This window comes from Diadema antillarum, unplaced genomic scaffold (genome assembly GCF_040938485.1).
Source record: "Diadema antillarum isolate AM-2024a unplaced genomic scaffold, OU_Dant_1.0 seq00001539_RagTag, whole genome shotgun sequence".
Lineage (NCBI taxonomy): Eukaryota > Metazoa > Echinodermata > Echinoidea > Diadematoida > Diadematidae > Diadema > Diadema antillarum.
This window is the reverse complement of record NW_027272270.1, coordinates 151394-223482: the sequence shown is the minus strand read 5'-3', so window position 1 is coordinate 223482 and position 72089 is coordinate 151394. Positions and strand designations below refer to the sequence as shown.

Sequence of the window (72089 nt, the reverse complement as noted above, 5' to 3'; positions counted from 1 at the left end):
GCTGTATCCCGTGGGCTTGGCACCCGAGATGTTTGCCTCAAATCCGTTGATGACTTGAAAGTTGCTACTGCGACGGATGACCCTTTCGTAGGTTGAGTGGCTTCGATGGAGCAAGTCCCAGCCGGTAGAGGGAGACATTTGATAGAGCCCGGCACTTTTCTGGTTGTGCTGAAAACTGCCGCACGAAGAATGCCTTGAAGATTCAGAGGAGGAAACCCGGTATGGACCCTAAAGAGGACAATATGAATGTTAACCGTTAGGACAGTTTATGCATAATAGGAGGTATTTCATTACAGTAAGCATCAAAATAGTATCAGTGGACTAGACTGTCTTGTGATACAAGAAATGAACGGAAACAAAATAAGAGACACTGGGATAAAAATAACAGAGACAAAACAGTTTGTTGTCATGATGGTGGGTTACATTTCTATCCATTCAGTTACGAAATTTCGACTTTGCTATTCCCCCGTGTTTTGGCTTCCTGCACCTGAGTGAGGGAAAAATCTGTTTCAATGTTTCAACATTTACAGAGAATACATTATCTCAGATTCTTTGGTCGGCAGGTAGGCAAACCCCACAGAAGAGGAAAGCCTTTCAACCAATAGATATGATATTGACAGATATTATTTCCAATACTGTATAACACTGATTTATACGTTAACCTAACGGTTAAATTTTGTAACCTATTTTTTTCAAAACATCGGTCGAGTTTAAGACCTACTTTTTTATTTTACGTTAGTACCTCGTAGAGTCACTCTCTGAGTGTTAGTCTGAATCATCACTGAAATTGTGGACCATTTGCAGCATACAACAATGTACAGAATATAAACTCACGTGGATTGATAGGTCGAGTGGACTCTCCGAGCCCGAGGACGAGTCCCAGTCGGCGTTGGACGTCGCGTCCCCTTGACGAGACTCTAGTCCTCCTCCGTCGACGTCGTACAGGGAGAGGTCGATGGAATCGTCGGTTTGGAGGAGGTCGTCGTTGTCTGCCAGATCGTCGAGACTCGAGGAATATCTTTCTGCGGTTATCAAGATGACAAGGACAGAATGATGTGATAATAACTTTCTGTCATATTTATGTAGACTAAGATTAACAGGATTGATGGAAAGACTTGACTGGCAAGACGTTTGTAAGAACAAGAAGTGGCAGCATGGACAAGGGTATAAAGGATTTGAATTAAAGAACACTGTTCTTATTATCATTAGTAGTATTGTGACTATAATAATTTATACCCATGATAAGAATCATAATAATAATAATGAAAGTAATAATAATAATAATAATAATAATAATAATAATAATAATAATAATTCTTTATATAGGGTATAATAGCGTCTTCAATATTGACACCGCTCTACCAAAGGCCGTGCCATTACTCCAGCGTTGCCAGGTAACAATTTATACACCTGAGTCAACAGGATTCGAAATCGGGACCTCTGATTATTTGTCGAGAGTCTTATCCGCAATGCCGCAAGGCCCTCATCATCATCATTGTTAACATCATTATCATCATTTGTACCAGAAGTACAACTGAAATTACTGCCATTATTTCTTTCACCATTATCGTCATTACTGATATCTTACCATTGCTGGTTGGCACGATGCCGGCTATTTCTGCGTTCAGCAATCTTTCTCCAATCTTCAGAATGCGTCGTCCTTCCTCAAGCTGGGTCGTCGCGCTGTTGCTGGCATCGTGGCAGGGGTAGAAGTCAGTGTCGGCGTCATCCATGGTGACGTCCGCTGCTGGGCCGTGGTCCTCCTCGACATCGAGTAAGACACAGTGGTCGCAGTCGTCGATGACCCCGTCCGAGCAGGCTGAGCAAGTCGGTGACGGCGGCTTCTCGTCGCGGGGAATCGGAGACGAAGGCGGAGGCGGAGGGGAACGACTACCTAGTTGCTGATCCTCCCGTTGTCGATGCGGCAAGAAGTTGGGCGAGATGAAATTCTTTGTAGCCATCGTCTGTGCAATGTTGTTGTCCAATCTCTGAAGTACCCGTAGAAAGAAAATTACACGTAGAAGATAATTATGATATTGGGCAAATTGTTGGCCAATTAGACGCATTTTCACAATATACATTTATTTCATACAATTAGACGCAAACTTGAAAACAATCACAGTGACACAGCGAATGTCGCCTGTAAAATTCCATCTTACATGATTTGATATCACATGCAATATACAATTAAAGGTCAAGTTCACATCAATATACACATTGGTTGACAGAATGCAGCAATACTAGTGACATACATTAATGAGTTTAAAAAAATAGAATTAGTGGTGCATATTATGCAAACGATATAGAAAACGAAAAAAAAACCTACAGAAATTGAGTTAAAGAACAAGTTTAATTTTGATTTAGTACATGTATACTGATTAATACGAACATGAATAACTAGCTACATTAATCACTAAAATCACGGTCGAGATTCTCACAGGACTAGCGGCTGATTTCGTCCCAAAGCCGTCGGCGTTCCGAGTCACATTCGTTCCGAGTTTCTTGGCTGTTCGCCGCCTGTTCGACATCAGCCTTCCCCATCTCCACTGACGAGCGACGCGGATGAGATCGTTACCCCCGCGGCAGTGGGAACAGTTCTGGTTCAGCGTCCAATAGTGTGTCCGACCCTGTGAGGCGCCTTTCACCATAGGAACCTGGCAGGGGAAGTGTCGGAGGAAAGAGAACAATGATGCGTTGCTATGGATACAGATATTGATGGAACCATGACTAAATCAGTAAGAGTTCCAACTACTTAGCCCTATATGCCTTCCCTAGAAAAGAGTCTAGTGTAGAATCTGCTGGTCATGCAGATTATACCCCCTTTTGATATGTCACACATGAAACGAGGTCCACGTATGATAACTTTGCCGATAGCATTCCTGAACGGTGGAATTTGAATGATTACTCGGGAACAACATTAAAATTACACTTCACAGTCGATTCGTAATTTTAAGCCGAATATCCCCCATGTGTGATTTGCAACAGGATGATACATTGCATAAATGTAATGTGCTATATCTACACAGAGTTAGGAAAAAAAGTATACTGGGCTTTACATGCACACAGAACCACTAAAGACAATGATAACCGCATTCTGTTTATATGACAAAGCATGGGATTTTGTCTTCAGAACCTACTTTGTAGAAGCATTCCCTGGCCGAGAGATTGTGACGAATGCTGTTCCTCCACCCGCTGTATGACGTCCTAAAGCAGTCGAAAGAGTCCTTCATGAATTGCTGTATCTCCGTGATGGTCATCATGCCACTCGGAGAAGACTGGATCGCCATCGCGATGAGCTCGGCGTACGTGTAGCCCGGAAGATCGACTCGGGAAGGTCGCTTCCCTGATCGCCGGGGAGGGAGGGGCGTCGGAGATGTGTCTGTCGCGTAAGATGCTGTCAGCCCAGTCATGTTGCCAGCATCCTTCACACACATTGGCGCGCGCCAGGGCGTCATTCTACACACTTCTCGATGTGCTACTCTGTTAGGCAGGCAGATACGTTTACACGAATGCATTAACACTAAAGAAAAACTGTCCTTTTTTGGGGGGGGGGGGAGGGGGATAATATCCTTAATACATTCTTAGCAGATATTGAAGAGCCAACGCTTTCTCTTCATGAACAGGACAGTAAATAAAACCGAGAGGTAACAACGTACTCGTCAACCAATTAAAGGATGCAGAGGACTGAACACTCAGCTCAGACACATGATAAAGATAAACAACTTTTAAAAGTTGTATACAACTATAATCTTAAAACTAAGAGTCTTGGTCTTAAAACATGAGTGATATTTCCTTTTTTTGCGGACAAAAAAACAATTTGTATGGACAAGATTTGTCAATAATAAGAATCATTCGAGAAATGAGAAATTTTGAGGGAAATGCAAGCCAGATTTGTCAGTGATATGGGTCGTAAAAATAAGAAACATCGAATTGGGATATGCAAGAATTGTAAGAAAAGGTTTATCACTAACTTACCACAAGCAATAGCAGCACGTTAATGCAGTCTCCTTTGGAAACTTCGACTTGATTGGATACTGGAGAAGATGGGAAGAATCAAAGGATTAGAGGTGGCCGACGAGGAAGAGGAGAAGATCCCAACTGCTTATGAAGCTGGTGAGATCGGTGGCTTTCTTCCACCAAAAGTTCCAGAGTTACGTAATAGGCCTATTGTGTCACTGGAACACGGCGAGTCGGGTGTATCTGTCTGCGCTTGCGTACTTTCATTAAGGGAGGAAGGGGGGGGGGGGGGGAGGGGACCGCCAGAAACAAAACAAAAGAAACTTGTCTTTCTACCCAGCAATACCAGTTTGGACCAAAAAAAATGTGTGGGGGGGATTCTAACACGTTATCATTAGTCACTAATTTGCACGTTTTAACAGTAAAATTCCTACGGGGGAATGCTTTCACCCTTGAAAGTAAAAAAGAACTGCAGAAAATTACGTAAGATTTCATTAGCTTAATGTGTGGTACTAGCAAGAAATAGGTAAAACAGTTGGTTCACGTCTTTATCACGAAAAGGAAAGGGGGATTTTAGAATCCTATATATTCATAAATATATGTTTGTGACTTTTAACTCTTTGGTTGATTCGGTAATTAAGCCACATAAGCAACAGCTTATTTTGTTTAAAAAACAATTCATGGAAGAATCTCTCGTAAGGTTTTTTTGGAAAATATTCGTTTTTAGTCATTTCGAACACCATTGATTAAATGTGTATGCATACAACTACCTATAATAAAATGCATGAAAGGCTGAAATGACTGTTTTCGAGATTATTTTAAAGAGAAGAAAGAAGCATAGGTTGCACACACACATGACATAAGTTATTATGTGCAGAGAGAGTTGGAGATGGGGGTGAGGTAGAGGGAGATAAGGTAAGGAAAAGGTGGACAAAGAAAGATGGAAGATTGAGCAAATGGCCCTCTTGGCGTAACGATTTAGCAGTGTGTTTCACGAGATATTTTTGTTTCGTTCATTTCTACAATGAAAATTGCTAGTACAGCGCAGAGGAGAACGTAACAGAATGCTTCCCTCTAACTAGTATATTCCTGAGTGAGAATTTCAACCAAAATGACACGGAAAAAAAGATGAGCGGGTGTAATCTCTTTAGATCTAGATGGCGTTATTGCGATGACGTCTCCTGCCAAACGATGGGGTTTTCTTTTAGGGCTGATAACCATTTCTAGACCTTATCCTATAGCAACAAAAGACTGTTTCATAGGTGGCCCTTGAACTACATCACTCTTTCCCACGCTACGAAAACAACCTCTCTCACTGTTCTTTGGTAATCCTACTCCACCATCGACGATAATCCCAACAAAAACAACTGAGTCATTCGCGCCCCTTTGTTACAAGTTTCCGGATTACTACCTATTCGAGGCTTCTGTTTCAAGGATTAAAAAGGCTGCCACGAGGGCCTATACATTTGAACTTGATGAATGAATTAATAGTCTCGTTCAAAGCCGCTACTAAGCCAATAAACTTGTTATTATTCCGTTAAATTTTTGTCACATTGTGCACGGTGACCCAATGTACCTGCTGCCTTGTGTCTAATCACCCCTCCTTTATTTATTTTTTATTTCAGAGGGATAGTATCTTTAGATCTTCTAGATTGCAAATTATATTTGTATATTGTTGTTGATGCTCTGTTGAGAATGAGAAGGGCGTTAAGTTGTCTTGAACACTATATGAGTTTATACAGTGACAACTTAACGCCCTTATCATTCTCAACCAACGAGTATTTTCGTAAATAAAATGAAAGTAGAAAGCCTTAGTTCAATGTCTTGACAAATAATAATATATTATTTACACTGAGTTGGAGACACTCTGGTTTGCTATCACTATACATAAACAAACAAAATAAAACATGATTTCAGTGATAGAAGTAAAAGGGGTGAAGTTTGCTGGGGTTAAAAGCTAGGGAGTATAATTCGTTCATGATTATATCAGTTTCTGAAGATTACCTTTTCAAACATACCTATGTCATTACTATTACTAGCATCAACCATAGTCTTATATTGTAGGTTGAAAATGTTTAATCGCATTGACGTTAAAGAAGGTACACTTTCTTTTAATTCAATTCAATTCAATTCAATTTTATTTATTCCACATGCTAAAAAGTATAAAAAACACAAATACATGTACACGGACATAACATATTGCACATTACGTTTACATAGGAAACAAAGGGAATGTTGCAAACAGATATAGTTAGCATGTGTGGGAATCAGAAAAAGACCAAATAGGACTTATCAAGGCCGATTCCTTTACAAATGAAGAGGCTACAAATTGCAATAAAAGATTTACATTTTAAGAATAAATCTATACCATTCGAAATTATACACAAAATTGCAAGAAAGGACAAAATACACACAAAAGACAAAACAAAACAAAAAGGCAAATATCCCAAGAATTATTCAGCTGCACTTTGGTGGCTCTTGAAATAAGGGATATAAAGATACCAAAACTTCGAATATATGTAAAAAACAACCTGAATCAACACCCTAAAAACGAATAATCATTTACATTAAAAAAAAAGGTCTGAGTGTTTCGTTGTTTCGTTTTGTTATTTCGTTTCGTTTTTGTTTTCGCAAAGATTCCGTCGTGAACCTGTCAATGCTCAAGGTGTCAATCTGCCGTCAAACAGTACATCAAACTTCTTCTTTTTTTCCATACCTGCATGATGTACCTATGGTAACCGACGGAACGGTAAAATGATGGCCGGAAGTCCTTGCAAAGATACAATATTGCTTAAGAGCTGGCGACAATTGGATTTAACCTTAAACTTGTCGTACAAGTTCTCTTCAGGAAGGGCAAATGTTTGTCAAACTCTTAGTTGAAGTTCCTTCTATAATGAGCGATGTAAAGTTTGCGGATGTTTGCCGTTATGTCAAGAGTGCATTTCCCAGTATTCTTGTTTGTCGGGGTCCTAAAGTTCTCAGCGAACTTATAACAACCAAAATGTTCATTTGGTTGTGGTTTTCTATACGATTCCAATGGAAAGATGTGTCTTGTAGGTGTTTTTTTTTTTCAGACACAAAATTTATCAACGCTTAAGACTAAACCAAAGTGGTCGTAATTGTCAAGGTACTTCATTATTTCATTATAGATATTACTAGAAAGCACGCAATGTCCACATTTAATGTAATAATTTAGTAAAAAATTATTCATATTAAACAAAACCCAGAATGGTGTACGTTTCATTAAAATCCGACTTAACATTAGCAAGTGATGGAATTTTAAGGTTTCAAGTGAATGCCCATGCATGGAACAACGATCGACAGAGAGTAACCACATACAAGAACCCGGAGAGGCGATGACGTCACAATCACATCACAATTACTCTCCCATTGATGGTTAATTTGTACACAAATAATGTTATCACAATCATGTTTTAGGTCAATATTATTCAGCAACTCAAACCTCTTGTCCCTGAAAGTCGTCATTGCTGCCTTACTTGCAGACTGAAATAATTTGATACGGAATTTGAATAATGTATATGGTGCCTAACTTCTTCTTGATATCACGTTAGAAGAAAAGTCTTTTGAAATCTTGGAAAGGAAATGACATCATCACCATATGATTTTGCACAATTATGTGATTCTTAGTAATATCACGGTTGTGTAAAAACATGTGGAGAATTTAGAATTTCAAGATTGTCTTATCTCAACTCCGATTGTGATGTCACTTCTGTAACAGTCTATTTCTTTTTTAATCCATCGTTTAAAATCCGCTTGAGCATATCACAGTATAGCATTGCAAATACACAAAGTGAATAAAAAACAAATGTCGCATGAATATCACACTTTCTCTTCGCACACAATCCCCCCCCCCCCCTGAAAGTACAGTAAAACTGAGGAAAATTGTCAAACTGCTGATGAAATGCTTAGGAAACATTTAACAAAATGAAAGAAAATGGTTGCCGCATTAATTGGCGCTAGTAGTCCTTCTTGTCTAGGTGTGCAATCTGAAAAAGAAATAAACCAATGTCGATAAGAAGACATGATAGCGCGGACACCCACATCAGTTGATGAGTAATCATCGTTTTGGGGTATAGGTCCTTCACCAGTAATAGCATCTCAAAGAAGAGAAAACGGAAACACTCCGTTGACGTTGAACCGGTCTATGAATGGAGGACTGTTGACGTGGGGAGTGTTCGGCAAACATGTTGTTTGTTGACGACTTGACCATCAGAAATAGGCCCCAAGAAACAGGTTTGTTTGATAATCTTCGATAAGGTAAGCTTGTTAGACTGTCAAAATGGGCTGATGATCCTGTTAGAATTAATCTTGATTAGCACCTCTATGGAGAAAGTGACTTTCGAGAGAACACCAGTTTTGACAGACAGGTATAAGACGCAGCCCGAATTTTTCGTAAAGCTCTATCCGGAATACGTGATTGCCAGGTTCAGTAATAAGATATGTTCAGCTTAGAATAATAACAGCTTCAAAGTTCAATAGAAGAAAGAGATATCAAATTAGGTTTTTCTCTTGAATTTTTTTCAATGTTTTGGGATTCCGCTCCTGACAATAGTGCCCAAAAGTTTCATTTCCTAAACAGTAAATTTACGTAATGGGAAGTAGATGACTGCCGTGTTACACGACGAATTATTACCCCATGGTAATATACAGTATAATTATGGTATGTAAAAGAGGCATTCTTTATACAGCATGTTTGTTTCGTCTCCCTTTGGTCAAAGATAATATGCACAATATTCTAAGATGAAATCCCATATTTTATGTATTCAAAAATACTTCATATTTCATGCTGCCTTGATGAATGAATGAATGAATGAATGAATGAATGATGTCTAGTAAAGCCAATTCGATCATAAAGTAGAAATGATCTCTCAATCTCAGCTTAAATTGGAAGCCATGTATTACACTCTGATGATTCAGAGTTTAAAATGAAATAAACGAAATAGGTGGCGTGAACATGGTAACAGTGGGAGAAATAGATAACGGTGTGATCTAGATAATAGATTTACAGAGCTATATATTATCCAGCTTTGTAAGCATAGTGAATGAAGCGGTCAATAAACTTTATATTTTAAAATTGAACAGTATTATTCCACTGTGTTTGTAATTGTGAACGATATACTTCCATTTCCTTAAAAGAACATGTTACTCTTTTAACATTCTTATACAAGTCAGACTGTCGAGGACACTATCACAAATATGAATATCTGACCTCAGTTCTATTCATCGTAATAACGTGGATCAAATTGCAATTACCGCAAGCGCTTCTGTCTTGTTTATCAGCTTGTTATGTTTTCATTTTCATACTCTATCAAGACGAGGCGGCCGTTTAGCCCATATTCAACTGCGCTGTTACGATGCCGCTGGTCTTTAATTGGGACCACTTCATAGGGTTATGCAAAGAGATGAGAGATTTTGCCACCAGGCTATTGATGCTCCTTGACCGCGCAAAATAAAAGCATGCAAATAAGCATTACACAAAAGTATACACAGATAAATAAAAACATATAGAAATAACACATAATAATACAATTGATCGAACGGAATCCGTATTTCAAAACAATTCCCTATCTATCCCACATCCTCTTGATAATTTGACAAAACAGTAAAAATTCTGTGTGTCCTTGTAAAAAAGCACCAACTTGATCGTTACCCTCTCGTTATAAGATTATGCCTCTCTCGCCTATCGACTACCCTAACCACCCCGTGCACACAAAACCTTTCCACACACAACACACTCTATACATCCTTATTCACATTCACATGCCCATGCAACAGCACGCAAAACAGACAAACACACACACACACACACACCCCACACAAACATGCTTCCAATTACCACTCATTAGTTTGAAATGCACTGCCATCACAAAAGATAAAACCTTTCTGATTATCACTATTTCTATAAATCCGAAAACACACACACACATACACACACACACACACACACAACACAAACACACCCACACACACAAATAAATAAATGAAAATAGACACTAAACAGGAGGTCAGACATAAAATGGTTGAAGACAATATAAATCAAAACAAGAGATTAACGCACAGGAAACTGTCAACCAGTATATTTTACTTGTCAACCTTTGGAAGGAAAACGTCTCAAAATTGTCAAATATTTATATAATATCTTCATGTGACAGAAGCTTGCCTTCTTGTATTCCTCTCTCCTCCTGAAGTCCAAAGCGACTATCTGTATCACTTCCGTCGAAGGTAAATTGTTCTCCACAAGTTTTACTAAAGTTATCAGACCATTCACACACTTAATTCTATTTGAACTACCTTGTAATCCCAAAATGATATCCCTGGATTCCATATCCATAACGCCCATACAGACGATAATAACAAATATTGGCTTAACTCTGATAACATAAAGGGATAAGTGTGCATAGCTTATCGTTTACAGTTGACAAAATGAACATAGAATATTATTTACCGAGCAAATTAACTAGGTATATAAGTCATGTAAACATATACACACATACATGCACCTGTTTATTATATCATATACTGTAATAACTTTCATTCCATGCAAGATACAATTTGGGAGATACAGCCATGTCATCGAACTGCCGCAATGAACAGAGGGGGACAATAACTCTGGATGTGGGTCTACATGGGGACACTTGCTTGTCCTGGTAATAGTTTATTTGCTTCCTTTCCATTCCCCACCCCAACTCCCCATCTTTCCCTCCCGCTCTCTCCCTCCCCATCCAGACGAAGAGGGATTCTACCTTCGTTACTCACCGATAAGTTATCGACGATTCATTTAATTGTAGACTGGATACTAGCAACTCAGGGCGCATAGCGTCGTCCTGCACCATTAATCGCCGCTTTGTTAATGAGATTCATCATTCTAAGTGCTTTATTTGCATCGAACTTTCTTAGCCTACGGAGACACCGCTATGCGCTATCCGTTCTCGAAGGCCAAGGCACAAGTTGTGAACAGAGCCCTATGTGGTTTATATACAGTAACTAGTAACAGCGTTTATATTTACAGTAACTAAAAGGTGAAACTTTATAGCTGCCGTAGTTCTAAATTGCTCATGTATGGCTGGATTATAGAGCGTGACTATTAACGAATTTGTTACTCTAATAGCTTTAGCCAACCCCTGAGCTTCCTTCCCACCAAACATCTATCATATGTGTGTGTGTGTGTGTGTGTGTGTGTATAGCAATTTCCATTTAGATATGGTAAAGTAAAAATGAAATGAAATATATGTATAGTGCAGAAACCGAATGCATAATGGCGATAACATAGCTATGTTGGTTCTTATTTGCATGGGAAACCATTAGGGAAGAAAATCTTGAAAAACAGAGTGAGCGCTTCTCTCAATACGAAAACATTATGATGTTGGCATACGCGAGGAAATTGTCTTTACAGAACTAGAGAATTTGATAATCCTGTCAAAGTTTCATCATGCACTCAAAATATTACAGGGAAACAATAATAATCACTGTCCGAAAGCACACAGTAAAAAAGAACCCTATAGTCTTTTTCTTTATCCTATAGATGACGGTCACCAACATTTCTTAAAATTTTATACGTTTGTTTAAGTGCATGTTGGGATTTGCGTAACAAAACATTAAGTATCAAAGATATCGTCATTTCAACGCAATCATAAAATTCTTTTGTAAAATTTCCGAGTGCTTTAAACTGCGAATGAAATCTTTATAATGATTGAAAAGACACATCGGATTTCATTCCATTCACACTTCCATTCACACTTGTAGACTCAAAATTTCATAAACTATTTTTGTTTTCAGCTTCACTCAGATCTATTATACACATTGCTTTATTTTTATCCAAAGTTCATTCTATTCTAAAACAGACTTCAAGGAAGCATGTTTGACGTCCAATTCAAACATATGAGGTAATTCACAAATCAGACATGGCTATGGAATGCGATTCAATCACAGTTTATAGAATAGAATTTGAGGCAATACAAAATCTTGACACGACCACATTATGTCCTGACATGCTATCAGTACATTCGAATGTAAATAAAAGCTTTATGAAAGGCGACAAACAAGGACTATGAAATTAGGCTTATAAACGTTTTAAATGATATCTTTTAAAAATATTTAGCAGAGACGCTCTATGGTGCCGATACTGGTATTTTGCTTCGAACGTTCATACATTATACACACTAGAAATTTTGCATATCTGGAAGCACTTTGAATAAAAATCATTTTGATCCAATTTAAATGTAATAACACATTTAACAATTGTATGTATTGTTTCCCAATAAACAATTTGATAAAGCTGTCTGTTAAAAAAGATACTCCACTATTAGAAGGTTATTTAAAGAATTAAAACGCCTGTAAATACACAAGGCACACTTGTATACAATGCAACTTATATAATATACATAATATCTCTAATAACGACAAATCAAATACGTTCTTATAGGAAATTACAATAGCAGCAATAATTTCGTTGGTGAGACTAGATGTTGCAGACCCATATAGCAAATATTTTTTAATACAGGCCTGAATTTGCTAATGGTTTAATTAACCGCATTGATGGAAAGGGAGAGATGAAATTAATTACCATCATTATGCCTACGTAGGCCTACTTATGATAATATACAGCACTTTACAATTTTTGTCTTGATTAACTCATGCAACAAAATGTTTAATAAATCTGCAGGGTTTAAGATTTCCTATACACCAAAACCATTTCAGACATTACAAGAATAAACTAAAGGCTGGTAAATGTAGTGTAAATGTAAACAGTAATCTGCCAATCTATCCATTTCGTGACATCAAGACCGCGCTCGATTGTTCGTTATCGTAGATGTCGATCGTACCAACGAAACACGATTATTCAATAACAAAGACAAACAGACAAAAGAAACAAACATACATATGGTTCCTGCTGTTGACAGTGACAGTGATATAGTTGATATTGATAAGTGATTGATTGTACAATCACAGAAAGGATGTGAAAATTCGTTATCCCCTGATAGTTGATAATAAGAGTTGTAATTCTTCATCTTTTTCTTCTTCTGCTGTTATTTCTTCTTGCTGTTGTTGTTGGTTGAAGTTTACGTCTTCTTCTTCTTCCACCCCCTCTCCATCTCCTCCTCCTCCTCCCATTCCTCCTTCTTGCACAGCAGAAACCGGACTCAGGACGTGGATCTAGAAGACGGCATCTTTACGGGCCACTGCCCGGAGGGTGACACCGTCGGGAGGGGCCAGGAAACCATTATTCCCCAGCTTCAGGGGAATCTGGGGAAAAAAAGTTTTACCAAAGAAAATGGTGGTTATTACACTTCATTTGTGTATCATTACATACAAATTAAATCAGGTTTGTGGTTTGATCTAAAGTTGCGTATGTATAATGTGTAGTGCTGATAGCTGTAGCGGTAGAGTAAAGTGTCTATAGTAGCATTAGTCTGTAGCATTTGAAATTTGGAGTGTTGCAACCAAAAGTTGAATTACAAATCGCAATGATGAGTACTAAATCGTGTCTATACATGTCAAACTTGTTATTACTCTTCTCCATGCAACAGACAAAATCAAATCTTAAAAAAAGAAAAGATATGAGAGCACATATTAAGAAGGATATGCATTCCCAATGATTAAAAAATGAAGCAGCGTTGGCTGATCGAGTGGTATGGCGAGAGAGTGTCTCAATTATTAGGTTTCCGAGTCAATTCCCCTGGAATCAGCAGTATCGCTAATCACTGCGTATTTCTATGTAGTCAATTAACATTTAAAGTCAACCGGTATGCTTGCCTCTGTCTGTGAACACGTCTCAAAGCGGTACTTCTGGAGGACACGAGCGATCGCCATCTTAGCTTCCATGAGAGCAAACCTCATTCCGATACAGTTCCGGGGTCCAGCACCGAAAGGGATCCAGGCGAACGGGTGGTGTTTCTCTCGGTTGGCCTTTGAAAATCTAATTCATTTGTAAAATATACGATGGTTTCAATTAACGTCAGGTGAACGGTAGAAGATCTTTATACTCTTTTAACTTTTAACGCGACTGGTCGTAAAGTTTTGAATGATCTAAAGTAGTTTTTTTTTTCTCCGAAGTGATGACGAAAACTGTTTTCACTTTCGAATTTCCAGCGCTCTTACAAATTGCAAGGAAAAAGAGTAATCATAATATTGTAATAAATGTCAGCATCATAGATGTCATCATCATAATACGAGCATTTTTTTCCTTTTTCTCATCATGTTATTACTTCTGTTATGGCATTGGTATTATAATCATTGGGGTATTTACTATTAGTACTGCCATGGTTGTCATAAAAAAACTATCATTGTTCGAATAGTGTAGATAATGTTATCACTGTTCTGCCATTATATCATCATCGTTATCATCATTGGTTTTCTTCACGTCAATTTATACGTTCTAATTAACCGTGATTGGAAACCTCCACCGATATACCTGCTTGGATCGAACTTGTCCGGATCGGCCCAGTAGTCCCCGTCACGCTGGATGTTGTAGATCGGGATGAATACCTGTACGCCCTTCTCGATAGTCAGGTCCTTGTACGTGAATGTCTCATGGCACATACGGTTCGTTCTGTTGGCAACCATGATTATTTTCATCAGTCTCTGTCAACTTATACTGTCAACGATTGTTCCAACAAAACTCACTAATTTACTGTTTAAATTCGTGTTCACTCTTGACAAGGGCAATGCAAGGACTGTTGCTGTGTTGTTGTTTTTTGTTTAGCTTTTTGTTGTTTTAAATAAAATGTGGGTATAACCACAGTCATTCCTTTTATCAGAGAAAGAAGAAGAGTGCGAGAAAGAGCAATAGAGGTATCTGTACCTTTCATTCTCTTATACTATACTTCTGCATTTTATGTTGGCAGTTCAATATATGTATGTGGGTGGGGGTGTCTGCCTTTGCTCTAGACAGATAAAAAGGTGCTGAAGAGACTTGAAGATGTATATAGAAATACAGAAATAGACCAACAAATCCGCTTACACAGCAGCAGGAGGATAGAGGCGTAGAGTCTCACACACCACCTGATCCAGGTAAGGCATGGTGGCTATGGACGTGTACCCTACCGAGTCACGAGAGGGCGTCATCTCATCGACCTCCTCGATCAACTTTTCCTGAATCTCGGGATGAGTGGAGAGGAGATAGAAGACGAACCCCAACAAGGTGTTGGTAGTCTCGTATCCAGCCGTGAAGAAAGTCATGGCCTAAAACATGGTGAAATTACAACATTACGAGAGTGGACAGAATTGTTATTTTGATGGTCGTCTTATTCTTATATTCTTATTTCTACTCTAATGGTACAATGTGCATGTTTGATTCCATGTGGTTACCATTGTTAGTCACATGTGGCTAACAATGAGGGGTCAGTATCATTACATTACCCGCGTTTTCTCGTGTGGGTGTTATGTGGGAGGACCACTTCACTTCACTAAACGTATTATTTATAGACCTCTCAATCAATATCAATCTTCTATCAAAGACGATTAAAAAAAAAGATAGACAATATTGCCCTCAACAGCAACGATGATTGCATGATGAATTGAGCACGAATAAAGCTCCTTTTCTGGATTTTTTTTTCTCACAAGCCACACTGTTACCTTATTATCTAGTAATGTAGTTATATGTACGTTATCTCAAAGGCGTATATTTCATGTTTTACAATCCGGCCCTCTCTCCCCCCCCCCCCCCCCCCCCCCGGCCTGATTAGTGTTAAACAGTGTCAAAACGTCTTCTCATGTTTTACAACTTCCATCGGGAAGAGATATAAAAAAAAAACCATGTAAACTGAAAAAACAAACCACATTTTGGGCAGGTCAGCATCACGCTAACAGTGCATTTGGTTGTAGGACATTGTAAATATGGGCTGTCACGTGACCCGGAAGTAAAAAGTCTCACCTGACCGATGAGCTCCGTATCAGAGAGCTGAATGCGCTGCGCATATTTCTTGGCGTGGTATTCCATGTTGTGATGACGCTCGATGTCGGCATGGATGTCGTCTTCGTCATCTTTTTCGTCAGCGGGAAGTTGGTCGACTTCGCTGGAGGGACTCTGGGCGTTTAGCATCAGCTGAAGGAAATCAACCAGCTGTTGGACATCAAGTATGATAAGTCACATAAATGAGAGAATTAAATATCGCTACCCTCGCTTCTCTCAGGTGTGCAGCTACGTCGCGAAGTCGCGGCATACCTGGAAAGAGCTTCGGGAGGCGTTGGCCAAAAATAAGAAAAAAAGATAGTTGAATTCTATGTAACTGTTTCGAAAAGACTTAAAGAGGTCACAGAGGGGCTCTTGTTAAATAAAGTTGAGAAGTGTTGAAATGGTGGAAAACAGGAAAAAGAAGAGAACACAATATAGGCATAAAAGTACTAATGAATTTTATCGCTATGCTACCTCGTGCACTTTCACTACATTTCAGAACTTTGACTTTGTCGTAATGCTGCTGAATGTGTGAACATGCGCAAATCAAAACACAGTGTCTTTTGTCGATGGGGGAGGGGGAGGCTGGGGCTGAAAGCCCCTCAAATTTTGGCTTTTGAAATAAGAGCGGGTAAAATTGCGATCCCCAAACACAAACACAAAAGATGGTTTCGCGCAAAGATTCTTCCAATTGAGAAGGGGGGGGGGGGGTGGTGACACCTTGAACCCCTCCCACCCCCACCCCCGCACACACACAGAAACCTTCTGGGGCTCCTGTAGTACGTCCGTCATACCCAAAGTTGTTGACATGATTTTTGAGAACAAAGAAACACACACACACACTCACATACACGTTACCAATCAATCAATCAATCAATCAATCAATCAATCAATCAATCAATCAATCAATCAATCAATCAATCAATCAATCAATCAATCAGTCAGTCGGACTCAGTCAATGGGTCAATCAATCAATCAACTAACCAAGCGAAGAAGGAAAAGGCTATTTTGATCAAAATGGCAGTCCATTAAGATATGACTACACAACCAACCTTCTTCTTGACGGCGCCCACGGTCTGTTTTCTAAGAGCAACTGCTTTGAGCGTGACGTCACAAAAGAACTGGACAACGTCCCGGGGAACGAAGCCGTAACCACATTCGGCAAGAAGGCGTCCAATTGATGGAAACATGGCTGGAAACGTAACAAAGAAAGAGTCTCCAACAACAATGACAATACACAACAACAAATGGAAATCACATTTTGATTTAGCATTGAGGGATGCAATAACTGGGTCTTTTCATACCTCACAAGGCGTGATGAGTTTGTCGGGTTTACGTCGAACCTGTTCGTGCCTTTTATTACGCGTATCATTCTCATCAAGTCTACATCACAGACATTGACACAACTACATGCGAGTCTACGATTTGGAACAACAAAATAACTGTTTTAATCAGATATGTCAAGCAACAGATCTATGAGACGTATACTTTTTCTTGGAGATAACGGGTCAAGTGATGACTGCTTGGCAGAATATGATGGAATATCACCATTCTCTCTTACATACACAGTCCTGCTTCACCTATACTTCCAAAAACAATGAATCTTTTATGCAATAATAGTGACAATAATAATAATGATAATGATTATAATAATAATAACAATAATGATAATAATGTGCAATACGATTCTACGCTCACATCACTCTGATATAACGAGACTGATATGGCAGTGAAATACAGGCCATAATGAACGAGGATAAACCTTCTTTTTTTCAGATCATAGCTTGATGCCATGTATAGATATCGATTGTCATTACCCGATATGACGAAGATGGGGCTGTTCTGATCGATTCTGAAGGCTCGCTGGGCGTGGGTTACGAATGGATCGTTTGGCCGTCCCTGAGAATCGATGTTCAGTCCAAAGGCGCAGCTTCCAATGGTATCCATTACAAAAGCGCCAAATAATCTGCAGTTAAAAAAAGATACAAAGTTGAATTGATTTATATGCATATCTAATAGCTTTGTTAAAAGGAGAATCATACTCAGCATCTACGTTAACTTTGTTTCTCCTCCACACAATATTGACAATTATTTCACTTTTGTTACTTTAGCAACCATTGTAATGTATTCTTACTGTAGTGTTAATAATTGTTTTCTTTGTATAAATTTACATGTATCATTTTTGTCACTAAAGACAGTGAGATTTACGTTTATATAATCATTCTATTGTGAAAAAGCGAAATAAATTTGACTGAACTGAACTACCCCCTCTCACCTCATACTGTCTTCTTTAGCCCGATAGTATAAACTATACGCATATACTTCTATAATCCCCACCTCCATATTCTTATCTTTTCATTAATATTATAACCAAAGTGGTTGTTGCATGATTTTGAAGAATTTGAAGATTTTGAAAATATGCATTGTTTACATTTATTCGTTAATATATCATATTTTGTATTAAACTTTCTGATTCACACCGCTTACAAAATTGTTAACAATAATTAAGATTTATCAGATGTATAACTTTGTATTTGTATTACATTTTTGTTGGATGGAAATTAAAAGAACAATTGAACTGAAACTGAAATTGAAATACCTCACACATCACACACACATACACACATACAAACACACAAACTTACTTCCTGCACTCCATGTATCCTTTGTCGTTTTGCTCTTTGCCAATGTTCTTCAGCAGGTTATCTGCGCTGTCGTTCACCAGGGAAGACATCTACAACGAATCAGACGATAAATAGGTAATGATTGTCGTCTTGAGTGATGTCATCGAATGTCATGATTTGGTTTGATTTGATTTAATTCATGCATTTCTTCATCAATTTTATTGGCACATATACATGTTTTGATACATAACTTAAAGAAAAAAAGCCATACAAACTCAAGTCCTGCTTTGTTGTGGGCAACAGTATCAATCGCTGCATTACGCAATTTTGATTATACCCACAAATGAAAATTTTATCTGAATTGTATTAAAAAAAAGAATCTTGCACACTCAAGAATGTCTAACTAAAACCCAGGAGGAGAGAATTGCAATCGCTTTACATTTACAATGCACAGTGGTATGTAACCCGCGATTCTCACCGCTTTTTCAACAATCTGTGGACATTTGAATTGTGCATTGAGACACTATCCGATGCTCTAGCTCCCCGCTTGCTGGAATGATATAGAATGAAGTGCTCCTCTTTTTGAAGTCTAAAAGATTGTTTTTTTTTCAGATTATTTTCAGACAGAAAACTGCTCATTTCTCACACGTTGTCACCATGAATAAAGTGCATCACGCTGATTTCTTTGATAGCCGTTTGCGCCTTAGGTATTCATAGTGAATCAGTTGTTCATTTTTTTCTTCTTCATTCAAACACGCCGTTGTAAGGTACAATACACTGGTCTCTAAAGTAGACACCTCCTTTTGAGATACATGGATACAATATAAACATGCTGAAAAGTAGATGATAGAGTTGTAGAGTTCACGGAGCCTTTTATGGTTGGGTAATTTCTATTCACGGCGCTCGTCATGGATTGCACAATAATTACAAACTGTATATTCTATTCGCACAATGAGCGATCCATTCGTCCATGTTTATTGCAAAGTTCAGCAGGCAGACAATTCTCATAACTCCTGTAGTGCGCTATATACTGAATCTTAATGCCCTTTTGAACACGGCGGCACGTTATCGTATATTTATGTGAAGTGCAACGCCACTCCTTGTTAAAGTCACTTTACAAACTAGGGGTAATTCCAAACCAACAAAATTACCAACGTTTCATCAAATTGACATGTAATGCTGCAGTTACGGAATGCTAGGATATGATATGTTTTTGCGGGACCAGGGTATAATATGTTGGTGGCAACCACGCGTGCAAAGTAGATGAGGTGACACTATCACCACCTCGCATTAGGTTCAGCGCCGTGACATTTTCATCATAACAGCCGATGAAAATTTTCTGCATCATAAATATTGTGTCCTTACCGGTGTAATTTACCAGCTATGAATGCTTCCCACTTACAGCAATGGATTTTATGAGAAGGCTTCAAGTTTCTTCATGTGATTTTCTTTTAAAAATAGTAAAGACGTGCGTGTAAATGTCGATTGGAGACGCATTTAGTGATGATATGAAGAGTTTGTTCGCAAAAACCGATAAGTCCATATTTGCCAAATGGAGATATTTCCGATAAAAGGTCAAGAAAAATAAAGAGAATAATAAGAAAATCTTTGCTTCTTTTGACCATGACTTCAAATATATACCTTTATATGTAGTGACCAATATATCATTTAAAAGGTATTATTTTGTACTTTATGAAAGAGACCGTACTTCAAAATCTTCAAAAATGGACTTATCGGTTTTTGCGAACAAGCTCTTCATATCATTAATGTTACAGTGGTTTACTATTGTATGAGCCATCATAATACTTCTCTTCTGTTCGAGAAACGCTTGTCTTGCATGGTAGTCTGTAATTCTGTAAAATGAAATACTGAGTAGCTTATTTTCCTATAGACGATAGACCCACATCAGCCGACGTTTTGCTATCCAATGAGGAGCGCGCTCGTGGAGTGCCGCTTCGCAAGCCTTGCCCTCCTCGAGCTCTACAGAGCAGCAGTTGCTCGCCTGACACACGTATACGGAGGTGAGCTCCGTTAGTGACTGACCAATTTCATCTTGGAGCCGCTGAAAGTTGGCGTGAGCAGGTTGCGGACCTCCTTCCATCGCTCGCCCTCCAGGGTTCCGACGCCTTCTATGAACTCTTTGTTGGTCAGAGGAAAACGCTGTACTCATCGTCAGGAGAGAACCGTTATGAAAATCAGAAAGGGAGATTATGAAAATAGGCAAAACTGTAGGGAATGTCTGTGTTTCTTGCGATTTTACGAAAAAGCCCAAATACATACGTAATGAGTCTTGTAAAAGGCAAATTATGAACCTTCTTCACCTTACAAGTCATTTACAGAAAATCATTCAACGCTAAGTTGACGTTTAGTTAATTTCTGTATATCTCAGGATAAACCAACATGAAATTATAGATTCTTTGATACATGATAAACGAGCAATTTTATACAAAGGGTGATCTTATAATAGTAAATTGAAACACATACGAGTGTTCTTAACAATCTTGAAAGCAAAAGTACGGTGTGTGGGAGGGGGTATAACTGTAACTGACGAGAAGAGAACCGCAGACTTTCATATAAAGCTAGTGCTTTATGAAAATGAGAACCTAAACGTAAGCATATACATTCAATCTAGAGATGGCCGTGGGACTAGAAAGCTGTGCTACTGAAGAGTGCAAGTGCGAATTGCAGAGAAATGTGTGTTTTGCATGTGTGCAAAGTTAAAGAAGATGTTGGAAATGACGAAATTATTTACCACTCGGCTGTGGAAATTTCCGAAGTTTTTGACCATGATATCTCTCAACATGTCAGGTTCTGTAATAACCAGCACAGGATCGTAAAAACTGTAAAACCTGAGGTATCAAGAGTGGAAAGAAGATAAAAAATATCAGTTAAAACATAGATACAAATATGTTCACACCCAGACTTCAGTATAATATCCTTAACGTTCTCCTATATTTCGGTGTTTAAACAGTTGTATTTCTGATTAAAGATAACTTGATTTCACCGTGTTGCATGCAATTTGTTCAGGCGAAGGGGACTTTCGACATCAATTTGCTATGAAATCAACATTTTCTTTTTTTGAATATCATTACAAGCATCACTGCTGCTATCGGTATTACCATTATTCTGTCATTTAGATGCCTTTTTTTTAATCAATATAATTCTAATAATAATTATCACAATCACTCTTACCACATGACCACCATCGTTCATCATTCACTTATGCGTCATTTTTAATGCTTGTCATAACCAGTCCTTTATCCTTCTTATCAACGGATTGCACTTGGGCGATTCAGACTTTGATGACGTCATTTCTTTTGTGCTATGAGTATCTGCTCGTGAGCAGCCGCAGACATTTGGATTTCATTACATTGCATTGCATTGTGGACAAGTGTCCCCTCTCGCGGAGCAGCTATGGAAGGCAATCGTTTGTACAACGTTTACATACAAGTAGGCCTACGTAATGCATATAGATACGACAACGTATCAAAAGAGGGCAGATTCGGACTATGAGGTACAGGCTGCACACAATTTCTTGATTAGTGCCCCTAATTTTAACCAGATCTGAGCCGTATTGTGTGGTCATAAAGACTTAGGCCGATATCACTGTCTGTGTATAGCTGCATGCTTGTTATACCTACCCATATACCTTCCCATGCCTCTTGCCCATGTTGGTAAACACTTGCGGTATGCCCTGATCAGAGAGTGGGAGAGAGAATCAAACTATTATAAATGTCAGGTTAGACATATCCAATAAGTCGATGGTACATAGCAATTCCTTTGTTGCAAAATATCTTAAGATTATATTAAAAGACTTAAAAATGAAATAACGTATATAAATATAGCGTATATATATGTTTATCATATATATATATATATATATATATATATATATATGCGTATAATACATTTCATTATATTACGTAACTGACCTTTGAAAACTCCCTCATACAGCCAATGACAGGCCAGGCCGACTCGCTGACCACGCCCTTCCGACGCCAGTACGTATGACACCACGTGTCGTACCTTAATTGGAGAAAAGAAAGTGATACGAAGGAAATGTGCCCAGTTGCCATGGTTACATTCGATAAAAAGCATCTACGACGAATTTATAGCATCAAGACCAACAGTACAAGATTATAACGTTCAGCTCTTTCAACTTATCGTGTAAGTATAGTCACTTTAACGTTGCCTCATAGTAATTATTCATGACTCTCGAAACGCTAGGCTGTGGACAAACAGACTCGATGCATCGAGTTTTACACTCAACCATACCTATTTTCCAGAGATCCGTATCACATCGACTAAGATTGTCATGTTCTCAACTCAGAAATACCATACGAGGATAGTTACTTAATGACACTGTTTATACCGATTTCACTTCAAGTTTAAGTTTGTTTCAGTTTGCTTTATTTTTCCACTTGTACATTAGACAAATCAACAATGTTCTCATCAAAATATGATGAAGAATACTTAAAGGAATACTTCTATAATTTCGCGTTAGTAATATAAGTAAGAGAACGTAATAATTTTATTTGGTAAACCAAGGTACATGTGAAGGAGACCTCATCAATATAGTTTGCTAGACTATAGGATGACAACCTCGAGGCGAAAAGATGTTTTGCATTTGTGTGTGTGTGTGTGTGTGTGTGTGTGTGTGTGTGTGATTGATGGATGGACAAAACAAACACGAAAAATGGCTTGAGAACATACAATAGAATTTCACCAATTAAGATAAGACAAAGAGGATGTATCTAGACAGACACAAAATGTTTGTACGATGGAACAATTGAAGGGGAGAGGGAAAGCATAGACCAGTGATCAATAGTTTGGTGTTATTATAATCATGAACACGAACAGCTTGACTTTCACAAGAATTTGTATTTTGCACGTGTAACAGTTAAGATACAGTCTACATAACATGACAGTTTATCAGGTCCCGGAGCTAGATTGTTATGAGAGCTATGATAAAAGCAAATTAAACCTGACCACAAACTACAGATTTTACAGTATTATTTATCGCATTTATACACTGTATCTTTATGAATATTCTTTATTTTTGTATTAGCATTTTTTTATTATTTGATTTGATTTGATTTTATTGGTTCCTGCATTATATCATTGCTCATGCAGATACATGCACATATATATCATATACATTGATGGTACCATACATATAAATGGATATACATAAACATTAGTTGCTAACAAAGTAAGTTTCTTCATTACCTATACAGCAATACAGTTTCTTCATTGCTTTTACAATGTACAAAAGAACATATCAGCGATGCAATGAATAACGCAGAAGGGCTACAGCTTAAGCAATGCTTGATTTGCATGCAGCCCTCGTACATAATACGTAATACAGTGTATATAGGAAAATAGGGGAGGGATGACTTGCATAGAGATAGGATAGGAGAAAGGAGAGGGGAGAGGTCTGTCTGCTTTCGCAAATACACAAAATTAGATCACCTGGATTACTGAATAGTAAAGTATTTTCTTACCGAGGTACAGGTGAACAGTTACAGGTCATGGTCGGTTACATAACATTACGCAAGAAATTCAGAACGGCGATAATTCCACGAGGGAGGGAATACAATTGCAATGACATTATAAGATCACTGATATCCAGAAAGCAGCATTGTCTTTACAGCTTTCTTGAAAGAATACATAGACTTGACAGAATAATAATTTTCCGTTAAATTGTGCCCTTGGAAACATCTGTATTAAGCGTCTTATAAATGTATCGTATTATTATAGTATTATTATTATTCTTAGCTTGACATTTCCTAATTAGTTGAAAAATGTTTGGTTGACCCCCTTCGACATGCAGGATGATCTGAACATGCTATTCACACCGCCTGCAAACATCTCGACAGTGGTAAAGGCAGAGATAACCTAGCCAAGGCTTCTCTGCAGGATTTCTTTAGTACACACAATAATCATTAATAATTCAGTGTTCCTTCATTGGTCATAGTGCACGTTTGTTCGTGCTTACATTTCCTATTATGCACACGTTCCTTTGGAAGACGCGGTGAATAGATGATAAGTATGCACCTTTTGAACCTTGACTCAGCAATTTCCAAATTAGGCCATGGTTCTCGGAACGACATGCAAAACGTGAGAGTGGGCGTGACAGCATGATTTGACGTTGTCGTTGCAAATAGCGGATCATGTGGTCACAAAGATTTTCATAGTAATTTCCTCTTTTTATTCCTACATGAGCTCGTAACAACAAGAGTAAAGCTACTCAGATCGACAATGGATCATCTAACTTTTAATACTCTGCATGCCACATTCATTATTTTCTCGTCCATAGGTTTGTGTGTGAGATTTGAGGCACATTTTGACTCAGATTGGCGCAAAAAAGAGAAATTTCTATTCTAAATTTTTAGTTCTGACAAAATCTTAATAAATTTAAACATAATCATCATCATCATCATCATCATCACCATCACCATCATATCATAGTAATGATAATGATGATAATAATGATAAGATGATAATGATAATTTTGCCTTTTTGTTCCTTGACAAACAAACAAACAAAAAATTGTATCATTCTAGAATCAACATCATCAATTTGTTCTAAACCTGTGTGTCTCCTAAACTGATAAAAATATTAACACTGGCACATGATACAATCATGTTCCCGGTATATTCATGCACAAACAACCGGGAACGAAAGTATAGTGATGAAAATAATACGGTCTCCCGCAAAAGCCGCAAACCGGCAATGCAAGGACACATTACCGGGCAAAGACAACCGCTGTCATTAGATAACTAGAGAATATGCGGCGTAAGGGATGAAAAAGCATTTTTATGTTGCAAGTAAAGATGAAAGTAATAGCAGTGCGTTTTCCTATTACTAGTGATAATGCAAAATAAAAGATAATCACATGATGATGATGAAGAAGAAGAAGAAAAGGAAGGGAGGAGGAAGAGGAAATAGAATGGCTCCGGCAAAATTAATGTTTGGTTACATGTACTTATAAATCATTGCATTTGTACATATTTTTCTCTTTTTTTTTGGGGTCCTTACTCGCCGTTCCTATTTATCCCTTCGAGAATAAATAATCTTTTGATCCTCATGAAATCCTGTATAATATCACTGCACTTTTAAGGGGATTATGCATCTCTTTCTGCACTCATGTCTCAATGACAGCGAACAGGGTCTGCAGCCCCTGCCCCCACATACACTTTTTGAGGTCTTAAAAAATTACCCCATCAAGTGCCCAGGAAAACCATTTATTTTAGAAGGTTCCGTCCTGATTCTTCCCTTCTAAAGGGGGGGGGGGGGGTATACCATTGACCCGCAGTCCGCCCTTTAAAACCAACCAATCAATCAATACAGTATACGAACAAAAAAAACCCGAACGAATAAACAAACAAAAATTTCCACGGCTCTTGCAACCCATTATGGTCACGCGCAGTATATAGATAAACCTATTTCAGCCTCGTCTAATGGTCAAGTAGCCTATATCAGTATGAGTATATCTCTTACATCTAAATGAAATTATGACGCCATAACTAAAAATATGAATGCAACATTAATAATGGGCGTGACGCAGCTAAGCAGAGGTTTCATTTCTTGTCTTGACTTGCTCGTCTGGTCCTTTAATATTCCTATCATGTTCCTATAAAGTACTGGATAAAAGTACACACATAAAATATACTACATGCAGTGAAAGAGAGAGAAAGACATAGTGTGTGTGTGTGTGTGTGGTGTATGTGTGTGTCTGTGTGTCTGTGTGTCTGTGAAAGAGACAGGTAGAGAGACAGAAATACAGACTGTGCGAATGCAAGAGGGAAGGAGGGAGAGAAGAAGACGAGAGAAGGGGGAGAGTAGAAAAATCTTTTTGAGACCTATAAATTGTGTCGACTCTACTTCTTGGATTGATAATACATATAGATAATCTACTGCAAAGACTCATCGGCAATTAAGTCATCAGCAAAATCGCCATGTGCACGAAAGTAACAGGTGTTTGTAATTTAGATTTTGAATCACGCGCAAAAAAAAAGAGAAAAATAGAAAAGGAAGAATAACAGCCTCACCACCAAGTAGAAAAACTGAGGGTGGGTGGCGATGGCATAATTTCAAGTCGAAACACACAGTAACACAGTTATTGGATGATGACAGTCGCTACAACTACATAGGAGGTCATGATAAAGTAAAGTTCATGAAGAGAGGATACCATTCTCAAAGCATGACATTTATATAAATCCAATCATCCAAGTACTTCATATGATCTACATTACTCTGCTGTGATGTGGGAAATAGGTGCGCCATCTGCAATTTACTTACACGAAATAGAGAATGACCGCTGCAAGCAGCAAGAACCACGAGAGTGGCATGGCCCAACCAAAGATCTCCACTTCCATGCTTTCCTATATGCGTAGCTAGTAAATTTCTGCAGAATTTGTGATCCGAGAGAAGATGCAACGAAGGACCAGATGAATATTTGAATAGACGCGCAAATGAAGGCAACTTTTTACGAATTACTGTTCATGTTCCTTCACTTTTATACGGCGAAGTGTAGTTTTCTCCCTTGTAACAGGTACAGCTGTTTACGTAATACTGAGGTGCACCTATATAAAATCTCTGCAATATGAATTACGATTGCGTGTCCTCAAAGTATTGTAGTACCGCGTTATTGTAAACACGTTATTATCAGTGACGTCACCGTTACGGGAGCAAAGTCTGCGTTGAATACTGTCCTCGCAATCGAGTGTGTAATCATTATTATCACGTACAGAGAGACGGTGATTTTTATCATACAAATGTACTTGAAAGCGAGGTGGTATTTGTATATGGAACCGTACCTCCCCGGGGATTTCGCTCTACAACACTCTATTCACAATCACTAAACGGTACCTTGAACATATAGGGCTAAGAACGATCTGTTGTATTTCTTGTTATTCCTTTTTATTTTTTACCTCTCTGTGTTTTCCTCGCCCCCCCCCCCCCCATTTGCCTTCTATTATCCTCGTGAAAACTGTCATCGGTCGAGTATCAAATCTGTGACGATCGACAAGGTTCAAACCACTCGTGAAGATTGCTCTTGATGAAGTTTAGTCTCTTTCAAGACCAAACACTGTACGTACTCGTACATCGATAGACGTCGAGTCATCACAGAAAATACCTATCACATCGCCCAGAGTCCCGTCAGGGCCGACCAGCTCATGACGAACTGTGGGCTATAGTGATCAAAGATCAACGAACTTTCCTGCACTAGTCCTCTGTCACGGTCCACCTGTAGATTCTCATCCATTTGACCAATTTCGGAAAACTGCTTATTTTCTCCCCTCCCCTCCTCTTTCTCTGTATTTCCTATGAAACATTCGAAGGGGTATGATAATGAGAGAGACTGAGTTTAAAAGCAGGGGAGGGGGATTGGAGTGAGGACATAATGATTGACGAGTTTTATGTCCCAACTGGCATGGACATATCCATTTTGTATAGAATATTTTGTTGAATGTTTTGTTGAAAAAAAGAAGAATGGAAAAATGATTGAATTGAATTGAATTGAATTGAATTGAATATTTTATGAATGAATATGTCGTATAAGTGGGTTGATGTAAACACTACCGACTGTTTCATATCAGTCACAATCGGTATTTTCTAAATTTGATTACTGATATTACGAGCAACATTTCCACACATAAACTTTAATCATCGCTTGTACTCTCCTCTTCGCTGTAATTATAAAACGGGGAAGAAAGAACAGCTGAACGGGGAAGAAAGGATAGCTATGAATAAATTTGATTAATGTCATCGCGCTGATCAAGATGCCCTTACACAAAAGAAAAACTGATTTGCAAATGAATGGTGTTAAAGAGATAAACCTTTTTTTTGTATAGGCAATAAGGACATTAACGTATTTCAATAAATGGTGTTTGATGTTTTAAACAAAAATCTAACAAATTCATATCAATGTCCGGTACGCATCCCATCTTTATGATGAGACATGATTTCTTTATTTTCTATGTTGAGTAAGTATTTTCATTTTTCTATGCGTGTATCTATTAATTAACGCCTTACCTCCCCAACCCCGTCCCCCCCCCCCCCCAAAAAAAAAGAAACCGATTGATGCATAACTCAATGAACACGGGTGTTGGAACTCATTCAAATGCGTCATTCCCTTGAAGAATTGCATAGTCGAAAAGTTGTACTAGATGTGTTTTATTCATCGGCTACAAGATTCTGAAATTAATACTAGGGTTTGTAAAAAGCCCACTTGTTTCTTGTGGGCAATACGTTGATGAATAAATATGACAGTCACCATTTTTTTTTTTATCCGTCACTTAAGTTGAGTTCAGTGTTTTTGATGTATGTTAAAATCTCATGCCAAAATGATATAAAGACATGGCACTGGTTGTTGCGTGTTAGATGATGGATTTCTGCACACTGTTTTTACTCTTCTCCAAGTGGTTAAAACAGACTCTCTCTTTTCTCCGTGTTTATCTTTGATTAGAGCGTAGACAAGAATGTTCCAACTTCAAGGAAACATAGAGACATGGAGACATTGTAGAGCTGGCGACACTTTTATTTGAAAAAGTTTCAAAGAGCAACAAGCAGCAGAATGTGTGGATGTATGAGACATTTATTGAACAATGCTTGTATTCGAAATTTAAACACTGGGCAACTACAATGACCGGCGCACCTCTTTACGCAGTGTGGAAGGATTTTCCACAATATTGTCAAACAAAACAGTATCACTTCTGAAAATCTAATAATAACTTATATGAGAGGAATTTCCGCCCAATATTCAGGAACACCATCTCTTTTTACTATTTTTTGTTTTGTTTACCTCCGTTGTTTCTTGAAGGATATTAAGGGCTACGGAAAAAAAAAATGTTGACCAAATTATTGACACAAAAGTGATATAATCAAAAGTGTCTTTTCGTCTTGTTTTATGGTCTTTGTCACGTGATCCTTGGGCAGAATAGTCATACCATTGCTCGAAAGAAAAATCCAAAAATCTTAATTTGATTTATACGAATAAAGTCACATCATCTATTTACTGGAAGAACATTGTAAATATACCTGAAATAACGCTTTTACAAAAAATAAAAATCAAAAAAACCCAAAAAGACACGTGGTTTGTTTTCTGCTTCAAGTGATAAATCAAGAGAAAATGATATAGAAAACAACAGTTTCTAAGAGATCAAGATATACACAACATGGAAAACAAACAACATCAACACACCAAGGCTATATACTCCATACATTGGCATAAGGACACGCACACACACAAACTAAGAGCATAAGACACATACACAAAGGAAAAAAAAAAACTTAAGTACGACATGATGAATAAAATGGAACGGTAGGTGGGTGACACACACACACACACACACACACACACACAGATAATAATCCGACGATATTACCAATATCATCGTTCATCCTAGATTAAGCGGGCAATATTAGGAATTATTATCCATACAGAGGATTTTTAGAGCCCAAATACAAGTGTTATTTTGTCGACACACCTCATAACCTCCAACCCACTTAAAAAGTTTGTTGAACTCGACCAATATTTTTTGCCGAGGCGACCAATATTTAAAATATTGGACGGCAAGAGGGGGATTCCCCAAAGTTTTTATAAACTGCACCGTGATTGGTTGAGATATATACGAGATGACCTGAAATAAGAAGTAAAAACGTCTGTGATTGGTCAATCACGAATTAACTAGAATATCGTTTCTTCTAAAATTCTGTGTTTATACAAACAAATTTCATATATCAATTAGTTGAAATTGTTTTTCACACAATTTTTCAAAATATCACTTTCATAACAGGAAGTTAAATTTAGGTTTGATGAAAACAAGTTGCATTTTTTTGTGCATGCAGGCGCAAGGCGACGATTGATCTGCAGCTCTGCATGCTCAGCGCTACTGCTAGATAGCCCGCGCGCGATATCATGTAGCCAGCCGCCGCCGCTGCGCTTGCATATTGCATGCGCGATATGCATATTACAGTTACTGTACATGTACGTATGTGTGTACAAGTACGTTATAAACAGCACAGTAGGACTAGTTGTGGTAGTAGTAGCCTAATTCGATCTTTCACGATCTACGGTATATAGATGTGACGTGAATTGTTTCTCAGATCTCGGATACAAATACATCTAATTCTGGTCTAAATTAGCTAGATCTCGGTCTAACAGTAACATGACGGCTACCTTGGATACATAGATCACTGTTTTATCAGAGACTGAAGTGGATTAACTTGCACTGAAGAGTGTACATGTACCATACCCCATGTCAGGATCACTATAGGAACAGCACTCGGAGTCGGAGACAGAAAGGGTAGGCCAAAGTGAAAACATTCTTTGCTAAAATCCTCTGTAGGATAATAATGATGATATTGAATGTCCTATTTTCGATTAATACAAGGAAATATTGGACTCGCTAAGCAAAATATTGGACTCGTCTTGTATTAATCTCAAGGCCATCCAATATTATATAACTGTTTGAACTTCATTTCCTTTGTACCGTATTCTATAAGAAAGGTGTCTTGCATCACTATACACTTTTGGCAGAGACAGTTTCTTGCGTATTCAAAATGGCAACTACTTCTATAGAACTCATCACGTCTTTATTTTCAGTTTCTCATATTCAGTTCTATTACTCACTGCTTGCTACTAGCATAACCTTGCCACCTGTACGCTTTTGTTGCACATGCATCTTATTGCGTTTAACATTAAGCAGCCTATACATATTGATTTGACACTATGTAAACTAAAACAATTGAATCGCTCTTTATTTCAGGAAAACCGAAGCTGCTTGAGCATAAACTCAATCCAGACTATGCATGGTAAATATCAGCAACTGAAACCTAAAACGTCCAGCTTCCGACAGCGTTGCGTGCTAAAGCTTCACAACTTTAAGTAAAACAGATCCTTCCGGATCATACTAGTATCCTTTACTTGGCAGAAACTAAAACAAAGAGTGAAAGAAAATTCTTGTATTAAATTCCCATACAGTATCCATCCCATCAAAGAACGCGAACATTTCGAACGTTTATTCAGTCTTTGATTAGAAAAAAAAAGTTTGGTAACAACGCTTTGCCGTAGAGGGGTTCTGACGACAAGTATAGTGAATTTGAGCAATTGAACTTTCACTACGCTTTAAAAGAAAAGAAGAAGAAGATTATAGGATAGAAATGAAACAATTTTGTTTGCACGAAATAACACCTTAAATGTTACACCACGCTGAAAACACATTAATTATTCGTGTATTTTACACAGTTTGAACGTTTCTAAAAAAAATCTCTGTGATGGGATATCATGTTGTAAGTGTGAGGCTTAATCATTTCTTCGGCGTTGGTACTCATTTGAGTACTCGAGAATAGTCCAGATCAGGGAGGTGGAAAAGAGACAGGGAGGTGGAACCTCTTCCACCTCCGTGGTCAAATTAATGAATAACTGCAGCGCATTAAAATCAGTTGACGGCGTCAGTGCGTGTGACGATGCGAAGACTGACCCCATTGGGCGGTGACAGAAAGCCGTTATCACCAAGCTTAGGGGGAATCTGAAAAATAAAAAGAAAGAAAGATAGAAAGACAGAAAGAAAGAAAGAGGACAAAACTGATTTCTTGCATGACGTCCATACAGTAACATTGATGTGTAGGCTTTATAGATAAAAGTGGTGAGGGGATTGCCCCATAACGGCTGTATAGGATTTAATACACTTTTTATTCGTAGTGTCATCTTAATGTGCGATGGTCCTTTGGGAAGCGTTCCATAACTTTTATTGTGGTGTTGAGGTATGTCAGAAAATGCCCTAAAAGGAAAACATATACATGTAATTCCTTTTAAAAATTCATCTGTATTTGAGGCTTTCCAGTGTAAAATTTGATGTCATATGAATATTCGTTGTTGAGTTAATCGCTATCCTTTTAATTTTGATTTTGATTTTTTTTTTTTTTTGGGGGGGGGGAGGGAATGATGTTACACATGAACTAACAACATAAGCTACGTAAATCCTTTTGAAAACTTGCTGTACACTCGACTTTAACTTTGTATCCAATGTTTTGAATAGCAGTACGGACATTATTTGTGATGATAAAATTATTCAGGGACTCGCACAAGTAAAAGCCTGCTCAAGAGGCAAAGTTACTGCGGCAAAGGCAAAAACAATGAAATTGCATCCATTAAAAACATGTTACATCAGATGAATTGTTTTTAAAGCTGGCAAAGATATGCCTAAGCTACTTTGGCCTGCGAGCTCCAAATACCTCTGTCTGTGGACACGTCTCGAATCGGTACTTCTGGAGGAGCCGAGCGATCGCCATCTTAGCTTCCATGAGAGCAAACCTCATACCGATGCAGTTGTGTGGACCCGCTCCGAACGGCAGCCAGGCGAACGGGTGGCGCTTATCTTTCTCTGCCTTACTGAATCTGAAGACGGAAGAATACATCGATGTATTGGCAGCGAAATACAGTGTGAAATATACTTTGAAAAAAAGGGATAAAGAATAGTAGTTTAGCTGAAAAAAAAAACACAATAAAGAAGTAAAACTTAAAAAACATCATCAGCAAAACCTCGAGATTTTCTTGATCAGTGCATATTCATGACAGTTGAATTTATTCAGTCAGTTGTTAAGAACCACTCTGGTTCATTCCACGTGTGAAAGAAGAAGTTTCATAAATTTTTATAGCTAAAATTCCCTATCGTCAATATGTACCTGAAATGACTTGTAAACATGAATCTTTTCAACCTCTTAATTGCTGTCGTTCCTGTATTTGCAATACGCATTTTATGTTAATTCGAGAATACCGTAATAGAATAAGCGTGATTAAATTCAACACACAACAATGCGAAGAAAAACAGTGATTTACTTAAAGACATCGATATTGATAAGATAAAAAGAAACACTGATTAAAACAATGATTAGAAAGTCATCTTTGATAACGAGTTCCATTCTTGTTCATAGGCTGACGCGCGATTGAATCTATTTAATTTACATAAAATTATGAAAAATAAATCCAATTTCAATTTCAGTAAGATAGGGTTTCAACTCAGAGTTAGGCATGTGAGCCATAACCAGCTGAATTCCATCGCTCTCCATAGCTTCAATTACAGTACGCTTACTCATCGTGAAAGACAATTTAAAAATTTTAAGTTTTGTTACCTGTCCGGGTCAAATTTCTCTGGGTCAGGCCAGTACTTCTCGTCATGGTGTATGTTGTAGACAGGAATGAAGATAACCACGCCTGGTTCGATCGTCATTCCGTTATAGGTAAAACTTTCGGTGCACCGCCGGTTGATCCTGTAGTACATCATGCAATGATGGAATCACACACGCATACGTGAACACCAGTACAGATCAGAAATGTCATGATGTTATGACAATTAAGGCGGAATAGAGCAGGCGTATACTAAGAATTCACCTGGGACAAATTGTAATAAATGCCTGTCTATGCTGAACGTGGGTGCGTGCTGCCGATGCTTTTTTTATTGATACAGAGGACGCGGTACAAGCGTTAAATATTGCGCTTATCACCAAAACAATAAATGCACAAATATACCAAATATACGAATAACGTGTATGAAATGAATATGCTCGGTTAATTTGTAAACGCTGTTATTTCTTCATGGAAAACATTTCCATGATATGCATATTTTGACATTTTATTGGCAAAAAGATCTCAACAAAAGAAACTGTTCTAGTATTCCTCAACCCCGGTCATCGACTTTTACACCAGTTTTTACGGGTAAAATTTCAAAATATCATATCTTCCTTATTTCTTTTCTAATTTTTGTCATTTTTATCATTCTGCAGGGAATATTTTCTCTTTCTTTTGAAGTTTATTTATTTTTGGGGTGGATCCCCAGGTAGGAGGTTGGGTTTACACTCTGTCGAAGAGGGCATAATAACTTTATCCAGGTATGTCGGTGCCGAAACTGATCCAGGTGAGAGCAAATTAGGTTTAATCAGGTGTACTTACACAGCAGCAGGAGGGTAGATTCGTAAAGTCTCACACACCACCTGATCCAGGTAAGGCATGGTGGCTATGGATGTGTAGCCTACCGAGTCACGAGAGGGCGTCATCTCATCGACCTCCTCGATCAACTTTTCTTGAATCTCGGGATGAGTGGAGAGGAGATAGAAGACGAACCCCAGCAAGGTGTTGGTAGTCTCGTATCCAGCAGTGAAGAATATTATTGCCTGAAAAAGTTATTCAAACTGAATGGCATTTTTCTTTTCCTGATCATTCTAACGGTTCAGTACCCTTTAATGTGTGCTAAACTGACTACTCTCGTACAAAGAAGTGAGGATCCCCATTAGGGCCTATGTTGCTTTGACTACCAATGATTGAATGATTTTTTGTATACATTTGATATAAGTTTGATATTCAAACTCTTATTGGCTCTATTGACGCCCATTATATACATTTCAATCTGTCCTTGTATAATGTTGCTCCTAATGTTGGTATAGTCGAAAGGTCTTGCAATCACGCAATAGTGGGTCATTAGCAAAGAAGCGATAAATTGCATTCTGTCTGTTTTCCACATTCACATTTGCCCAAGTAGTCGAGACCCCTTTGCCCTAACCATAACAAACTCTTTGTATACTACCATGCAGTGAGAGACAGGTAGTCCTAATAGCTTGACAGGAAACACACTCATTTAAAAAGACAAAAATTATTTCCCACCGATGATATCGGTAGAATACTCCCGATACTGTTTGACGTGCCATAACAACGTGTATGCCGATTCTACTACTTTCAAGGTGGTTTGTTTGTGTATGTGTGTATGTGTGTATGTGTGTGTAAGGACGCTGCTCACGTCTGTCGCCAGAATCGCGCCCAGAGCAGACTGTCTGCGCCTGACGTCACCCCTGACGTGACGGACACACCCACCTGACCGACAAGTTCCGTGTCTGTGAGCTGAACGTTCTTCGAGAGAGTCTTCGTGTGGAAGTCGACGTCGTGGTGACGTTCGATATCGGCATGGATGTCATCCTTGTCTCCTTCGTCTTTCGTTTCGGTTACTTTTCCCTTGTCAGAGGATTGTGCATCGATCATAAGCTGCAAAAAGTCGACCGACTGTCCAGCAAAAGGGGATAAAATAAACGTTGACACTTCTTGGAATCATAATTTATCTACGATCCAAAATCTATAAGAGTGATGAATTATGCATAGAAAGTCAATTTTCTGCCATTCTTTTCAAATTGGTTTATTCATTTATACTTCAGTAATGTTTTACTATGTACACTGGGCAGGTAGCACAACGGTATCCAACCTGTCGCACAAATACGTCGATCGCTACACATGCTGAATTCAGAAATAAAACATATTCACACTTATAGGCTACTGGATATGATAACATTCACATAACGTTCGTACTTATCGGGGCATATCTCGTGTGATCGTCAGTATGAACTGTTTTGACAACACGCAAAGCTAAATAACTTTCACGAGATGGAATATGTCACCGCCCCCTTCGTATTCTTCAATTTGTATCAATTTCACCAGTTAAAACTGATGCCATATCGTTGAGAAAATCATTTAAAATAGGTGCACAATGATTACGAATTACCTATCAAAACGTTAATGATGTCTTAACGGCAACAGCAACAACCATCAATACAAATGGAAATAATGATAACAAAATAATACTGTACATATAACACCAGACTATACTCTGAGACAGAACATGACAAAATGCATAAAGCATGTATATATATAATGTTATATCTCTATCTCTATCTCTATCTCTATCTCTATCTATATCTATATCTATATCTATATCTATATCTATATTTACATTTACATTTACATGGATGGGGACAGAGCTATCGCTAATTGTACACAAAATAACTGAAGTGAGTCTGTGCGACCCTCACCTACCTTGCCTTTGTTGCTTTGAGGGGCCGACTTCCGAAGGGCCACAGTTTTCTTCGTGATGTCGGCGAAAAATGCCACTACGTCCTTAGGAATGAATCTCACGATTCCTAGGAAGTTGAAAATTTCTCCCAGTGCAGGAAATAAACCTGTGGAGGGAAATATAAAAAAAAGAGATTATAATGAATATCACAAGTGAGGGAGAGAGAGAGAGAGAAAGAGGGAGGAGACTTGGGATAAAGAGAGCATGATTGACGTAGGATAATATCAGTAACGTACGAAGTGAGTGTTATAATTTTGTATGATTTTAAGATAGCGGTTTCAAATCTCAAGCATCGTAAAAAAAGTTACCAAGAACAAGTCCAAAAGCTTGCCAGAGTCGAGCCCAAACTTTCAACAAATTACAAAGTATGAATACTAAAGCATTTTATAATGAATGTTTGCCAATGGTCAAGACGAAAGGATGTAACAAAAAAGAAATACAAACGTAAATGGTCTATAATGGTCTTAGGGTGAATTGTGTGTGATATTACATGTATATCAACTGCATTATGAATCTTCTGTAGTCCGATAGACCATGCGCTAAATTTATGCTCCCTTCTTTAATGATTATTATAAAAATTATTCTTGCTATTATTGTTATCATTACATTATTATCACTATTATCATAGTATTATTGATGTTATTATCAATATCGTTATTATCATATTGCTGACAGTAATTGCCAGTAGTTGCGCCCGATGCCCCCACCCCTTAATTTCCAAAGCGAAAGATAAATATAGCTACAAACGGGAGTTTTGGGACTGTAAAATGTCAAAATTTTCAAGCTCGCTCGCTTCGCTCGCTCGCATTGAATCGTTATGCCACTCTCCTAATGTTGCTGCCAGTAATTGCCAGCAGTTGCGTCCGATGCCCCCCCCCCCTTAATTTCCAAAGCGAAAGATATAGCTACAAACGGGAGTTTTTGGACTGTAAAATGTCAAAATTCTCAAGCTCGCTCGCTTTGCTCGCTCGCATTGAATCGTTATGCCATTCTCCTAATGTTGCTGCCAGTAATTGCCAGCAGTTGCGCCCGATGCGCCGCCCCATTAATTTCCAAAGTGAAAGATAAAGCTACAAACCCCAGTTTTGGGACTGTAGAATATCAAAATTTTCAAGCTCGCTCGCTTCGCTCGCTCGCATTGAATCGTTATGCCATTCTCCTAAATGTTGCTGCCAATAATTGCCAGCAATTGCGCCCGATGCGCCCCCATTTATTTCAAAGCGAAATATGTAGCTACGATTAAAACTCCAGTTTTGGAACTGTAGAATATCAAAATTTTCAAGCTCGCTCGCTTCGCTCGCTCGCATTTTATTGTTATGCCATTCACCTTATGTTGCTGACAGTATATTATTTGTCGATCGTTTCACACCGTCATTCCATAATCCATGTAAGGAAAACTTACAATGTTCCTCAATGACTGCGTTGTTGAATGTATCACATTCCGTAATGTATTGTAGTCCCATTATTGCTCACGCACACACGCACAAGCATAGTACCGACCGTCAAAATTACTTTATGGTTCCCCCATGTTTCGACCCACCGTACGCCACTTTACATATATATATATATATATATATATATATATATATATATATATATATATAATAGATGTGTGTGCGTGTGTGTGTGTGTGTGTGTGTGTGTGTGTGTGTGTATGTGTATATTCTTGGATGGTATCCCACCCCATGATTTCACTCATGCACTCAAAACAATAAATATCCATCTGTTATTTACGTCGATGAGGGGCAATTTGTTAGTCAATTGCGATGCAAGTTTCCGTTAGTCTCAGTGAAAACAACAGCTCAGTGGGCAGATCAGTCAAAAGTTGACCGTTCGGACACGTTCGCCTGAGAAAATCGGATATCGGTACTGCGAGTGAATAATCAACAGTTTCTCACTGTCATGATCCCACCTAACTATAACTCTGTTGCAAATTACTTCTGAATAATATGTCATTGCCATATTGCAGCGATATCAATTGCGTCTTTCGAGGTTCAATTCAATTCACTTCTATTCTATTTCATTGTCCACTTATGGAATTTTGTTTTGATTGCATGAATACACATTACATTGGTACATACATAGAATGCACACATACATATCAATAAACGTAGATACATGCACATGGATATGGCAGACATACTAAAAATGCACAGTGATTAGAATGGTGGGAAAGGTTTGGTCGTGACCGGTAAAATTCTACTGCAGGATATCGTACTCGAGAGAGCGACTAGAGGACTTTTCGCATCGAAGGTGAAGGCTCGCCTGGCGTGGGCCACGAAAGGGTCTTTGGGGTTGGCCTGAGAATCCACGTCTAAGCCGAATGCACAGCTTCCTATGACGTCCATCACGAACGACCCGAAGACACTGTCGCACCAGCATCAAGGAATAAAGTTCATGGTTATCGACTTGACACTGGAAAAGCGCAAATTTACAATTTCTCAAAATTACAAGGTGAGAGAATGTTCACAGGATGTTTATCTTAATCATCTGGGACTGTAAACAAGCAGCATAGTTTATTTCATCTTGTATTGTTCGTTACTTGACAAAGAAATGAATTTTCATGTTTTTATCGTTGTATAATGATTTTTGATCAAGATGTATCGCACCCCCTTTGAATGTCAGGTATTGGTCTGCATTTTTTTTTTTTTTTACTCGTGAAGACATAAATAAATGACATGAAATTAAACAAAACTAACGTAAGTCAAAGCTGGCATTCCGATAATGTTTTCAATGCAATCCTCAGACTTAAAAGACAAAAGGATATCACTTACAATCGCCATGTAATTTGCAATGTTTTGTTGTGAGCCTGCATAAATGAAGTAATTTACATTTTGGGGGGATATCTTTTTACTAATTGATAACGATTGGCCTTGAATAGGTTTCGTTGTAATCTTTCAGATATGTGCCACTCTCATATAAATGAGTACCGCCCATTAAGATAAAAAATAGGTTCCTTTTTATATATTTTTTAATTTATGATCATCACCTGCGGCGTTGCAAAAATGATAATTCTTGTTTCAAATATTAATGAAAACAATCCTCAATCCATAGTTCTAAAATATGATATCGCATACTAGTCTATTATACCGTAACATTTCTGAGATGGGTTTTCAGTTTCGAAACAATTAGGGTATGACATTATGTTGCCATTATGATATAGATATTATCTACAGAACGAACGAAACTTTAAATTCTCATGTGCTTTCAAGAGATTGTGACATTGGTCAAAACTACAGACTCTTAGGTGCCGCGAACACTATAACTTTTGTGGCAACTTAACACCCTTATTATTCTCAACCGATGAGATGGAAATTCAGGCCTTTTGGAGCATTTCCCTGCACTATGCAGACAGTTATTATTACCTTTTGCACTCGATGTAGCCGTCTTTCTCCTGCTGAGACCCAATGTGCTCCATGAGTTTGTCAGCGGCCTTGTTCACCAAATTGGACATCTTGAAATTCAGAACGTTGACACATGTTTAAACTTTTTTTGCACCATTTACCCAGGATTATGCTTGTCATGGTGCTATTCGCTCGTGCCTCTCTATTTGTGTATTGTTTGTTGGAAGATTGAGCAACATTAAATGGTTTATTGTTGACGGTGCACATTGGTGACGGTGCAGCAGCCATGACAGAATTTCACACATTTGTCTTGTCTCGCTTAAGTCGACCTCGCAACAGTCGAAAAATAATTAGCTAAGTGGAAGACATTTCTAACTCGGATAGGTAAAAAACATGAAAAACATGTGCTAATTCTATCGCGTAAGTCTTAATTCTGGTAAGACGAAGTATTAATTTCGGTTTCTTTAGATTCGACTCAGAGGAAGTTGACTGCATTTACAAAGTGTCTTCAGAGAGCTACTGGTATATTCACTCTGGTGTTACATTCTTTGATTTGCAGAAAATACCCAAAGTATTTCTGGGATGTGGTCCTTAGAAGGTTCATCCTCATCAGGTGCTCCCTTTTTAGTCTTGGATGATGCGAAATTAGTACGTAATTGTCTTTACATACATGTTGGCCTATTTACGAATTTATATGCTTTATGGATGAGTAATGATAGGGCACTGTGTGTATGTACATCCGTTTGTTTGTATGTCTGTGTATGTATAATGTTTGTATGTCTCTGTGTGTGCCTGTGCCTGTGCCCGTGTCTGTGTATGTGTCTGTGTCTGTGTCTCCGTGTCTGTGTCTGTGTCGATGTCGGTGTCTGTGTCTGTGTCTGTGTCCGTGTTCGTGTTTGTGTCTGTATCTGTGTCTGTGTTTGTGTTTGTGTCTGTGTCGGTGTCGGTTTCGGTGTCTGCGTCTGTGTCTGTATCTGTATCTGTGTCTGTGTCTGTGTCTGTGTCTGTGTCTGTGTCTGTGTCTGTGTTTTTGACTGTAGCCGAGGGCCAGAAGAATCTCACCTGTCTCATCTTGGCTGCGCTGAAGGTCGGGGTGAGTAGATTGCGTACCTCGCGCCATCGTTCGTCCTCTAACGAGGGGAGTGCTTGACGCAGTTCTCTGTTATTCAGCGCAAAATCCTGTCAATATAGAGATGTATCCAATGCCTCAGTTGGTGATGACATAATCATAATTATACTACTCTTATGAGTACGTCGAGTGACTAATTAATATTTGGTCTGAGAAAATGTTCCATAAGAATGATCTGAAAAAATGATTGTAATTTTCTTTTCTCTTATTTAGTAGCTGATGCTGATTCATGCTAACAAACATGTTACCCAAACCACAGATATATTCAAAGTGCAAAATACGTGATATATGTATGTATGTATATATATATATATATATATATATATACATATATATATATATATATATATATAAAGTCGCTTATACACAAACACACACACACACACACACACACACACACACACGGTTTAACAATGACAAGTATGAACAAAACGATAACCAAGAAATACAATGCAATACTCAGTGAGTGGTCAGTAAATAATTCCCACACAATTCATAATGTGGAGAATTTGTGCCTGAACGCTTTACACATTCTTACCAGTCTATTGTGGAAATTGCTGAAGTTTTTCACCATGATAAGTCTAAGCATATCGGGATCTCCAACCACCAGCATGGGTATTCGAGGGGCGTAGACTCTGTGATATGAAAAGAGGTTAATGATCGCATGACTAAAATGGTACTAAAGCATTGCAAGAAACCCATTACATCATTACAACATCACATGCGAGGCCGCCATCAAACTCAAGCTTCAGCTTAAGATGACGGTCTCTTGCATTTTGTATATGATTTTAAGCAATAGCTTAGTTGTATGATTATATGTATTATAATTCACCGATACGATATTTCATTATTTGTACATTATGACTGTATTTCTATTAATGATAATAATAATAATAATAATAATAATGATATGATAATAATAATAACAATTGCATTTATATGGCGCTTCATACTGGTGTATCTACGTGCACTTGTGTCATACAAAAAAAAAACCACACAAACACTAAACAACACAATTGCATTAACAAAACCAGCATATCAACAGTAACAGGTCTATTCATCATGTGTTGGATATGATGTGTTATACTATAGCACTGGAAAATTGTTTATGTTTTATAACTTTGTGAAAAATGCAGAAATAAATCAAATCAAATCAAATCAAACACGCTGTGACAGAATTATTTACAACATGTGTTGCAATTTCAGAGACTGTAAGTCAACTCTACACTTGTCAGAACTGCATGATCTGTTTTAACATTCACAACATTACTATTGTGTGCCTTTGGCACTTATATCGTCCATGCAAAATGTTTGTGGTCTGACTTTATGACTGTCCTCTACTCTTTAATTAACAGATAAGATTATCAGCTCCAAAATCAACGATTGAGCCATTCAATGTCCAAATTATGATATCCATGATATCTTTCAAATGCACATGACGACCTTACCGCTATCAAAATGATCATCATTATCAACATGAATATCATTATTTGCATTATCTCATCATACTTATGACGATTATGTCATCATGCAGGGAGGTGAGACAAAACTGGACGGCAAATAATAGTACATACCCATAAACTCGGCCATATTTCTTTGCTAAGAAGGTGAAAACTTCTGGAACTCCCTGAGAATGAACAAGAGGGAAATATCAAAGAAAATAGCAAAGTGGTACTTCCGCTCGGTTTCCAACCATCAACTTTTACTACTGGTGGGTTAGAAGTCTGTTACCGTAAACCCTTAAATATTCCACATGCAGGCAAGAATTATGCATCTCATTTTGACAAATGATATGGCTCAGTATTCGACTAAGCTGACCGGTTGTTTCACCGACCCTGGAAGAGAAACAAAGGGTGGTGAATTCAGAAAAAAAGTTTTTGTAACTTGTAGCTATATAAGTAAATTATGATATTGGGAGTGATGTTATTGATGTTTCATTTTCTTTGACTTTGTACCTCTTAACATTAGATCTCTTTACAGGTTGGTTCAATGCCGTATGTCAAAACACTCACTCTGCGTAATCAGGGCATCTGCTTGTTTTCTATGTACTGTGACTAATAAAGCAATTTCATTCTACATTTACGTTGTAGTTTTCTTTTTTTTTTCCCCTAACTGATAAGCTTCTTCTTCAAATGAGAAGCTGAAAACATACAATTAAAATGTGTAACAGTATGCATGTATGCGTTTCAGTCGACACTATCACGCCCGTATGATAACAGATAGAATAGATAGTATAACGGATGCTAAAAAAACAACAACCAAACACTTAATTAGTGACTTTCGATTTATACCATTATGTTCTCTGATAATTACCATGCTGAACTCTAGACTACCAATAATAGGTAGTGCGGGATGGTAGACCACGCCCTTCCGTCGCCAGTAGGTGTGGCACCATGTATCGTACCTGATGAAATCAAACGGAAAGTGTTAAAATTGATTAGATTGACAGCAGAAACCCTTAATTCGGGGACACTGTGGCATTATTATAGTGGACAAGATTCCTGACTTTCAGTCGGGTGACCCGAGTTCGAATTCAGTACAGTAGTTATGTTCTCGGGCAAGCTGTTTTTGCCTATCATGTCCCTCTCGACCCAGGTGTGTAAGTGGGTATATCATAGGCCTACCTGGCATTGGAAGGGTATTATACACTTGTAATAATGGCAGGCCCTCTGGTACAATAATGTCAATAGTGAAGAGGGTACCCTAGATGAAGTATGTTATTATTATTATTATCATTATCATTATTATTATTATTATTATCATTATTAGTGTTTTTATCATTATTATTATCATTATTATTATTATTATTATTATTATCATTACTCTTATCATTATTATTATCATCATCATCATAATTATGACGATATCTGTAAAACCTAAGTAAGCATGATGCTAGTCCCAACGAGCCAAAACATCCCTGTGCCTTTACTTTTAGGAGTAAAACGTGAGAGTGCGTGTTTAGGATGGACCTCCCAGGCCTGGTATCATTTATTGTGTTGCCGAATGTGACATTACCATAGTAACGTCCTGTTACTCGTGTTTGACGTTGAATGGGAAATATTATCTTTAAACTGCAGCTGCACTCTTTACTACAGGATCTTGGTTTGCAGACTCCCTGTGAAAATGCGGTCACAATAAAATCACAACAGAACTATTTAATTACTTTAATTTTCTCAAGAAAAGAAATACCCCACACAGTGGCGGATCAAGAGGGGGGCGCACCAGGCGCGGGCCCCCTTTCTATTCTTTCTTAAAACTAAAGAAATAAAATGAAAAAAATGGGGGAGGGGTGCTCGTGCGACTCCTTTAATTTTGTAAAGGCGCATCCCCTTTACGGAATTCCTGGATCCGCCCCTGCCAAACTTTTATCTCATTCATGTCAGCAGACCATATAGGCAGACATCCAATACAGCCATCACTTTTCAACAAGTTCTACGAGTTGAAGGCCTGCTCTTGTGCACCACACACCTATATTCTGGCTTACAGCATTCATTACTTCCGTGAGCTACTACTACTACTATACTACAATGTAATTATACGCTTGGATGACATTAGTTCGACCATTATGGCTTGCAGTGTATAGTGAAAATCATTGTGCCTTTTTACGACACTTTCGGACAGCCTAGGAAATAAAATAGTAAGCAGTGAATTGATATATGAAACTAAAGCATTACAGTCAGTCATCTCATCGTGTACGGTTGACAATCGAGTTTCAGTATGATGCTCAATTGTCTACACCACCAAACATTTCACAATAAGGTATAGCATAGCACACATCATAATAAAGGGACGCTGAATGAAAGAGACGTTGCAGTGTATAGGCCCCATGTAGTATAAGGGGACCAATGTAGGAACGGTCTATTGAAAGGATAGGCGTTTGAACACATCATTCCTGTGTTCGTTGACTGATTAGCCTATACTTACAGTAGAAACACGACCACAAGAAAGGCGATTGTCAAGACGAGAAGCCATGTCAAAGACATGGAATATCCGAAGATTTCCAGCGTCATGGTACCTATCCTTGGTGGGCGACGTGTCGGCAGCAAAATGAAGATGTGGTACGAGCCGTGACACCATGTAAACATCCAAAAGTGAATAATCTTTTGAGGCAACGACGGAAGCGTTGATCTAGCCAAATATGGCGAGTCTCAGGCTCGGCAAAGCCGCTCAAAGTACAAATGCAAATGCAGCCCATACCTACTCGAGATGAAGGACAAACATTGAACAGTTTTCCATAATTGGGGTGTGGGGATGGAGATGAACAGGGTTTCCCAATGTTTGACATTTAATATTATCCGTCTTGGTTGTGGTTATCAAAGCTACAGAATAAATTCCTTGTAATCCATTACTTGTAAATACATGTGCTGGGGATAAGCAAAGGGGGTGGGGGTATCAAGGTAGATGGATCATTTGAAATTCCGATAATTCTTCGTCGGGGCTCTTAAAGTTACAAAAGATAATCATCGTAAACCATTACTTGCACCTTTGGATGATTGTAGCCTTGGGGTAGATATAAAAAAGAAGGGAAAAGGAAAATGATATGCACATGCGCCTACCTTTTCTTACACATGCGCAAAAATTTACAAAAATATATAATGTACCAATAAAATCTTTTTCAGTGATAGGTCTATATAGCACCATATGACTAAACATAAAGTGATATTGAAAACAAATTGCTGATGGAAAAAAAAATGTGCTACACTGTGACGACATTCATGTGTTAGCGTACTATACCATGAATGTCGTCATACGAGTATATCAGATAATGTATGGGTGTCATATAATAGACCACTGTGTGACTTATAGATTTTTTTTATCATCTAAAATTATTACATATAATTTCCATGCACCCCAGACGACGCGTCAACCAAACTCAAATAATGTCCATTATAGTGAAAAAAGCGAATCTTTCAGGTAGCTGTTGTCTTTTTATTCAGTATTCCATTTTATTGATTCCACTTCCAACCACGAATCATTTGATACAGAGTGAATATCAAGCAAACAAGGACAAATTCTCATTTCCACATTGAAATTCATCCTGGTTAATCTTTATAGCTAAAAAAGATAGGTGACGTATACCACGATTACTAAAGTAACAAGCAGTTAACTGTGCAAAGGAGGAAAACAGACTTTTTAAAGACTTTCTTTTGATCTTATTACGACAGCTTACTTCCGCGATGCTGTAAGCTCCCTATATTCGCGTCTTATTTAAACATTCAACTGACTATACCTATATGTTTGTCCAAATCGTGATACAAAATTCCACAATGAAAACCAGATATCCACATGCTGCAGGTCTAGATATCTTCATTTTATTGAACACCGCATGACCATCCTCTTTATGACGTAGTTCGTTGTTTTTTTTTTCTTCACCTTTTTTCTGCTTGAAGTTACAACGAAGTAAATATTAATACCCAACACTATCAGAGAATTGTATTTCTATACAACGGAAGGAAACTGCCGGTCCCGAGGACCTCTTCCTGACGGGAATCGCCTCTACTTTTCTTCTCCTTGGACTTTCAATATTTGCTTTATCATAATCTCTAAGATTCATTTCAAGAAAATCCAAAAGTAATAATTTACATTCTATTTCTCGTATCGATCCCATCCTTCTTCGTTACTTCCGTTTCAACTGACAGTTCATCGAAAAAAAATAACAACAACACATCATTGTCACATATAAAGATATGATTGCATTTCATTCATTCATCCGATATGATTTACCATGATATAATAATTCTATGATTATTATGTCTAAATTCAAACCTTATACCAGCATGATCAGGAGTGATGATTGACACTAATATGCAAGTACCCACTTATTCTACAATCTCACCATATATATCATATAAACCAAAATAAATTGAATTTCAATAAACGGTCTGTTTTGTCTATTAATGTGCATTCTTTTGTTACTAAATCTACAGTCACCCTCCCAAACCTTAGACTTCGCTTGCTGGACCTTTAAACCCTCACGCACTGTAACATCCTTACGCACCTTAAGGGCCACATCATCCTAAACTTCAATAATCGTACCTACTACCTATATACCTTCAATCTTCTTTCCCTGCAAGAACCATTACAAATTCTAATGTAAATATAACTGTTGATACTACAGAAATGATATATTGGGAACAGGTTAGAAGAGTATGAGTGTTGAGGAGACTATCATACATAGAGAAAAACAAAGCAAAAACAAACATGCAAAAACAAAATGAAACATGGCTGGCTTCCACAGCTTAGATATGGAATCTCGGAATATCATCGCAGAGGTTACAGAAAGTCCTCGAACAATTCACTAATAATGTTTTTCTGTACAATAATACTTCAAAGTTGTTGTACCATCACATAGCAACATAAGCACCCACATACACACAAACGAATACGCCATTAGGCATTTTGGCGATTATGTCAAGATTTTCAATCATAATACGTATCCCCTCTAAAATTCATTATTCCAACATGATCTTGAAGGAATAATGTGACCTCTGGAACAGGCAGCAGGACAAATAAGACGATCCATCTTTGTCCCCTTTAGATTCGTATACTACAAGCATTTTCATAATCGGCAAAGCTTGGTTTTATCCACGATGAGAGACCTGTCAATACATCCAACGTTGGCACAACCTGTCGATCAAATCAACAAAATTGTTATAGATGTCACCTCCAAGTCCAAGGAAAAGAAAATGTAGCAAGAAAGTGTGTTTTAAAAACTAATTCATACACAGTTGTGTGTGTGTTGTTTTTTTTGCAGCACAACACAAAAACGGACTGATTACGTAACAACTGCGAATTTTTCATCAGCCTTCCAGGAGAAATCAAGAAACAACGCCAATTTAAAAGCTCCAGACAAATACAATCGTGCAAAACTTACTTAAACCTACTGAAACTTGAGTGAAATACGTAAGTGTTTTTAAGAAGTTAACACCGTTTTATGAAAATTGTTGACAGAGCTCACAGATCAACTCATAAAAGAACACACAACCAAGTCAGGTGCTACTGAGACGCTTACGCTTGATATGAACTAGACCTTGCGCCTGTCCCAGACAAATATTCATTTCTTAAAATCCATTTTGAAGACAGCAGAAAAAAAAATCCGGATGACTATGTTTTGAATCTTTACTGAAAACAGTTTATTCCATTTTAATAAATTATATCGTTCCCCAGAGATACGTGTATCATAACATACCTGTCAATGCCATGGCTCGGCTGAATTCATCTTTTAGAATCTCTAGGACTCCTGTTACTCCTGCTTCCCCCTAAAAAAGACAAAAAGACAAAAAGACAATTATAGGGAACAGCCATCAGACTGTACATAGACTATATGTTGTAATGAGGACAATAATCTGCGTCCGGTGGGCACTGCTCCCTGATCTGATGTATAATACATTGTATTTCGTTTTACCTTCCATTTGAACGTAAAGGGCGACAACATGAATGATCAAGTATTTCAAAATGTTATTTTATATTTTTCGATATTCCATGCAATCAGTTCTGTTCGTGACCTGTCTTTTAATCTCTTGGGTACATTAACGTACATTTTCATTAGATAAGAATATGATTATGATTTTGGACACATTTCTTTATTGGAGACGGTGGAGGATTCAGTATCACTTGAAAACTCCCCGTGCTCTTATCGGTTCGTATTGATCTCAAGTCACGCTATTGTGTGTCATCCTAACACAGGTACAAAAGCATACCAGACACATGGACATTATAATTTTCATTCCCAAGTCCCTAAGCCTAATCCTTTGCTCCAAGACCCCCCCCCCCCTCCAACCTCTACACTTCTGTCAATTAACCCTTGTTGGATCACCATCCTAAAATCCTAATGGAATTTCGTATAGATGTGTTGGCAATAAGGACAGAAAGGGTTAACTTACTCCACATGCAAGTCCCCATATCACCGGCCTGCCGATGAACGCAGCCCGGGCTCCAAGGGCGAGTGCCTTGAGGATGTCCGCTCCAGTACGCACGCCTCCATCAACGTATACTTCTACATTGGTACCACGTACAGCTTCAACCACTTCCGGCAGGGCATCAAGCTAGTGTTAGAGAGTAGATTTAGAATTTGGATGACAGTTGATGATGAGGAACTGTGATCGTCCATTCATCCCGAATCACGACTGAATATGAATAAGACGCATATTAATGAAGATAGGGAATTGACAATTCTCAACCAATATGATTAAAAAGAAAATATAGGGAAAACGCATGCAGAAAATGATGAAAACCGACAAAAAAAATAGTAAAGATAAAAATGAAGTGTAAGTTTGTAGACTAGAAAAAAATCGAAGGTTTTGAATAAACCACAATAAAATCGATTCCATAAGATAACTGTGGCCTGTTCTACATTAAAAAATAGCACTAAAAGTCGGGTAGCAATGCACTGATATAGATGCTAATTAACTAATTTGCATGTACAATCATGATTTTCGAACCGGGGCTATGACCGAGTCCAGCTGCCTGCCCCCGTGAGCCGAGACCAAGATCCCGTCTACCCCGGCCGCCGCAGCCTCGCGTGCCATCTCGCCTGTTGCAGAAAAGAGAAGCGCTGTGCTATACAGAGAATGTACAGATTCGACAGCAACCACAGCATTAATGTGCAGGTCTACTTGTCCAAAACACTTGAATAAAATGCTCCTCTAAACCGTGTTGAGGTTGGCAAACGTATTATAAAATTATGATGTTTATGTGGGTGGATGGCATGCATACTGGTAAGTAGTGTATTCATAATATTCATGTTAGTATGAATGTGTATAGTAAAAAAATTAATGTATAGTAAAATCCTGGTTATAATTGATAATTGATAGTTATAGCATTCACATACAATATAGGGTGTATTCACAAGAATGTTTTTGGTTTGAAAGCATAACTTCTATAGATCTCTTGTTTTGTATCAACTGTTACTTGCCGTAAGATCGTGTGCTCGATCTGCATCAATGTGAACACAAATAGATTGCCAAGCGAAAAAAAGAAAGATCCGGGAATTTGGAACCGCGTCACCAGCGGCACTATACCTCTGCAGTTTACTGCAATGCCACGATGATGCCGATTTGTATGGGCAGTGGTGGGCAAGGGGACATCCTCATACCTGTGAGTACACCCTTGACCACCAAAGGTAAGGATGAAATGCTCTTGATCCACTTTATATCTTCCCATGTGATGGAGGCATCAATGGATTGAGCGTAGAGCCAGAGCAGAGAGTCGCCCTCGGCGGTGGCTCGTGCGACATCTTCCTCGATCAGGTCCATGATCACACATCTGTGAGTCAAGGAGGATGGAAAGAGGGTATCAGTAGGCTGGTGCTGCCTTAACTCTTTATGTGCCATGTTCGCACCGCCAACTCAGTCGACGGCGTGCCAACTTCGTATATTCTGCTCAAAACCACAAAGCCGCCCAAACGGACCGATAAATCGCCAAATGCCAGAGTACGATGGACGCGTTTCTCGTGATTTCATTCTTGCCACAGGAAACTTGATTTTATGTGGTGATTGACAATCAAGTGGTGTTCCCTATTGGATTTGCGAGTAAATTCTAAGTTTCTGGCACTGTTTTGCGTGCAAAAGTAATGGCTCTACAGTAGTATGGCTACTGGTCATACAACTTACATCAAAGCAAAGTTTGGCATTTTCTCGACAACTTACATCTAAGCAAAGTTTGGCATTTTCTCGACAACTTTGATCATTTTATTTCCAAGGTAACAAAAATCTACTTTAACTTAAAGCGATTTGAGAAGCGGATTGTTTCTCCAAAGCATGGCTACATTTGTGTCTCAGAACAATGTGGCACACAGGGGATTTATACCATGGCTCATAAAGAGTTAATTTGGGTTGCCTGGTTACCAGTTTATAAGAGGTATGATCTCACATGTCCTTACAGAAGCAATTATTTATGTAGTATTCGCATTCGTTAAACATATCCAATTGATGCTATGGCCATACAATCTCAGATGCGTAAAGGTGCTAACTCAAGATCATCAGATGCCTTTAATACTTAATATCGTTAAAATAGCACGTGTACAATCATTGCTATGAGAAGGATAATGGTATAGGCAATGACAAAAATGAATAGCACTTCACCTCACTGTCAACTTTGATAAGTGCGACAAAGATCGGTAGGATTTTCATATATAGTGGACATAAATTCAGAAGGTTTTGAACTATTACGATATCAAATTTTCTCACCAATGAGTCACAAAATGCAAACGAGTCAAAGTGAAGATGACCTCACACTTATGACTTTCCCCATTTTGTTGCATACAAAATATCACTAAGATTTATATCTTATCCATATCTTATATGATTCGTCGCAAGATAATATCAAGCAACTGAATTTACATCTTATTTCAACTTTCGGGGAATGGAAATACATGACAATATTGAATTGAATTGAAATTGGAATTGAAAACAGTTCTAATCATTTGGCAACGATGCTTCCTAAGGTACCGGTATAGGGGTTGTTATTAATAAAATAGAAAGTATAGTAAAGTAAAGAAAGTATTGTCACTGATATCCTGTAGAAAGCAGTGGGTTAGTGAGAGTTTTGCCTTTGAATTTACATCAAACAATAAATATATCATCGTTTCGGTGATTGCATGCTAAATAGTTTTATATTTCCCTTGATAAACAAAGTACATTACACTGCCTCTCAGACTTAAAACCAAAGATAAATCAGACTTTATTGTGTTAGATTCCCTTTATTAATACATGGTTAAGCAATATAGCCATGTGAGATGTTATGCAGTGGAAATACGAGAGTGAAGTCCTGTATACACGTATCACAAACTACCTCAGAAAGGCATAGGCTGGATTTGTGATGACCACTTTGAAGGTGTCATTCCGCAAATCTTGCCTCCTTTTCCCGTAAACAGATACGTCAACAGTGACCAAAGTAGCTGGGATGTACGACAATAAAAGATGATTCATAAATGAATGTGTCATGGAAAATAAACCGCTACATTTAAGTTATTTCTACGCATGTCATGGAGAACATGTCCACTCGTTCAGACAATTAAAAGTTACAAAATGATAGTCTTTATCCTAATTATATGATAGTGTCTTGCACAAAGTGACGTGCTCTCTACAAGTCCATGGTACAATTCCAGGATGATCTATACAGCATAACTCAACACATGGATCTCTAGTTCATCCCTTCAGTTAGCCATATCGTGTAAATGATAGAATGATTAACTGTTCAGACTCTTTCGTCCACCAAAGTATTTATTTGCGTATGTATGTGTGACCATGCTATTCCGTCTACGTTAATTCTATCTTATGAATCAATGTTTAAGTTGGACTTTGTGCACATTCTTAAGATGCAAAAAGAAAAAGCGCATAATCAATCATTGAGCAATAGACAATGTTTGCCTATTTCCAAATTACGTCAAGGCTATCCTGGGTATAGACAAGATACACAAGACACAAACACGTTGTGATTTTCAATGGGTACACTTGCTACCTTGAAAGTTGGCCTTCTCCGCCTGCTTAACTAGTAACTCGGTTATTTTTCTGTTCTTGAAAGGATATAACTGCATCATCCGCAATCCGGTCGGGGCAGCCTTGGTGATACCTGCAACGGAGCAGGTGGAAGAGGAGCTTACCGCCATCAGTACGTCATGGGAAGCGGCGGCTGTGGAAATGGTTGTCAAGACATTGTTAACCGAAATTGTATCTTTTTTTTTCAAATCATCTGATATCATTGCCTTTTACTCTTTCACTGTCACCATCATTTTACAGATATTTAAATCTAGTTTATTGCATCTTGTAACTTACCCTTCGCAGTGGCCAACTCCCCATCGGGATGAGCACCCTTGTGGAAGGCTGTGGGCGAGATGCAACAAGGAAAGGAGATTCGATGACCCAGTATCGTGGTCGAAATATCTCTGTTCGAGACGTCACGGAGTATCCTAGGCCGAAAACGGTACCTATCACATGGAAAGTGAACCAAACTGAATATTCAACAGGAAGATTTTTAGTTTGTGTGTGTGTGTGTGTGTGTGCGTGTGCGTGCGTGTGCGTGCGTACGTGTTTATTAACTTTGTTGTTTCGTTGTCTCTACTTTTAATTGTTCCTCTTGTTTATACTGCCAGTTAGTCAATAATGATTGATTACAAACATTAATCACAAACGGATGTAGAGCAAGAAGGGTTGTTGTTTATGATATTTCCTTTTGGTTGTAGTGTATACATGTACTTTGATTGGCTTTCTGTATCTTTCTTAAATGTTCAGGAAAATTATAATCAAATTGCATCGTCAATCATTATGATGCAACAATTTCTTTCATATTTTGGGGTAGTTGTCAAGATGAATTTCCGGTAGTTGTAAAAAGAGCTGATTCACATCTTGTGTGCCTTCTTGGGTAGGATGCTAAGCATACACAAGTAAATATGCAGACACAGTATTGGGGAGTCGTATGGCGCCACACATGGTGAATTTCAATTGATTTGATTTGATTTGATTTGATATTTTTTTGGTTCCTGTACTATCAATGTACATGAACAATATGCAAGCAATGATTGTTCCGTAGCTTACAGTGAGTCTTTTGTAACCATTAAAAAACACAAATAATTTACGCACTCTCAAGTAAGCTTCATTATTGTCTTATCGTTTTGTTTGGCTATTACTACTATTTGCCACTCACGTGGGGACTGCATTTTACAAGCTAGGTTTTTTTAGCAGTCCCCTTCATTTCCGATATCTTTCCCTTGATATACGACTCAGTAATAAAGTTTGACTATGTATTTCCTTAAACTAAGTTTTGTTTTATCAAAAAAAAATCTGCTTTAATTTCGATATGCAAAAGTCACATTGTACTCTATTTTTGTATATGCAACTGTTATATTGTATTGTGTAATTTTGTAGGAAATGAAATAAATGAAATAAAATGAAATGAAATGAAATGAAGCATCACTACAACTTTGGTTATCCTTTTGACGTACCGCCTGAAAGCCGTGCGACTCTCATTGAGAGTAATCTCTTCGTCCGCTCCTCCCTGGTAGTAGTCCAACAACAGCGGGTCAATGATTCTCTTGGCGTCTTTCTCGTAGTCGTCTACACACACTCTCCTCGTTCCATGAGACATTTTGGGTTCTAGCCGGTGTTCTCGAGTGTGACGAGTTTGGTTTTAGCGCCCTTTTGTCTATGGATGAAAAACGAAAAATAGACTCAGCAGACTCAGAATATTCTTTACGTGGAAGTGATTTCATGGACTGATTAATGGATTTGTGGATAAAGAAACATGTGGACGTCGAGAAACACATGCACACAAAAAGGATGGTATAGCATTAGCTGAGGTGAGGATTCAGCTTTTAATTTTCTTTTTTTTTTTTTGCAAGATACGGAATCTACTTTATGGGACGGTAAAGAACATATGCGATTTTAAGAGGAATTCAAAGTTTAGTTGATAAAAATTTGTTTTTAAATGGCGGGGATATCCTAAAAGCACAATAAAACAAACCGATCATAAAGTGAGTCCAACCTTTCATTATGATCGCTTTTTTCAATGTCTTAGCCATTTCAAAGCCAATTTTCATCAAGCTTGGAATTCCTCTTAGAATTATATGCTCTGTCATATTTCGTAAGGAATTTTTCAAGATCTTTCAAAATTATCATGAAAAGAAGTTAGAAACCTGAATCCCCATCACAACCGAAGCTGTACCATCCCTTTAAGAAGCAAAGAAGGAAAAACAAACAATGACAAATAGCTTGCAAAAGATTCTGAGGTACCAACATTTTGTTCACACTCACAAAAAAAACACAAAAAAACATACATACACACACACATACAAACAAATGCTAGTTGTAATCACTCGGTAAATAACAATTCAAAACATCTACCCGTATCTTTCATCTTAGGTAAAAAAAAAAAAAACACCAACAACAAACCACTCACTTCAAATCAAATCAGATTCTATATACCACGTTTTTCCCGATAAATTTACCCCCAAAAGAATGTAATACAGTAAATACATTACATACATTGTGATATAAAACTATTCGATGGAAATCATTTTATCATTCGAAAAATATTTCGCGTGAAACACAGACTTGCAGAAGACAAGTGTGAGCCACTCAATGAATTGAACTGACAAAATATAAACCAACGGAAAAGTGACGTCCGGGCCCCGAGCGATAAGCTATAAGCTGTTGACCTTGTCCATGATATACTGTACTATGAAATGGATTTTATACCACCTGGCTTACATTGTTGGGTGCAAGCAAAAAACAGCATAAACAAATGGTCATGTATAGTTCTAGTACTGTTTGTCTATGGATGAAAAACGAAAAATAGACTCAGCAGACTCAGAATATTCTTTACGTGGAAGTGATTTCATGGACTGATTAATGGATTTGTGGATAAAGAAACATGTGGACGTCGAGAAACACATGCACACAAAAAGGATGGTATAGCATTAGCTGAGGTGAGGATTCAGCTTTTAATTTTCTTTTTTTTTTTTTTTGCAAGATACGGAATCTACTTTATGGGACGGTAAAGAACATATGCGATTTTAAGAGGAATTCAAAGTTTAGTTGATGAAAATTTGTTTTTAAATGGCGGGGATATCCTAAAAGCACAATAAAACAAACCGATCATAAAGTGAGTCCAACCTTTCATTATGATCGCTTTTTTCAATGTCTTAGCCATTTCAAAGCCAATTTTCATCAAGCTTGGAATTCCTCTTAGAATTATATGCTCTGTCATATTTCGTAAGGAATTTTTCAAGATCTTTCAAAATTATCATGAAAAGAAGTTAGAAACCTGAATCCCCATCACAACCGAAGCTGTACCATCCCTTTAAGAAGCAAAGAAGGAAAAACAAACAATGACAAATAGCTTGCAAAAGATTCTGAGGTACCAACATTTTGTTCACACTCACAAAAAAAAACACAAAAAAACATACATACACACACACATACAAACAAATGCTAGTTGTAATCACTCGGTAAATAACAATTCAAAACATCTACCCGTATCTTTCATCTTAGGTAAAAAAAAAAAAACACCAACAACAAACCACTCACTTCAAATCAAATCAGATTCTATATACCACGTTTTTCCCCGATAAATTTACCCCCAAAAGAATGTAATACAGTAAATACATTACATACATTGTGATATAAAACTATTCGATGGAAATCATTTTATCATTCGAAAAATATTTCGCGTGAAACACAGACTTGCAGAAGACAAGTGTGAGCCACTCAATGAATTGAACTGACAAAATATAAACCAACGGAAAAGTGACGTCCGGGCCCCGAGCGATAAGCTATAAGCTGTTGACCTTGTCCATGATATACTGTACTATGAAATGGATTTTATACCACCTGGCTTACATTGTTGGGTGCAAGCAAAAAACAGCATAAACAAATGGTCATGTATAGTTCTAGTACTGTATGTCTGAAACCAAGGAGCGATTTTCTCATGAACCATGCGAGGAAACTGTGGCGGATACTTACAAATAGCAAAGGCAGGAATAAAGTAGCCAGATGTTTAAATGCACAGTCCAAAGGGTATGGAGAAAAAGAAATGAATATATTGAGAGGGCAATGGTTGTTGATATCAACGAGGACCTTTGATCTAGAAGGGCGTCTTTCGGAACGTGCCATGACACTGTATGAGGCTGGAAAATGATGTTTCACTTTTCACATTGACGACTCATAGTTAGGTTGCTCTGTTCATAACTGTATATTTTTTTATTATGTATATATATATATATATATATATATATTTTTTTTTTTTTTTTTTTTTTTTAAAGCACGCGAGATGTACACAAAACCTTAATTTTGGTAGTGTATTGAGCCTGGAAGAAAAAAGAACGCTGGTAAACCAAAATTCTAGCAACAGAGATGATGAACTTCTGAGGATGACCTCTTTGTTACGTGGTATAGTAGGTGCTTTTTAGAAATTCGTGCTACGAATTTTCAAAAAAGATGATGAACGAATTTATGTGTCATCACAATCTTTAGCTCAGCTCGACATTCCTGCAAAGTATAATTGGAGAAGTTATGGGTATATATTCGATACCGACTGTGGTTTGGAGGTATTTTTAAAAAGATTTAAACAGTGTTTAATCATCATGAGAACTTCGAAAATGGTTGGTACATGATGAATATATAACACTACTTGCTTCTCTATGTACACTGGTTAATAATACCCGAAAACAGCTATGCACTTCAAAATAGCAACTGTAATGAAAGTAATCTGAACGTTTTAACGGTATTTTGAGGGTTTGGTGTAATTTGATTAGGCTAAAACACTGCATCTGTTTATTAGAATCTTTCCTTTCAGCTACAACCTCGCAAGCCGTGGTCGCCGGGAACATGGCGTTTATCAACTTAGCATAACATAAATTATATTATCATAGGTGATAATTGACGATATTCTGGTCGACTCTGTGGTTTTATACACGTTTTCATAGTGATATCGGGGAGGTCATATCATGAGATTGGTACCTGACACGTTTGTAATAAATGACACGAGTTCTACGGAGGTATACACTTACCTTTCTCCAGCGGGGCAACAGAACACAGGCACGGTCAATGCACAGAACGAAACAGTAAATTCTTGTCAGTGCTCGTAACTGCAACTTATAGCTCCACGGTCAACGTTTGTAGCTAATCGAGGACGTATATTCTATTCATTATGTGACGGTATTGTTACTCTCTTGTATTTTTTCTTTCTTTCTCTATACAGTCAGGCGGGGTGCGTGCAAGTCCACAACATTCACGACAGAACAACTATCAAGTCAGGATGAATAAAGTCGTGTCAGTTCAACTATTTACAACAAAAACGTTAAAAAAAAATATATGCCATTCATTCGGAGCGATTAGGCATCGGGAAAACCTCTTACAGATATGGCGCAGGTCAACCAATGTCAGCTGCTTGTATTCAGAAGAAAGTTTTGCTATGTCGATCTGCGCTATCCGTCCGTTGTAACGAGTATGTCTCGTAAATATTGTAGTGTTTGTACTTTAGGCCTAACTGTATAAGGATTTGCAAGTGGTTCAGAATTAGACATGGGTACCTCTTTAAAAGAAAAAAAACCTTTAAGACCGTACCACATTGGAAGGGTATATAATGTGAAAATGTATATATATGTATATATATATACATATATAGGTGAGTTGGCTCAGTCGGTAGCGCGTCTGCCTCACGATCACGCGGCCCGGGTTCGAACCCGAGTCTGGACTGAGCAATGTTGTGTGTAAACATACCGTCCCCTCTAGCAAGAGGCAAAACACTCTGTCCCTAGGATAGGACATAAAATGGAGGTCCCGTGTATGAGAGAGTCACAGCTCATGCACGTAAAAGATCCCGCTTCATTCATTCATCGCAAAGAGCAGGGTGTCTAACCCGGTGAAGTGGTCCTACCCCACATCCAACTGGACCCCATGGAAGACCAGCTTAATGTAGCTGAATATGGGCTATCCAGCCATCTTCACAGACGGAAAATGAACAACAACAACAAATGTATATATATATATATATATATATATATATATATATATATATATATATATAATATGTATACTAGTATATTAAATGTAAGACGATACATTGGTTCAATATAAGAAGAAATCGCCTAACAATAAACTCCTGTAAATGCAGCCTATTTCATATATTTATACTCTGAACAACTAATCTGAAATTGTGTACTTTATATTCGCCGAAGATTACATTATCAGAATTGAAATCCAACGATCAAGTGCTCTCTTTTGGTGGAATATTTGGAAAACTTTCATTCAAAAGGTGTACAACATACACCTTATTCAAGTTGCAAAAGAAAATGGCAAAAACACGAAATTCTGTAATTGTTTCATAATTTTCATGTTGTGTGAATCCATTTGTGCACACATTTACCTTGCATGTTTACAACGGGGATAGGCAATCCCAGTTTGTCGTTTTGTTTTTACAAAGTACATCGCCATAGGGCTAAATTTGTCAATGTTTACTTGATACCAATAATCTCAATAATGAATGAAGAATGAACAATGAATTTGTATATGCCATGAAAATACTTCACCTTTTCAATTCACTCATGGTTTTGTACGTTATTGGACATAAATTGGCATTGACAAATTTGCAAGAAATTATAAGATTACATTCAATTCCTTTATGGACCACACTATATGATAGAATACATAATGTTTTATATCTAACGGTCTAAGTTACAATGCCTCAACATCCAAAATGTCACAAAGTTGACTGGTTGTCAAAACAAATGATCACGTGTACAACTGCAGTACATTTGAGTTAGACGATTTGTTTATTTGTGTCTTTCGATTATAATATACAGAAATCAATTATTAGAAAGCAGTAAAAGGAAATATAAACATACACTTATAGTGCCCTCTTTACCAATACCATGCCTATGGAATATATTATGGAAACAACTGCATTGCAGCTAATATTCAATTTAACCTTATCATTAAAGACACGCACACACACAAGCGCGCGCGCAAATACTCCTAACAGGTCCAACGTGAGATCGCTTTTTATGTAGGCCTAGATATAACTTACGCACGTACAACATAATTTACCATTATCAACCTCTGTTACATCTTAAACAATCTTAGCGTTGGAGGCGTCTCACTATCTGCATTATGAGAAAAAAACTTACTTATCGATTAAGCAACAGTTTGTTACTTTCAAAAATACCAACACGTAACTTCACAGTTATCCAAATACCAAATAAGTTTGCAAATTTCCAATACAAGAAAAGAATGTGTTATCGCTGTGTATGTACGGCTCACATCCAAGATGATTATTTGCCATATTACAATCAATTATACCTCTGTTATACATAAATACTCATCAATTAGGCAACTGTTTGTTATAGGCCTATTACCAAGAATTAACATAAACATCCGTGGAAGACTTTTAATGGTTGTTCCCTTCATTTTTCTTATCTCCTTAGAGCAATTATTATAACCCATTCGAAGGGTGAAGCCTCTAGAAATAGGAGAATGAGTTCACAAGTTAAGAAAATCCACAATTATTCAAGTAACCTGAATATCAACTGCAACACCAATAACAATACCTAGAAGTTTATGGGCTGCGGCTTTATTTTGCTTCTAACTTGTTTTCCAGCGATACAAACCCATTGTGAAAATACAATATAACCTAACCTATAACATTACCCACAATTTACCTTTATAACATTATTGATTTTACCTTCGGTGATGTTTTCATCCATTTTGAGTCATAAATATTTCGATTGGTTTACATAGCTACACACCATAGTTGTAGAAAAATAATAGGTCCTACATGCAGTGCGCTATATTTTAAAACCATTTAGAACATCATATAGAATTTAGAACATTATATAGAATAAGCCTGTTTCCCCTTAAATCATCTCTTTTTATTATCTTGTGCCACGCATACGAGCAGATAAGGGTTGATTTCTTTCATGAATGCTGCTCAGCAGAAGAAATTCTTACAGGCGGGAAAAGTTGTTTTTGTCAGCCAGGAGAGACCTCTTCACGCAGCCAACGTTGGCACAGCCTGTGTAATCAAGAGAACAGCTTCGATCAAACATATACTGCTATATACAGACATAAATGATTCCTTGTTGAGGAAGTGATTTGGAATTCGTTCTAGCTTTTAAATCAATGACAACAAACATACGAAACAATGACACACATATAAAAAGCGAAAGCTCAAGAATTATAGAGACATAAGCACCTTCAAGCTGAGAGAAGGAAAGATATTTCAATCAAAAACGTGTAATGATGCCCATTAGAACTGATTTGTCATCAAAAAAGTAAATTGCTTTTGGAATATGTATGGACAATAAAAAATGATCGAAAACGGCATGCCTGCATGCAATGTACTCCAACATGTTTTGCATCGGAAACAGATTTGTGTTGATTGCCTCATAAAATATGAAAGTAGACATATAAGATAGGCGATTGTGTACCAACCTGTTAATGCCATTGCTCGGTCGAACTCGTCCTTTAAAATGTCTAGGACTTCTTTCACGCCATCTTCACCCTGTGAGAGAGGATAGATTTCGGGAAATAAACACAAAATGCAATTACAGCTACAAAAATTACAGCAGTATGACAAGACACTTAAGTGACATATTATATTGATTTTGATACATCAGAATTGATGATTGGCCAGGGAATGCATGTAGATTATTCACATCAACGTATCATCTGTGGTTTATAGGAGCGACAGTGCATATACAGTACAGAACATACATGTAATTCACTACCAGGTTCTCGGAGAGTAAAATCTGAACAACAAAAACTAAATAAAAATAAAGAGCCTGCTCTACACCCTGTAGGCAAGTGAAAAAGGCATACCCCACATCCAAGGCCCCATATCGCCGGTCTGCCGATGAAGGCGGCCCGGGCTCCCAGGGCGAGTGCCTTGAGGATGTCCGCTCCAGTACGCACGCCTCCATCAACGTACACTTCTACGTTGGTACCACGTACAGCTTCCACCACTTCCGGGAGAGCATCAAGCTAGTATAAAAAGACGATAAAACAGAGTCAGCTTCTGTCAAACGACCTCCATTATTGATAATGATACATATCATAATGAAATATGATAAGGATAAGGATAATAATAAGAAGCACTCATTGTCATTTTCTTCTTACTGATAATCATAATCATCATAGCTTGTTTGATTTCTATCTGAGAATATGGCTGGATATTGGAACCTACACGACTACTGTGTAACGATAAAAACGAAAACAGTTATGAGGAGTATAATTAGAGATACTCGTGATTAAGAGCAAGTATGATTTATAAGAACAGCTCTTAACAAGTTGTGAAATGTCCAATGCCTTCCCACCGAATGCCTGCAACCAAACGATCCATAAGCTGAATTACAGCATCAATAAAACATCCACATCCTCATTTTTATATACTACAAATAGGCATTCCATATTGTCTTGCATAGGCCTACTCGAGAGAAAAGAAGAATCAACCGAAAAGATGTGTAATTTCTGAGAAGTTGAGTTTAAAAGTTAAGTTGGATTTGATAACTAACTGGGGCTGTGGCTGAGTCTAGCTGTCTGCCGCCGTGAGCCGAGACCAAGATCCCGTCTACCCCAGCCGCCGCAGCCTCGCGTGCCATCTCGCCTATTGCGGAAAAGATGATTGAAACGATTTTACAGTAGAAACAATACAAGTATATAGATAATATATTATTTTGGACATTTATGAGCCTTTGACCTCTGACTTTTGACGTCATCATCCAAAATTCATAGTTTCTCTCTTACTATACCATTATGAATATACACTGCAAGTTTGGTGAAAATCTGGTCATCCGTTCTTGAGTTATTGGGAAATTAAGCTTATATGTCCTTTATTACTCTATGACCTTTGACTTTTCGACCCCAAATTATATCATTTCTTTCTCATTTCATCATATACACACCCTGCAGGTTTAGTGAAATTCCGATCATCTGTTCGTGAGTTATTAGAAGATTATGCTCATGTCATGGACTTTATGATCCCTATGACCTTTGATCTTTGACCTCATGACCCCCAAATTTAATCATATCTGTTTACTTCATATTATGAACGCACCCTGCAAATTTGGTGGAAATTTGTTCATCCGTTCTCGAATTATCTTGTACACGGACACAACCTGCACAGACAGACAGACGGACAAACGGACAAACAAACATACAGAACCGAGAACGTAACCTCCGCCGGCAGTAGGTTTCACCTAATGGCGGAGGTAATATTTATAAAGTGCACAGCAATAACCATTTATTCTTTATGCGTTTGACATGAAATAAATAATTATTAATGGAGTAATAAAGGAGTATATGTTTTTCAGCAGATTCAGAGGGGTTGTTGCAGCGGAATCTTTTGCTTAGTTGAAAGTTTGACAGATTCCGTAGTCTTTATTACCTGTGAGAACACCCTTGGCTACCACTGGTATGGTTGAGATGCGTTTGACCCACTTGATGTCCTCCCAGGTCGCGGAGCAGTCGGCTTGGTCGTTGTAGACCCAAAGCAGCGTGTCTCCAGCAGCTTTTTCTCTCCGCGCTTCTTCCCCCATCATGTTCATGTTCACGCATCTACGAAGAAAATTACACTATCAGCAATATTGGCTTCAATCAATGAAGGATTAAAAAGAGAAATGGTTTAGCGTTGACACGTACAAGTAGAAAATGTCGGTCTGAACCGAAATTGTACTTTTTAATCTTTTTCAGGGAAAAAAAAGATCAGCTTTATTGTCATTTGATTGAAAAGTCGCATTTTTTTTAATCTCCTCCGGTAGGGCAGCTTATGTGGACCTATATAATATGGAAAAATCAACGGCCAAACAATACCAAACTTGGATACTTTCACAGCATTCGCTGTCTATGCAAAGGTGACTTTTTTCCCTGTATAGAATAAATGAGAGGTGTATTCAATGGTGGTTTTGTTTGTTATTGGTAGTGATCTATAGTGATCTTTTTTTTTTCACAGATCTTTGATCTATTTTGTTTCTTTTTCGTTCTTCTTGTCTTTGTTTGACATTCCTCGTAGCTGGTTAGTAATGGCATTACGTGCCTAAGAGTCATCCGTTTTATGGCAGGGATCTTAGACCACAAGATGAGTGAACAAAAAAAAATCAATTACTAGAATAATCCCTCGTATGGGGAGAATGTAAAAAGTCAGTTTGACTGCATTATCCCAAATATTTGAAGTGCATCTAAACTACATTTTACTCACTAATGGAGAATTCGCTATGTGGAGAGATGACTGACAAAAACAAACAATCGAGGACATTTCCAACAACATCATAGCGTCTACGTCACACTTCTGTAAAATATGAATTGATATTATACAATCCTTACTCAAGACGTGCGTAAGCTGGATTCTCTCTGGTCGTCTGGTAAAAGTTGTCATCCCGTTCTCCCCTTCTCTTTCCGTATACAGCGAAGTCCACAGTCACTAACATGGCTAAAACAGGTATTCATGCAAAAAGAAATCAAGATAGTACTGAAACGCCTGATACTTGACCGAAGAAGAAATTCCATTCAGAACACGGTAACATACAATCTGTTCACCACTTCGCGAATATTGTAATGAAAGCAAGCTATTCCTCTTCTCATATTGTGCATCAGAGTGACGTAAGTAGTTGTAGCGGATAGAATACATACAAAAAAGGGTAAATTAGGGACTTTTCGTACTTGGTTAAATTCAAAGATAGCGATACAAAAAAAAAGAAATAAAATAGCCGACTATACTCACATAACGGTAAATCCAAATTAACAGACACATGCGCCAAGCTCCCGTGGTAAAATTCAGTACACCCAACTTAAAGGAGCACATTTATCTACATCAGCTGATTATTTGATTGATTTGATTGATTTGATTGATTTGTCACGTATATTTCTGTAGGATGAGCCATCAAAAGTACACCAGCAATCCCAGTATAAACAGCGTTTCGTACGTAATATTGGTACTATACCATTAAAGCCGGCTTTCTCCGCTCGTCTTACGAATAACTCTGAAATTTTTCTGTTTTTGTAGATGTACATCTGCATCATTTTCAGTCCGCTGGGGGCAGCCTTGGCGATATCTTCAATCAGGACATTGGATCCACAGCTCAGTGACATCCCTACGTTCCGGGATGCAGCCGCTTTGGTCAAGCAAAAGAAATACCATGTGTTTATTAAACAGTGTTAGATTAGGTCATGGTTCCGGGGTGTCAGCAACATAAGGTGAATGGCATAACAATAGAATGCGAGCGAGCGAAGCGAGCGAGCTTGAAAATTTTGATATTCTACAGTTCCAAAACTGGAGTTTTAATTGTAGCTACATATTTCGCTTTGAAATAAATGGGGGCGCATCGGGCGCAACTGCTGGCAATTATCGGCAGCAACATTGGGAGAATGGCATGACGATTCAATGCGAGCGAGCAAAGCGAGCGAGCTTGAGAATTTTGACATTTTAGAGTCCAAAAACTCCCGTTTGTAGCTATATCTTTCGCTTTGGAAATTAAGGGGGGGCATCGGACGCAACTGCTGGCAATTACTGGCAGCAACATTAGGAGAATGGCATAACGATTCAATGCGAGCGAGCAAAGCGAGCGAGCTTGAGAATTTTGACATTTTAGAGTCCAAAAACTCCCGTTTGTAGCTATATCTTTCGCTTTGGAAATTAAGGGGGGCATTGGACGCAACTGCTGGCAAATACTGGCAGCAACATTAGGAGAGTGGCATAACGATTCAATGCGAGCGAGCGAAGCGAGCGAGCTTGAAAATTTTGACATTTCACAGTCCCAAAACTCCCGTTTGTAGCTATATTTATCTTTCGCTTTGGAAATTAAGGGGTGGGGGCATCGGGCGCAACTACTGGCAACTACTGTCAGCAACATTAGGAGAATGGCATAACGATTCAATGCGAGCGAGCGAAGCGAGCGAGCTTGAAAATTTTGACATTCTAGAGTCCAACAACTGCCGTCGTAGCTATGTTTTTCGCTTTAGAAATTAAGGGGGAGGCGCACCGGGCTCAACTGCTGGATGCGAGCGAGCGAAGCGAGCGAGCTTGAAAATTTTGACATTTTACAGTCCAAAAGCTGCCGTTTGTAGCCATATTTTTTCCCTTTTATTCATATATATACATATTTATTTTCTTTTCTTTGTTTATTCATTTATTTTTATTATCATTATTATAATTTTTTTTTTTTTTTTTTTTTGGGGGGGGGTCAAACTGTGATGAGTGTCGGGGGTAGTTTAACAGAAAAACGGATTCGTTGACAGTCAACAGTGGCTCGTTGTAGAAGCCCAATTTTGACTATCTTAGTTTAGTTTAGTTCGCACTGGTTGACAGTTGAGAAATGTTATGTATAGGCCTGCTCAGTACCGGAGGAAATGAGGAAAGCCATATGCCTTCACTTATACAAATCTGCCCTGGATTCACAAAAAAAAAACAAAAACAAAAACAAAACAAAATAAAAACCCAAAGGTGATCAATCTTTTTTCTTATTGCAAACTTGCCACTAATTTTGACGACTCTAATTTTACCCTTTTTCATCAAAGTCAGAACCAGCTTGACGTGGAATCGCACATATGAATGAATATTCCTATAGACAGGGTACACAGATATGTCTTATTATCAGTGAGACACGGTCCAACGTTCACTCCTCTGCCTGCCTCTATTTCTCGTAGACCACCGTCGATGATGTCTAATATACAGTGCGTATAAAAAAAAGGTAATCCAACTTTGAAGGGCTACTATCTTATAATCATCAGTTATGGAGAGTGCAATGTTGCTTGAGAGGAAAGGGGAACTCTTCCTCTTTCCATTGATACCTATTTACGTTGACAAATGTCATGCATGACTGAGCACACGAACTTTAAAGACAACAATGACAAATTGCACGTTTTCCAAGTTTGCATGTTACTGTGAAGGAACAATGCATATCTCACTGCATGGCTGAGATCTGTCAATGGAGGTGGTCATCAGGCCAGCCTGCATGACTGCAGATTCGGGGTTTCATCTAACTATTTATAGTTCATAGCCTTCAACATGGCCACGTTGTTGTAAACTTGGTCCTTCCCATAAAGGCTAAACCATCATCCATTTTTCTCTCTTCACATTTAAGACATATGGTTTGTCGCTGCGAGCTATGTGTTGAATATGAACATAGAAAATGGATTGTGTGGGTTGACCTCTGTGGGAGTGACTTTAGTTATCCAACAGGTGACCATCTTAAAGGTTATGAACCATAAAAGGTTAGGAAAAAACCCCTAAACACAAACCCTAAACACAAATCTGCATTCGTACAGGCTGGCCTCTTTGGCCACTTTCATTGACAGATCTCATCCATGCAGTGAGACATGCATTGTTCCTTCACATTAACACGCAAACTTGAAAAAAGTGCAATTTGTCATTGTTGTCTTTAAAGTTCATGTGCTCAGTCATGCATGACATTTATCAACATAAATAGGTATCAATAAAAAGAGGAAGAGTTCCCCTTTCCTCACAACAAACAGTGTGCTCTCAGCAATAGCTGATAATTATGAAATAGTAGCCCTCCAAAGTTGGATTACTTTTTTTTTGATACGCACTGTATATACATGTATACATGTATACATGTATATATATATATATATATATATATATATATATATATATATATATATATATACATACAGTGTATATATAATATCTTATATTTCATATATCATTTTATTATTCTTACCCTTCGCAGTGGCCAACTCCCCATCAGGATGCGCACCCTTGTGGAAAGCCGAGGGCGAGATGCAACAAGGAAAGGCGATTCGGTGACCCAGTATCGTGGTCGAAATATCTCTGTTCGAGACGTCGCGAAGAATCATAGGTCGGAAGCGATATCTGAAGTGTGAAATCGATTTGCAAAATGAATGCGAGCAACAACATGTGAAGAAATGGGTAGACCTGTGCATTCGTCAGCAGTTAAACATGGCGGGGTTTTAGAGCAAGAAAAGAAGCAATTTGACTTCTATTATTGATACCGTGAAGAAGAATGTGACAGGTGGGTGTAACATTGATATATTGAATGTAACATCTGTCATAAAACACCGATGCATCGCTGAGCAGGCGTTTCTCTTTCCATATTCCTTGTCGCCTCTAAAAAACGATGAAAAAAAATGCAACACCCTTATTCTGCTGAAGGTACAAGGGCTATGTGCTGGGAACCAATATCTTCTTTTTTTATATATGTCTCTATAGAAGTTGTTACATGTTCATAATGACGATTAAGAGTGATATCTACTCGGTAATTATGAATAAATCATAAGAATAAGGCGAAGCGTCAAATACTTGAACAAAAGAAAGCACCACACGCAGAGTCCCAAAGTTTTAAGTAAAATGTTTACAAAAGCGTGACTCGATCCTTCATGAAGTATCTTTTTGTCGGAACAGCGACAAAATGTCTGGAAGCTATATTCTTGGTCATTTGATTAAACTTTGAACAGTTTACTTTCATAGGGCCTACACTATACCAAAATATTGGAAATCACTTGGAACAATTCTTGTTCAGTCACAAAGAAAAATTTGATTCTCACGAAGTCTCACTAGCGGCAATTTCTTGACAGTGGCCATCTCGTCATCATGGTATTTAACTTTTACTATTGTAGGAAACTATCATAGAGTCTTTAAAAAAAAAATCAGAATAGCTTTTATTAGAGACTTTTTTTTTCCCAAAGCACTATGGCAGCGATAGCTCCATTTTGTTTGAATAGAGAGGCGGTCCCTTTCCAAGGGGACAAATTAGCTAACCCATCACAGAGGAACTCTGACATCCGCCTTGAGATAGCGGTACGGTATCAACATCCTCACGATCCAAGCAAAGCAGTTTTGTGTTTGAGCACAAAATACATGCTAACATTTAAAAAAAAAAAGTGTTTATGCTGGCAGCGCAGTCGCATTGCAAACACACAAACCTTCAGTGAGACCAATTAAGCTCGTTGGTGAGACCATTGAAGGTTACTATCAAAGTACAGCTAACGAGTAACTATAATACAAGACAGCACGCTCGCTGTGGTAACTCCTTGTTATAATAACACTGAAGTGTCGTATATAGTCACGCCAGGTCCCATGGAATCTATCATATGCCCTCTTCTCTCTCGATCTTCAACATTCTGCAAAGCCTATGAAGTTCCTTCATCAGCAGAAAACACTCGGTACTCTATGGATCGAAAGCTTGTTGAACATCTACAACAGACGACATTGCTTATCAATCCGTTCCACTTCACGGTTGCCATCAAATATCGATTAATGCCGCTCTTTACTCATTCAAAGCGCTTTGGCGCCCCTACTCTTCATAACAGACACTCTGGAGCCTTAATTAGAGAACATCAACATTTCAAGCCTTTAAACTTACTTTGATAATCATTTTCAAGAATGAAAATGTATGGTGGACTTACCGTTTGAAAGCTTGACGACTGTCGCGCAGGGTGATCTCTTCATCCGAACCTCCTTGGTAGAACCGGTACATCATCGGTTCAATGAACTCCTTGGCATCTCGTTCAAAGTCGTCTACACACACTCTCTTACTCTTGGGCTTGAACGACATGATGTTTTCCCTCACAGACTGAATCCTTGCGAAATACACGTCTTGACGATGTACCTGGTAATGTGTCAACGTTGGGAAAACGTGGCATCAGCCAGAGGGCTGTATTCCATCCAGTCACTTTTACAATAACGGTTTTAGCAGACTTTGGAGTTTAAAGTGGCCATCGGTTACAAGAGAGATCGTGAAGACGAAAAGCGAAAAAGCGAGACTCAATCTCTCACTCAGAGATATATCTAGAACAGCGGCAGTGATGGGGAGGAGAAGAGAGAGGAAAGAGGCAGCGAAGAAAAAAAATCCAGACAATACTGCGAATAAGCTGCATGGAACTGCAGTTCAAAGGGGAACGGGGATGTGATATCGGAACACTTGAACTGAGATCATAGAGCTACAAGTGCAGCTCCATTATGACCAGTCTCCAACAGGGACAACGCACGCCCACATGCAGTTGGCGCAAGTAATGCTGTTTTGCAGGTTTATCGGTGTCGAGCTTTTATTTTCAGTCCAAACCCTGCAACGATAGGCCGTACATGTAATATCACTTCCCTTGACTTGTCTGAAATTGACAATTCGACTCTGATAAAGATTTATCATGAGTGAACTTTGTACGAACAAGCGGTGTTAAAAACCAGGACGGGTATTATTTGGTCACAGCAGTCAGGTGATATAGTGTCTCACTCACTCAACTATACACCAAGGATGGGATACGACATTTAAAAATATCATTTCATAGCGGCTTGAAAATTTTTGAATGAAAAACAAAGAAGAAGATTTTAACCGATGATTAACGGCACTATAAATTATGAGGATAATTTTCTCCGTGGGTGACGTTTAATTCCGGTCGCACCGTGTAGACAGAAAACATCTCACTCTGGTTATAGAAAGGAAGTATACTAGGCGCGTTTAGTACCTCCTTGGTTGGAGCAAGTCGTGCTCTGCAGATATACAACACAGCTTCCAAAGTAGAGGTGTTCTATTTTATCTTCACCCGTTGCTTGAAGGCGTTGTTTCAATGTCCTCGACTGCTCGCGGAGGTACGAGGCAGGTCTATTATACTCAAACGCATTGCTCCATTCCACCGCGGGGGTTGCATCAGCCAGTGCATACGATACGTCGATTAAACGTATTGAACGTTATGCCCAGGGTTCAACGGCGTGAACTCAACCTAAGTTGCAATTCGATTCCATGTTAATATAAATTGTAATACAAAGATCAAAATGATATGAAGAATAGTGGTTATATCTTGCAACTGACTGCCATATTGTCCTCACCGATTATAATCACCGATTATAGTCGGTGTTTTATAGCAGTATAACTATGGCAAGGAAAAACAAAAACAAACTTAACATGGGCAGACATACTCTGTTTAGATCCTGAGTTGGATAGGCCTACATACTTGGGCTAGATCAAACTCATGTTCGAACCCTGTATATCATGATGGCTTCTATACTGCATCACTATAATCGGTGCTTACTTACGTCGATGAAGGGCAATTTTTCAATCAGTTAAAACAACTCGACGCAAGAATTCATTAATTTGAAGTGTGGTACCTGTTTCTTCAAAGTCGGACATAACGCACTGTTCTTATGGAAGAGTTAAGTAAAAATTAAACACAATGTAAGTAAGATGAATTGAGGTTGTTTACGTCCAACTCGAGCTCATATCTCTCCCAATGTTTTATTTTTATAAAAACATCACAAAATCCAGTTAATCGACCGCTTTACTAACATATTTGATATTATGCATGTCTCTCAGACAATGGTTCTTCTTTTAAGCAACAACTAAAATGCTTGCAAACTGAATTCCAAGTATCAAAATGTGTTTTGAGGTACAGGATAATATGAGCAACTGCGTCAGGACGGACGAAACAAATTTGAATATTTTAGTAAACTGGACTATATTGTCAATAATCAGGAACTACCAACAGTCAACCCCCTATAGGCACATTCGGTTATAACGATGCAACGATGATTTCATGTGAGGGATTGAGCGTTTTTTGTTGACTTTTATGTTGACTTTTATCCAAGCTTCATGGCTGATATTTTTGACGCATTAAGAGATTTCACAATGATGAAGATAATGATGATAAAAAATTATGACTCTGGGGATCACTATAGAATAATAACGATAGTAATAGCAATAATTTGATAGTTATTGCTATTATCATTATTATCAATATCATGATAACATTGATAAAGATAATAATATTGATAATGCTTATGATAATATGAAAATGTTACTAATCTATATTGTAATAGACAAACATTTCAATCATTGCTTTAAATTCCCTATACAAGGAACGACTGAAATGTTTATCTATGACAAGAGATTAGTAACATTTTCGCATTGTTATTTCTTATCATTATTATTATCATCACTATGGTATTGATAATGACAACACTATCAAATTATTGGTATTATCATCACCATCATCATTCCTTTTATTTATTATCATTATTACTATCATCATCATCATTGTTAAATCTCTTAATGCGTCAACTATAAATAAAATTTCCATTCAGTGCCTTTAAAATCTAAAGGAAAGACAACGCGACACTAGTTTAAAATTTGATAAACTTCTTGACACAATGTTCTTACACGATCAAGATTACAACTATATAGGGACCGAAGCGAAAGGTGCTAGGCCTATTTTCTGCTATATTGAGCTATTTCCTTTCTATCGCCTTTGAACACACTAATAGATTAACATTTTACATTTATTATGGTGTGACAACTCGATCACAGAGCAGGAGACCATACCTATTAAAACTATTCACTACGGCTGTATTATGTTATCACACCTAATATTCTATATACATCCTGTATACCCATCACTATTTTTTTCACACATTTTTCTGACACTTTTTTAATGACCCCATGCAGTATCAGAACATCAAATTATTTTTTAATGTGTATTTTTCAGTGTAGAGTATGACATCAAAGAGCGTAAATAATCGGCCTGGAACAATCACGATATGTGGAAAAACACTACAATGGGACGTATAGGCCTACGTGTAAAGATAATCGAACATGAGCATGTTTCTGACGCGAATATACACGGTTACTTTAGAAGCAAAACTTGTATTTTATGAAACAAATTCACGGCATTGACGTATATAGGAATGCATAATGATAATGATACTTATGTATCAAATATCACTGACCTTAATATTGACATTAATGTATCTGGGTGGGGCATTGCT

The 72089-nt window shown here is 37.9% G+C and overlaps 4 protein-coding genes across 4 annotated transcripts; all 4 read right to left on the bottom strand.

The window, feature by feature from the left end:
- Positions 1–13131: 13131 nt before the first annotated feature.
- LOC139710539 (cytochrome P450 3A6-like) lies at positions 13132–27113 on the bottom strand. Its single transcript, XM_071622473.1, has 13 exons — positions 26800–27113; positions 22428–22521; positions 22137–22189; positions 21248–21344; positions 20539–20655; positions 18517–18605; positions 17689–17837; positions 16924–17063; positions 15851–16039; positions 14939–15159; positions 14390–14527; positions 13732–13894; positions 13132–13221 (listed from the first exon to the last, which is right to left on the bottom strand). The coding sequence occupies exons 1-13, from the start codon at positions 26874–26876 to the stop codon at positions 13132–13134; spliced, it is 1617 nt and encodes a 538-aa protein (XP_071478574.1). The 5' UTR covers positions 26877–27113.
- A 4476-nt stretch (positions 27114–31589) lies between these two features.
- LOC139710549 (cytochrome P450 3A24-like) lies at positions 31590–44920 on the bottom strand. Its single transcript, XM_071622483.1, has 13 exons — positions 44793–44920; positions 43182–43272; positions 42443–42495; positions 41407–41503; positions 40802–40918; positions 39761–39849; positions 38614–38762; positions 36359–36501; positions 35369–35554; positions 34454–34674; positions 33637–33774; positions 32740–32902; positions 31590–32033 (listed from the first exon to the last, which is right to left on the bottom strand). The coding sequence occupies exons 1-13, from the start codon at positions 44876–44878 to the stop codon at positions 31944–31946; spliced, it is 1623 nt and encodes a 540-aa protein (XP_071478584.1). The 5' UTR covers positions 44879–44920; the 3' UTR covers positions 31590–31943.
- A 2507-nt stretch (positions 44921–47427) lies between these two features.
- On the bottom strand, positions 47428–53951 carry LOC139710537 (2-Hydroxyacid oxidase 1-like). Its single transcript, XM_071622472.1, has 9 exons — positions 53809–53951; positions 52643–52794; positions 52329–52499; positions 51660–51765; positions 49963–50132; positions 49310–49401; positions 48752–48913; positions 48058–48127; positions 47428–47495 (listed from the first exon to the last, which is right to left on the bottom strand). The coding sequence occupies exons 1-9, from the start codon at positions 53949–53951 to the stop codon at positions 47428–47430; spliced, it is 1134 nt and encodes a 377-aa protein (XP_071478573.1).
- A 6355-nt stretch (positions 53952–60306) lies between these two features.
- LOC139710536 (2-Hydroxyacid oxidase 1-like) lies at positions 60307–68914 on the bottom strand. Its single transcript, XM_071622471.1, has 9 exons — positions 68741–68914; positions 67036–67187; positions 64297–64467; positions 63680–63785; positions 62745–62914; positions 61873–61964; positions 61181–61342; positions 60794–60863; positions 60307–60374 (listed from the first exon to the last, which is right to left on the bottom strand). The coding sequence occupies exons 1-9, from the start codon at positions 68887–68889 to the stop codon at positions 60307–60309; spliced, it is 1140 nt and encodes a 379-aa protein (XP_071478572.1). The 5' UTR covers positions 68890–68914.
- Positions 68915–72089: the final 3175 nt, after the last annotated feature.

Coding starts and splice junctions, on each gene's coding strand:
- LOC139710536 (XM_071622471.1), bottom strand. CDS start 68,889: ATGTCGTTCAAGCCCAAGAGTAAGAGAGTGTGTGTAGACGACTTTGAA. Junction 64,468..67,035: donor GGAGTTGGCCACTGCGAAGG/GTAAGAATAATA, acceptor GCTTGACCAAAG/CGGCTGCATCCCGGAACGTA. Junction 63,786..64,296: donor GGAGAAAGCCGGCTTTAATG/GTATAGTACCAA, acceptor TACCTGTTTTAG/CCATGTTAGTGACTGTGGAC.
- LOC139710539 (XM_071622473.1), bottom strand. CDS start 26,876: ATGGAAGTGGAGATCTTTGGTTGGGCCATGCCACTCTCGTGGTTCTTG. Junction 17,064..17,688: donor CCCCATCTTCGTCATATCGG/GTAATGACAATC, acceptor TTACGTTTCCAG/CCATGTTTCCATCAATTGGA. Junction 16,040..16,923: donor TGGGCGCCGTCAAGAAGAAG/GTTGGTTGTGTA, acceptor GATGTCCAACAG/CTGGTTGATTTCCTTCAGCT.
- LOC139710549 (XM_071622483.1), bottom strand. CDS start 44,878: ATGACGCTGGAAATCTTCGGATATTCCATGTCTTTGACATGGCTTCTC. Junction 33,775..34,453: donor ATCTACCCTCCTGCTGCTGT/GTAAGTACACCT, acceptor GATGTACTACAG/GATCAACCGGCGGTGCACCG. Junction 32,034..32,739: donor AGACGTGTCCACAGACAGAG/GTATTTGGAGCT, acceptor TTTATTTTTCAG/ATTCCCCCTAAGCTTGGTGA.
- LOC139710537 (XM_071622472.1), bottom strand. CDS start 53,951: ATGTCTCATGGAACGAGGAGAGTGTGTGTAGACGACTACGAGAAAGAC. Junction 52,795..53,808: donor AGTCGCACGGCTTTCAGGCG/GTACGTCAAAAG, acceptor TCCATGTGATAG/GTACCGTTTTCGGCCTAGGA. Junction 50,133..51,659: donor CCAGCCTATGCCTTTCTGAG/GTAGTTTGTGAT, acceptor CTTGACTCACAG/ATGTGTGATCATGGACCTGA.